The sequence below is a fragment of the Coenobita brevimanus genome, chromosome 30 (genome assembly GCF_032717465.1).
Source record: "Coenobita brevimanus isolate Jiangsu-jjx chromosome 30, ASM3271746v2, whole genome shotgun sequence".
Taxonomy (NCBI): Eukaryota; Metazoa; Arthropoda; class Malacostraca; order Decapoda; family Coenobitidae; genus Coenobita; species Coenobita brevimanus.
Genome location: NC_136983.1, coordinates 17,934,164 through 18,006,252, shown reverse-complemented (window position 1 = coordinate 18,006,252; position 72,089 = coordinate 17,934,164).

Below are 72,089 nucleotides of genomic sequence, written 5' to 3'. Positions count from 1 at the left end.
TTCAACGTCCCCACCCTCAGAGCCCGCTTCTTCAGCCACGTCCGTTCATGACGTTGTAGCCCTTACTCACTTGACACAGGGGTTAGAGGAGGTCACGGCACGTAGCGTCTGGGAACGTCCTAGCTGGTTCCGAGGCCAGTGATGGATGACTAATCATGAGTTTGGGCAACGTTTTACGACGCGATGCCCTTCCTGCCATCAACCCTCCCTATTTACCTGGGCTTGGGACTGGCACTACTTTGGTCTGGCTTGCCATCATCAGTAATATTAGGTGGATATTAGTATGATGGAAGTATCATAGTGCCATCATTAAAATGAAAATGGCCAATAGCGAACAACCCGAGTCAATACCTTTCCCTCATACACAGTGTGTAAATGAGGGAATTACCGGAGATGATTCATGGGACCAGAATAATGAGGTTCAACTGGGAGGCCGTAGGGTTTGGCAACACACACACACACACACACACACACACACACACACACACACACACACACACACACACACACACACACACACACACATCCCTCCCGTCTTTCTTTACATGCATCGGATCATCCGCCTCATCATCCCGTTCTCTGCTTCATCCGTCCGCCCCCCACTCCCCCGTCTCCTTCAATCTTCACACCCTCATCTCCCTAGAATATCCCTTCCCTCATCTCCATCACCCTCATAAATAAATACTACTGTCAGTCCCGTCTATCTGCCCCAACTCAGAGACCTCCCTCCCAATTCTTTGTTCTTTCTCTCTCGCTTCTTCCCATCCCTGACTCTAACTCCCCTTCCATATCCCTCCATTCCTTCTCATCTCTTTCTCCTCTCTCCTACCTTGGCTTCTATCTTACACCCCCTTTCTGAAAGAGTTTTCTCCTTCCTTAATCCTGTCTCTCCTGTTTACCTTTTTCCTCCCCCTGGATTTCTTCCCTCCCCTGTGTAATATTCTCCCCGCACACCTTCTTTCCTTTTGCATCGCATCCCCCTATGTACCTTGGTTCTGCATCCCTCACCCGCTCAGCTTTCTCTCCTTTTCCTTTCCCTTCTTTCTCCCCTCCCCGTTCTTTTTCTTCCTTGTCTTTCGCCAGTCAATCAGGAAAGATACCTCTTTTGTCATGTACTTCCGTCATGTTTTCCCTCTCACTTTTCCTCTCGCTTCCTCCTTCCCCTCACACTTCCTGCGTTGACTTTCTCCCCTTATCCCCACAATCCCGCTCTTGCGCCCTTCCTACCCATACTTATTGTACGAGAATCATGTTTCCTCCTACCTACCCTTCCCTGTCCCTTCCTATCTCCACCCACTTTCTTCCTTCTTCATTTCCTCGTTTGGCAGCCTCTTTCTGTCTGTCTGTCTGTCTGTCAGTCTGTCTCTGTCTCTGTATGTCTGTCTGTCTGTCTGTCTGTCTCTCTCTCTCTCTCTTTCTCTCTTTCTTCCTTCCTCGCTTCGCCTCCTTGCTTCCTTCATTCCATTCTTCCATCCATTCGTCCATCCTTCCTTCCTTCCTTCCCTCACTTCGCCTCACCCTTTCCTGTTTTCTCGCTCAGTCTCACCCTCCTTCCTTCCCCACTTGACTGCACAATATGTTTTCCTTCCTCTTTCATTTTCTCCGTATTGTTCTTCTATAATCGACTTTATCCGACCTTCATCTCAAACTCCTGTATAATATCGCCACATTTTTCTTGTTTCTGATAAATCATTTTATTGGTGAAGAGATAATTTTCTTGTTTTCTCTTCGTCGCTGTGGACGCAGTTGGGCATCGTATTTAAGCTGACACCATACGGTAGTCGCCCTTTCACAGTGTTGCTGTGCTTGTAATCAAGTTATCACCAAACAGTTTTGTTCAGCTGTTAAATATTTGCAGCTAAAATTGTAACCCACGTAATCCGATTGAGAATTTTTATTTAATCTCGTCATTATTAGACGCACATTGAAAAGGTTGTTAAAAACTTTATGAAGCCTCACTGGCCTGAAAAAATCTATCCTAAGGTGAATAAAATCGTCAGGAGATGGTAACAGTATATTGAAAAAGACGTCCTCGGGTTGAATTTCCTATGATGTTTTCATTTCCACGGACGTCTTCAGTCTATTTATCACTCTTACTTCAGACACTTTTGTATAGAAATATATATATATATATACAGGTATATATATATATATATATATATATATATATATATATATATATATATATATATATATATATATATATATAAACCACAGTGGAGCTGACAAATGTGGTATATTTACAGTTTCGGTACTACAAATATATTTTATAATCCAAGATAAAACCAAACGATTTCACTAATCCGGAGAAAAAATAAATGTTGAAAGTATCCCTCCCATCGCCGGGACAACCCAAGCATTCTATTACAGCTAACGCTTAACGATTCTATGAAGCTGAGAGTGAGCACAGGAGCTTGTAAATGTTACTGATCGTACACTCTTATAGTCGGAACAACCGAAGCTTTCATTTCCAGACGATTTTATTTAGATGACAGAGAGTCAGTGACAGAGTGTCAACTGTTCAAAAGATATTTTGTGTGAAAATCGAAAAGTCAAAAGCAAAATTGCGTGACAGGAAACTCTGGCAGTAAAACAAGCTGGTAGGAAATAATATACAATCAAAAAATGTGATTCGCACAAATAATTCTCGTTGACATTCGAAACATACACACTTATATTTTAAAGGGATTTTGTGCCCTCCAACGTGGGGTGAAATTCTGAACACTCATGGATAGCTTTTTTTACCCCTATTTGAGCTGACCCACAAACCTCCATGACTGACACCATTTTACCCTCCTTCTGTTCGTTGTAATTTATCTTCTGTGGGCTGTAATGTGATGGTGATAACAATCGTTGTTATACAAAATAGTATTGTAGATTTTTATGTTTTATTGCTGTTAATAGAGTTTTGGATTATGATAATCTTTGTGACGATAATGACAGCAGCATGATGATATGATGATGATGAGTGTCAGTAGCTGACCTAGTAGCATTACGGTAATGATGAAATATATATCGAACTCTTTTATACCAATAATTAGGATTAAGGACAACTGACGTCAAAACATGGTGATATTGTAAAAAAATACTGACGACCCTCGGTGATTAGTAACTGTAAATCTTATCGCCATTATAATATGACGAAACAAAATCACTTGATTCTTGTTACTTTAAGGGCACTACACTCATATGAAGGACCTGCAAGGAGAGAAAAGTCCGGAGTATGTCAGCAACCTACTGTAGCATCCACCTTCGTCTCAGTAACTATCAGTACCACCAACCATCGTCATAATTCGTCAACTTCATGGACAGTAAAATGGTAGGAGCGCAGTATCAACTATCCTCATTAACCCTCACTAACACCAACACTAACACCAACAGAATAAAGTAGTAATCTGCGTATCTTCCACTGTCCTCATTCCTATCATTATTTTTCAATATGTCAAAGTGAAAAGCAAAGTATAATGCGCATTAATTGCACAAATTATCACGTTCACCACAACTCAGGGTTTGGTTTAAGAGGCTCGGGAATCAACTATTTATATAATTAGCAATAACTGCTTTGCTGTCAATTTTATTATCCCTAAAATATACAAGTAGTGAAAATGTTATGTATACCTTTTATGAAGATTTCCATCATAATAGACTGTGACTTCTGCCAATTACAGCAAAACTTCATGATTCCTTATATTAAGATCGAGTGACAAAGTTCAAAGGTTACGTGACCTAATGTGTTTGGAATCTTTTTATATAGCATCATTAAAATAAAATTACCAATTGAAGTCATAAGTGAACACGAATGTGTGGTGCAGCGCTTGGTGAATGAGTTTGAGAGTGTATGTAGGAAACGGAATATTTATAAAAAGTGATGTAGTTAAGCATAAAAATATGATCTTTAAGAGAAATGAAGTTAGAGCATGCCCAATAGACTGGATGATGTGGAAATGGAGTTTGTGAATACATTCAAGTACTAGAGTAATGAGATCAGTATGAATGGAAGTCTCGAGGATGAAGTGTTTGACAGGGTTACAGCAGGGTAGAAAGGTTGCTGCTTCATGAAAAGCAGTGATTTAAAATAATTCGTTCCATAACAGTACTGTGATTACCTTTCTTAACATCCGCAAGTGAAACAATGCTCATGTTAGAATGACTAAGTCAATATTGAGAGAAGTGCGGATTAGTTATTCGAGATACGCATGTGAAGTTTCATGGAAAGGCAGACAGACAAATGAGAAAGTAAAGAAGCCTTATGGTGCTTGTGTGAATGTACCTGAAAGTGTTAAGAGAAATGTTCTAATGGACTGACCATGTGGTGAGGAGGGAGAGTGAGAGACCCATTAGAAAAGTGTATGAGAATGTGGAGTAGAGAAAGAGGAGGGGGAGGTGTATGATGACGTGGAGGGATGGAGTGGAGATAGAGGGGTTTAAGTTAGAGGGAGGACAGCCACATGGCAAAGGACAAGGCAACATGGAGACAATTAGCCTGTGACCACCCCTTATAGGATTAAGGCGTCAGGAAATAGATTTTTTTATTTTTCCGAGCTAGTTGTTTAACCCTCAGACGTTGGGAAGTTTCGCAATGAGTAGTGATATAGTTTGGCATCAGACAGTGAAACAAGCATGTCGTTCCCTGATGTTTAATCATTTCAGTCCAATTACATTTTCTGTTGCATTCTTATCTCTAAATTGTTATATTAAGATTGACATAAGTTTTTACATAAGGAGAGGGTTGATATACCCTTGTTTAACCCTGTTATCACAGTAGGTCTTCCCTAAAACCGAATGAAATCCTCTGGTAGCAGTAAGAATAAACTACAAATAGACCAGCAGACTGAAGGGGTTCTGGTTAAAACAGCAGTGCCTTTTTTTAATCCATTTATTTGCTACAAAATATGAGGCAGGAATAATGAGTCAAGTGTTGTGCTAATTAGTGTCCTATTTCCATCACACTAAAAACAAGCCTGTTTACTAGAGTACATAACCTGAATGTAACCACCGCCCACTGTCAAGGAATTTTAGCCTCACAATACGCCACCGATATGAAGGAAGGATCCAACAATGAAGAAGGGGGGGGGAGGATGTTGCACAGAGATAACAAAGTTCTTGCAACGTGATTTAGTCAACTGCAATCAGGGTCTGGGCCTTGTTAACCTTATTTCACCTCGAGTGCTTGATTGAGTGTCGTGTGTGGGAGGGCTGAAAGGTCATGGTGTGGTGTGGGAGAGTGTGGCATTAGCGGTGAAATGGTGTGCCTTGCTGAGGTCTGGTGGTGTGGCTGGGAAGAGGCGCTAGGTGTGGTCATGTAGTTGGATAGTGCGAATGGTGAATTTCGTGATGTGGTGTGGTTGTGGGGATGTTGTGGTGTTATTATGGTGATGATGATGATGTTGATGACGATGATGATGACGACGATGATGATGATGATGATGATGATGATGATGTTTTTGGTGGTTCTGGTGGTGTGGTTGTGATAATGTAACTGGAGGTGATGATGTGGTGTTGGTGTCTGTCGTGTAACAGTGGTCAGGCACTGGTTTACATCCAAGGTGTGACCGGAGTTTATTGCTCACGTATTGCAGGTCAACGGCGAGCGACTGGGTACTCTTGTCATAAATGCTGGACTGGGTCACCAAGCCTTGGATCCCTACTTTCCAACTGGAGCAAGAAAGGATGGAATGGTAGAAGGAGAACAGGCATTTAGAATTAGAATAATTATATACAGCCTTCTTTAATGCCTTCACAATAAAGTAACTCTTCCTATGCTGAGTAAACTCGTCAGGTTTTAACAGGAATTAACAAGAGCTGAGACTTAATCGTACTTAACTGCTAACTCATCACTGACAACACGGGGGAATCGATAGTGGCATTAGTAGCTAAGTTTGAATCCAACGCCGCTCACATTGTTGGGGCATAAGTTTGGTCCTGTTCATTCGTAAGTAAACCTTGGGACCCGAAAGCATATTTGTCTGCTGTGGGTTGTCATAAATGCCTAACTTGATGATCTTAGTGCAGCTGATAGGCATAAACCTAAGTCTTCTTCATCATCTCAAATTATTCAATTATTCCTACAACCAGACCAGTCAGTGATAGCATACCACTGGCCCTGTTCATTCGTAAGTAAAACTTGGAAACCGGATGCAAATTCGACTGCTGTGGGTTGTCATAAATGCCTAACTTGACGATCTTATTGCAGCTGATAGGCATAAACCTAAGTCTTCTTCATCATCACAAACTATTCAATTACTCCTACAACCAGACCAGTCACTGATAGCAAACACAGTATGACCTACATTTTCCCTTGATTAATTCCCTGCGCGTTACTAAATCTTGTACTTTTCCCAGTTTACTGATGTTTGCTGAAGAGCTTGGACTTGTGATTTTGAATTGTTTCTTTTTTCTTTCTTTTTTTGAGATTTGTGATGACGAGGATTATGTAGGACGGTGTTCAACTGCCGATAATACTATCGCTCAGCTTTGTACTCCAGTAAATATGAACTCTTTAATATTATGAAAAAATTGTTGGGCTCTGAATATTAACTCAACTGTGATTAAAAAGTAATTGTGTTGTCTTTATTTATCACAATAAAGGAAGCCGATGCTCACATCCTAGCTCAGGACAGAGATGGGTTTAATGTGTGTTAGGCGCGCGCGCGTGCTAGATTTTTGTGTATGTGGGTGGGTGGGTAGGTGGGTGGGTGTGTGTGGGTGTGTGTGATGGGGCAGTTCGATGAATGACTTGGATCAGGGGCAGTATGTGGTTTGGTTTGAGGTGTGAGTGCATCTTTCCCCGTCTTTATATGATAGGCTGTGTAGACCTAGAATGAAAAAGACGTTAACTGCCATAACGCTTCTATGCTATTATGCGTTATGGCAGTTAATTATTGTTTTAAACATTCTGAGGACTTAGATACAGGAACGTGGCAAAGACAAAAGGCTGGATTTACACGAAGGCTTATGAAGCTGGAGTTCCAGGCCCTAGGCTTTAAAATGTTAATGGCGGAAAAGATTAAGAACATCAGGCAAATAAGTGTAATGAAAATCTACTACCTCTGGATATACACAGAATGTTTGAAATACTGAATTAATATTATATTACTCTGATTTCTCTTAAAAATCACCTATAATGAAAATTAGACTCATGTCCTAAGTACGCCTAGGCCACACTTTTCTGTGGGATTCTTTGCCATTGCCTAATATTAACACCTTTAGGACTTTGATCTGTTAATTACTTCCTTCAAAGACTTTATCTTTTGGTTCGGTTTGTTTGTTTGCTTGTTTTTTCTGTCCGTCTAGCTGCCAGTCTGTCTGATTGAAAGGAACATTTAGAGGAAGTACTGAATGGAACCTCACCCAATTTTGAAGAATACTTCAGACCTAATAAAGGATCTAGTGGTTAAGTCCTGGCCATAAAAGGGCAAAGACATATCCAATGAAAAACATTCAAGCAGGGATGGTGCTACATTGACGGAGGTATGCATTCTCAAAGTGCTCTCGTGTATTCTGCTCCTGCCACTGCCAGACGGGTATATTCGGTTTAGGAGAGGCCGATCTAAAGTCTGCAGTAGATGAGGATGCATGAGGTTTTCTTAACTTTTGAAAAATATCAGTGCATAATGGATTAGAGCTTATTTCAGATAATTGCCGGCTGTAATCCACGGCGATCATCATCAGTGGTCATCTTCTTCTCCCGCAGCTTTGCTCATGTTTACATGAGGTCACTGTTCTGACTAGTAGTCTGCATTCTCCTCTATGTCGAAATGCATCTCCTGCTATATTCTTCCCCTTTATATCTCTTTGTATACAGTCCATCCACCATCTCCTCGGCCGACTCCTTCTCTGTTTGCCCTCATCTTCCATGCCCATCACTCTTCTACCCACTTAGTCTTCATTCCTTCTCATTGCATGTCCGTACTGTTGTAGTCGCCTCTCCTGCACCTTCTTGGATATTTCTACAGCCTTAATCGTTCCCCTAATACTTTTATTTCTGATCTTATCCATTCTCGTGACCCCGCTCATCCATCTCAGTATCCGCATCTCTGCCACCTCCAGCTTCCTCTCTGGAGACTTCTTTGTGGGCCAAGTTTCCGAACCATATGTCATTGCAGGCCTTACCACTATTTTATATAGTTTTCCTTTCACTCTTGCACTGATTTTTCAATCATATAACATTCCTGACATATCCCTCCAGTTTCTTCATCCTGCCTGTATCCTATGGTTCACATCTGCATCCAGTCTGCCATCAGCTGTTATATTCTAGCCCAAATACTTGAATGTCCCAACTCTTTTCAACTTTCTCCTAGCAAACTCACATCTCCCTGTTCTTTCTCTCCATTAAAGCATAGATATTCCATCTTTCTCCAACTAATTCCTCTATCCTCCATTTTCTTTCTCCCCTCCTCCAGCTTGTATTTTACTTCCTTTCTGATGGTATCTATCAGCACAATATCATCTTCAAACAACATAACCCATAGAGCCTCTTCAATGATGCCTCTCCCCAAAACATTCATTAACTCACCCCATGCCAACATATGTACATTGGGCCCTGCATGTGCACAAAATGCCGGCAACATACATATATATACGTTATCGACTTGAAATACAAGTCAAAAATCGAAAATTCAATTTTGGTGCAAGGTATTTGCGTGGGACACTCGTGCGTCTTTCTCAACCAATACCCATACTATGAGTTATCTCCGTCTCCCTCCTCCAGAGAGGGTCCCCGCCAACTCAGTCCCACTTTGAGAGAGAGTGTGTGAGCATTATAGAACATCGAGGTTTCCCCAACACGAGATTGACGAGCTCCTGAACATTCCCCATGAGTGAGAAAGTGATTCACTCATTGATGATGATGTTGCTGATCAAGACTACGTCCAACCTGAGTTGGAATCAAGCAGCAAGGACGAGATTCCATCCCCAAGAAAGCTGAGGTATACAGCTGACTGCATGGCTGTATCTCACCCTGCACCACCACCACCACCACCACTTCCCACCTCCTGACGCTGCTTTCGCTCTTTGGAAAATTCCTCTAGTGATGAGGAATGTGAGGCCAACCCCTCAGCTGAACATCAACTGCCTTTGTGGGTAGAATCGCCCAAGAAAACCCAGAGGAGTGGAGAAGAATAATTTAGTAAAAAGTATAAGGTGAGCACTGCTTTCTTTTATTCATACTGTGTGATATGATTTCTGCCACCTCCACTCCCACGCCGTGCTGCCTTTCCCCAAACCGGCACCTCCACCGCAACTTAACCTCCCTGCACTCCCTCCCTGCACTTCCTCCCCACAGCCTCAAATGATGGGAAAAGAAGCAAAACATAAAGTAAAAGGGAAAGGAAAAGGTGGGGTGAAGAAAAGTGCGAGTTGTGGGGAAAGTGAGGAGGCAAGCTCTATTCCACAACCTCATGTCCAACCTACTACCGAACTTCCTCCCAACCCTGACGACTGTGACGGAGGTGGCCCCATTGGTGATGAGGGAGAAACCGAAGTAGGGGATGAAGTCACATGGGGGTGAGAAGATGAGAGCAATTTCTTTCTCGTCATTGATCCTTTCACAGGTTGTGATATGGCAGGTTGTACTGTGCCGGAGCTGACTCCCACTTCAAGGAGAATTAATTTCTCGAAACTTTTTTTACGAGGTAGCTAGTATTGAGAATCTCCTCTACAACACTTATACCACCTTCTGCTGTCGCACAACCCCACAGACACCACACAGCCGACTCTTCGATGCAGGCATAATGAGTGACAAGTTGTACCTCTTCCGTGGCCTTGGTTCTCCTGATGTGCCTAATCAAGAAAAATCAATCGCCTTCATACTGGACTGTTGATCCCCTTATGCTGATGCCCTTCTTCGAAGCAGTTATGGGTCAGAATAGGTTGGAGAATATTCTAAGCTGCCTTAATTTTTTCGACACTGAGGACCCCATCAACATTGGCAACACTGACAGGATGAGGAGGATTCAACTCGTGTTTGATGACCTGATGGCACGTTCTCTGCCTCTTTCTTTCCCTATAGAGACTTGGTCATAGATGGGAGTCTTGTATTATGAAGGGGAAACATTGCCTTCAGGCAGTATATCCCAAGCAAGAAACGCTGCTTTAGGTTCAAGACTTTCATGAAGTGTGACTGCAAGAACAGGCATGTGCAGGATATACTCCTGTACACAGGTGCACAAACAGACATTATGGAAGATAGAACAGTCGGATTGTCAGGGGCTGTGGTGAAGGCGATGATGGAGAAGTACCTTCAGCATGGGCATGTCCTGTACCTGGACAGTTGGTACACTAGCTCGATTCTCGCTCGGTCCTTGCACCAGCATGAGACAGATATCAGCGGGACAGTAAAGAAAACCCAGTGGAACATGGTTCAGGTGGGCTGGAAGCTGCAGAGGAAGGAGGTGATGGTTTATCAGGCGAACAATATCCTTGCCACCACCTGGCACCACAACTGAGAAGTGAACCTGTTATCGATGGTTCACTGTCCCCTGATACTTCTCACAATGACAGTGGACTACCACAGTGACAAACGGGTTCACATTTGGATGTTGGGGCCGGTAACTGATTATGATATCAACATGCAGCAAGTTGGCCAGTCTGACACCAAGATTTCAAGTGTGGACTGTGCTAGGTCATCCATCTTCTGGATATAGTGGCACTGAACACCCGCCTCCTCCACTACAGCACCACGGGAACCAGTGAGATCTTTGAGGGGTTCATCAGAGAGTTGTGTAGGGAGCTGACTGGCACCCATGGACGTGATCGTGGGCCTCACCAACGTCCACGAGGCAGTGAAAACTCCCCCGTGCGCCTCACTGAATGACACTTCCCTAAACCTGTCACAGCAAGAGGGACAAAAAAAGGAATCCCCAGTGCAGGTGCCACGTCTGCCAGCACAGCACAGCATGGTCACAGACCCAGCGGAAGGACACCAGGTACCAATGTGTGGAGTGTGACGTTGGGTTGTGCCTATTTCCATGCTTTGTGGAATATTACACCCTCCTCCACTTCTGTGTGTTAGAAACCTGTGTTATGTGTGAAAAAAGATGCCTATGAATGTTACTATAATGTATATAAAAAACTGTGTAATTTGTTTCATAAGCAACTGTTTTGTTTAGAGAAATTAATGTAAGTGATTTCATAATAAGTGTAGTGTAAGTACTTCATATATAACTTGTGTAATGTGTCTTGTGTATTTGAGAAAAGACACACATAGTGAGTACAGCGTGCAAGAATAATTCGTTGTGCGAAAAAAAAGATGCAAATGTAAAATATATATGTGTAAGGAAACACTTATATAAAAACTAGAAACTCCAATAATATCATAATCAGGAAAATGCCACTTATTCACTCGAATGTCGTAATGCACCTCTGCAAATAATTATCCTTTGGGACAGTTCCTACATCATCTATATACCTTCCGAGAGTTTCTCTGGGTCATTTGGGATACTTACACAAGAAAACAAAGATCCCCTACCTCAACTCCCTGGGAGTTGGCGGCGACCCATGAGGTTCACAGATGTTAATCCGAACATTTCAGCTACCCTCTAAGAGAGTCTCGACCTCAGAATCGACCTTTAGGCTTCTCTGATACTTTTATTTTTTTTTTTCCACATATTCTCTTTAATTCTAACCTATCTAGCAAAAAAAAAGTTGAAAATTGGCCAGAACTAGGGTGCCATGAAGGTCCCAAGTCGGCCAGCCTGTGGCAGGTTAACAAACTGAAGACACAGGGACTCAGCGAGGATCCCTTATGTAGCCCAACTTATACTGGAAACTTCTCTGTCACACCAACACTACTTCTGAACCAAGATATCACCCGGTCATACATATCTTTAACCAGTCGCACACACTATTCTGAAACGCCCCTCTCCCTCATACATCTCCATACTTCCTGCCTTGGCACGGCATCATATGCTTTTTCCAAGTCGACAAAAATCATATGTAGCTTTCTCTGTTTCTCTCCAAATTTTTCCTGGATCTGACGCACTGCAAAGACTGCATCTGTTGCTCCTTGTCCTTGCAGGAATCAGAACTCACGTTCACCAGTTTCTGTTTCCTCCCTTAACCTTTTCTCTATAATTCTCTCCAATATTTTCATTGTGTGTGACATCAGCTTTATACTTGATAGTTCCCACAACCCTGAACGTCATCTTTTTCCTTATAGATCAGTACTATCACACTTTCTCGCCAGGAATCTGGTATTTTCTCCTGATCATATATATAATCTGCAATAAATCTTCTAGTACATCTGCTCCATCTTCTCCCAAGCTTTTCCATGCCTGTGATGGTATTTCATCCGGTCCCACTGACTTCACATTTTTCATCTTTTTTCAGTGTTGCTTTGACTTTCTCCTTACTGATTTCCTGGTGTTTCCATCTCATTTGGCGTCCCATCTCCAATAACACTCCTCTCGTTTCCCTTACTCAGTAACTTCTAGAAATACTCTTCCCACCTTCCTTTAGGCCCTCCTCTGCACTCAGTTCCCTACCCCCACCATCCTTTATCTGCTTTATATGTGTATGATATTTTGTCACTTTGTTCCTTCTTTTTCCCAAGACACAATACTCCCATTCATCTTCTGTCCATCATGTTAGCCAGCTCCCTACCTCTCCCAGTCATGCTCCCCATATTCAACATTCCCACCCTCAGAGTTCGCTTCTTCAGCCACGTCAGCTCATGACGTGGTAGCCGCTACTCACTTGTCACATGGGTCAGGTGAGGCCATTACGCATTGCTTCTCGGGATGTCCTAGCCGGTTCTGAGGTCAATGATGGATGACTAATCTTAGGTTTGAGCAACAATATATGACCGGATTCCCATCCTGCCACCAACCTTCCTTATTTACCAGGGATTGGGACCGGCATTACACTGGGCTGGCTTGCCATCATCAGTAATATTAGGTGGATATTAGTATCCCCCTCGAGTACGGTGATGCAATATGAGGCAATGAACTTGTAGTCTGAGGAGTAAACGATGACACACTATGAAGCAATTTTCATTGAAATGATCGTAGAAACTTTTCCTGTGGCTGAAAGTGCATCAAATTTTGGTAGGTTAGGGTGGCCAGGTATGAGGGAAATATATGGCAACACTCACAAGCCTGTCACAAGGACAATTGACCTATTATTAGCCAAGTGTCCTCTCGGCAGTCAGGCAAAGAGGGTGTGTTAATGCACAGCCAGCCATTTTATTCCCCATTATCTGTTATGTCACCAGTCCATACCTTACGTGTATTATAGTTTGTCTATCTATCTATTGCCAGATGCCTCAAACCCGTACGGGGTGAACACAAACAAATCGCCTCCACGTCGCCCTGTCTCTCGCCATTTCACTGCCCTGCTCCCAACTCACACCCCCCTCTCTCATATACCTCTTCACTCCATCCCTCCATCTCATCCTCGGCCTCCCCCTCCCTCTCCCACTCTCCACTTCACTCACATACACTCTCCTCGTCAGTCTCTCATTCTCCTTCCCCTCCACATGGCCAAACCACCTTAGTGTGTTCCTCCTAACGCTTCCTTTCACATCCACATGTACACCACAACGCTCCTTAATATCCTCATTTGTCAGCCTGTCTCTCCATGTGACTCCACAGGCTCCTCTTAAATAACTCATTTGCACTCTCACTCTTGACTTGTGTCCTTCCAACAACGTCCAAGCTTAACTTCCATACGTTAGAGTTGGTATCACAATACTGTCATGTAGTAACTTTTTCACTTCCATGCTCACTTCCCTGTTACTTTTCACTGCTTTAAAGGAACCAGCAACCTTTCTTCCTTGTTGTACCCTTTCAAGTACTTCACCCTTCAAACTTCCATCCTTACTCATCACACTCCCCAAGTACTTAAACGGACTCACATTTTCCATTTCTTCACCATCCAACCTCACTGTACCTACACAGACTTCACCTCTCTCAAAGACCATCACTTTACTCTTCCCTACATTCACCTTTAGATTCCGTTTCTTACACACTCTCCCAAACTCATCCACCAAGCCTTGCAGCTCTCCTTCGTCTTCACTCAACAACACAGTATCATCTGCAAACAACAGTAGAGGGAGTTTCCAAACACCACCCTCTCTCACCAGGGCCACTCCAACATCCACTGCCCTACCTTGTACCTCTTTTATTACCCCATCCATGTGCAGATTGAACAGCCATGGAGACATGACACATCCCTGTTTCAACCCAACCTTCAAAGAGAAAAATTCACTCAGTTCACCACCCACACGCACTGCAGCCTTAGCACCATCATACATACTCTTCACAGCATTCAACAACTTCCCATCTACTCCATATTCTTAATACTTTCCAAAATCCTTGTCTATCCACCCTCTCATATGAAAGCCGCATACAACTTCTTTCCCTTCTCTAGAAACTTTTCCACTAAAGATCTAAGAGTGAGTATCTGATCTACACATCCTCTTCCCTTCCTAAAGCCTCCCTGTTCTTCTCCAACTAATTCCTCTGTTATTTCCCTAACTCTGTCAATAAGCATCCTACCATACATTTTTCCTATTACACTAAGAAGACAAATGCCCCTATGATTACCACACACTTCTTTTTCCCCTTTTCCTTTGTACAAGGGAATAATTATACCTGACTTCCAATCCTCCGGAACTCTACCTTCCTCCCAGGCCAATCTGCACATCTTCCACATCCATTCTATTACTATCTCTCCCCCATGCTTCAGCATTTCACCACACACTCCATCAATTCCTGGGGCTTTCCCCAGTTATAGTGATTGTGTGTTATATGAAGCAGTGTTTCAGGGAAGAGGGTGTATAAGAGTTTTTTATATATATATTGAAGAGAAATCTAAATTTCAAATCTATAACCACTCATGACTGTTTCCTTTCAATACTGAAGGTAACCACGATGGCAGGGCAAGGGTTATCTGAGGAGGAGTACCGGAAATATTTATTTAGTGAAACTGGAAGTGAGGAGGACACAGACAAAGAATCTGGGGAGAGTGATTTGCAGTGTCACTGGGGTGAGGAGGAGAGAGAGAGAGAGAGAGAGAGAGAGAGAGAGAGAGAGAGAGAGGGGCGTTGTGATAAATCTCCCTTCACGGTCAAGGCCACCTCCATTATCGTCACCACTACCACCACTGGTACCACCACTACCACCATCATAACGGAGACAGCTGCCTCTTATCAACACACACACACACACACACACACACACACACACACACACACACACACACATAGGCTGTGACCGTACCTTTCCTCCTCTCTGCAACTCCATCTCAACATTCCAGAAGCATTACAACACTGTTAGAGGATGTGAGTAACCAACTTATTTGTCTAGTTTTTATCCAATGTATATGTAAAGTATAAATGTGTGAGTTTACTATATATTCTTATCTGGTAAATGTGGTGCATTTCATTGCTTTTCTCTCAGGCAATTTACTCGGAGAGTATAGGTCACATCACAAAGACGAAGAAAGCTTGAGCAAGCTGATGAATTTTTATGCATACTTTTGTAATGCAAAATAACCTTTTTGTGCAATTTATTTTAGGAAAAGTTTCGAAACACAAACATACTCATCTTACAGGCACGAGCTTCTGTGCTGTTACTGTTTCCTTCTTAACTTTTCAAAATTCATTTTCTCAGTAACGGTAAGGATTATAACAATGTCTTTTATGTCATGGGCTTCCTTAACATTTGGGCTACAAAACTGTAAATAATTTGCATATATGTTACAGTGTCAATAATAACATTCGAAACGATAAATAAATCAGACATTTTTAGGTGATTTTTTAGTTTTTTTGTTTAAATTTCAATTTACTTAATAACTATTGGGCATATCAAATCGCCACGGGGCTTATTAGAAAGCTCGTGAAATTCTACATACAGACATGTACTTTGCCACTGCACGTCCTGGGAAAACTTTTGTGGAGTGATGTTGGGAGGTTATTAGAAGCTAGTTTTCACCTTAATAAGGTTTATTCTCACTTCATTTCTGTACATTAATTCATCTATTTTATGTTTTTTTTTTTTTTTTTGGCTTATCTTATAATACTGTATAAACATCAGCGAAGATGATTTATAACAATTTAAGCTTTATCCAAGGATAAATTTGGCCTTAGAATTTTATCCTTTCCATGCGACTGGAGGCAGCCTAAGAGGGGTTTTGGTTTTGTGCCTGGCTGGAAAACTTACTGGAATCTCATGGTGCGCGAGAGAGGTATGATGGAAATATGATAGTGCCATCATTAAAATGAAAATGGCCAATAGCTCATAACCCAAGTCAATACCTCTCCCTCATAAACAGTGTGTAAATGAGGGAATTACCGGAGATGATTTATGGGACCAAACTGATAAGGCTCAACTGGGAGGCTGTGGGGTTTGGCAATACACACACACACACACACACACACACACACACACACACACACACACACACATAACTATCCCTCCCGTCTTACGTTACACGCACTGGCTCATTCGCCTCATTTCATCTCATTCTCTGCCTCATCCGTCCCCCATCAATCTCCTTTAGTCTTCACACCCTCTGCCTCCTAGAATATTCCTTCCCCCATCACCATCACTATCATAAAATACTAGTACTACCAGTTACCTCTCTCAGCCCCTACTCAGAGATCTCCCTTCCCACTCTTCCTTCATTCTCTCTCGTTTCATCTCATCTCGGACTCTAACTCCCCTTCCATATCCCTCTATTCCTTCCGATCTCTTTCTCCTCTCTCCTACCTTGGCTCCTATCTTACACCCCCTTTCTTTAAGAATTTTCTCCTTCCTTATTCCTGTCTCTCTTCTTAACCTCTTTCCCTCCGCCAACATTTCTTCCCTCTCCTCTGTGGCATCCTCCCCGCACACCTTCCTTTCTTATCCATCGCATCCTTCCTAGATCCTTCTTTCTCACCTCTTGCTGCATCCCTCACCCGCTCAGCTTTCCTTTCTCTCCTCTTTCCCTTCTTTCTCCTCTCTCCCATCTTTATCTTTTTAGCCTCTTGCATGTCAATCAAGGAAGCTCCCCCTCTTCCATACAGTCACTCATGAGAGAATGGTACCTCGCTAGCAAACCCCTCCGCGTTTCGTGTGGTAACATTGTAACCTTTACAACTTCAGGGGATTCGAGTTGGGCTTTGAGATACTACGCATGAGTGAACGTCCTGGAGAACTAATGAAGCTCTGCCGTGTGCGGAAATGCTTTTCATATTTAAATAAAATTATCTCATAATGCAAGCTGCAAATCCTTTGACCTCAGTAGAATACTCTTTCACAGTGTAGCATGTATCATTCACATTAAAACAAGATGAGTGGATGCACAATTACGATGTCGATTTGCCAATGACTCCCAACTATTCCCCACACAATTCAAAACATTCCATTGAAGTGATTTTTATAACTTTCACCCCGTTGCCTAACAAGTGATGTTACACATAAAAAATTAATGTAACGTTACCGACTGGGAGTTGCTATGTCAGTACACGTCCCAAAAAGACCAGTTATTAATCATGTACTGACCCACAAATTAGAAACATCTGTAGGCTAAAATAAAAATTCATTCACATGAGGTTGCTTAATTTTAAAGGTGGCATGTCTTCATTAAGTGCAGTTTGGAGGTAGGTTAGAACACCTTGGTGAAATAGGGACACCTCTTTGAAATTATTATGGCTTCATTGTTTTGACGAGGTTTGTAAAATAACTGTGATCTTGATGACCTCGTCAAAACAAATTTTTTCTTTGATGAGTAATCAACATCCAATTTTATGACGCCTTGCTGCCTAAAACACCGGTATATTTCCGTGGGGATGATACTACTGTTACTAAAACAGCAGTGTACAGCTAAAATAAAAATGAAAGTTATACATTTATTATGTTGTGAGTTACAGATCACTTCTGTAGTATTACTGCATTACGTGCCTCGTGACATATTCACAGATAATGATTTTTTGCATTATCGTTCGTTAATTGATTTTATCCTACCTTTATAGTTAGGTATTTCATGTTTCTCCAGAAAAATATTATGACACTGAAATATGTAACTACATCAGTGTTATTTTCTTCTGCAAAGGTCTTAGATAATCCTTCCTCTGAATATCTTACACGAAGTTCAACATTTCACTGTTGTCGCCATAATGATCATGCAGTACAAGAGGAATTTTTATATTTGCCTGGTTACGTATCACTGTCCGAGTTGCATTCCACTGCAAATGCTCCCTTAATCATCTCAGTCCCCGAATTTCATAGAATATGCTAGTCCTTCACGATATAATGTAATTTTAATGTCCGATTATTGTGGAGATTATATCACTGAATTCGGAGGTTGCTGTCTCCGTCGTGGACTGTGATACCAAGGCTCGAAGCTCAAGAGCTGTGTTTTTCTGCCCAGTTTAGTATCTTCATCAATAATTTCTGCTCTGTAGCCTTCCACATATCTGTGAGTGAGGAGATGTGTTAATGCCAGAGCAAAATCTACCTTGTTCACATCTCTACAACACATGCGTGGGTGAAGCGGTTGTGTCACTGCCAGTGGGAACGCTAGTCTGGCCACATCTCTACCACATATTCGTGGATTGAGATGTGTCCGTGCCAAAGCGTATATTAGCCTGGCCACATCTCTACTGCATATGCATAGGTGAAGGGACGTGTCAGTGCTAAATCACATGCTAATCTGGCCATATCTCTGCCCCATATGCACATATCAAGGAAAGTGATAGTGCCTGATTACTCCTTCACCTGGTCACATCACCGTTAATATAAGTTCAAGGGTTTCCGTAGTAGTGTGCATAGGAGTTTCAGGAGGCTTAAACTCAAAAGGTCGGAGGACATATTCCTGTGCTGGTTCAGTTTACCCCATGTCCTCGCTCTCTCTCTCTCTCTCTCTCTCTCTCTCTCTCTCTCTCTCGTTTCCTTCCTATGTTTTGTTCCTTATATATATATATATATATATATATATATATATATATATATATATATATATATATATATATATATATATATATATATATATATATATATATATATATATATATATATATATATATATATATATATATATATATATATATATATATATATATATATATATATATATATATATATATATATATATATAAATCAATCAATCAGTCAATCAATAATTTCCTGTGGCACTCCACGGGATGCATAGGGCCTCGATGAACTCTCTCCACCAATATTTGTCTCTTGCCATCTCCTTCAGGTCCCACCAACACTCCTCTCCTGCTTCTCTTTTCATTGTCCTCAACCAGGTTTCCTTGGCCTACTTCTATCTCTTCTTCCTCCAGCAGTCCACTCTGGCACATCCTGTATTAAACTGCCTTCTTTTCTCTATGTGTGCCCCAGCCACTTCCAGCGAGACAGTCTCACATATTCATTAACTGGTTCCACTCTCGTGATATCCCTTGCTCTTTCATTTGTAACTCTTGCCTTGCCATTTTACCCCAAGAATCCTTCTCAGTATTTTGTTCTCAAATACTAATACTTTCTGATCTGTTGCAATCGTACTGTACCATGACTAATGCCCATAAATTAAAATTGGTCTAACCATGGACTTATAAATTTTCACTTTAGTATGTACCGAAAGCATATTATTATTCCAAACAGATTTCAACACTCCAACAGCTCGCCAAGCCTGTCTAATCCTCTCCTCAACTTCATTGTTTAATGATGCATTAGATGATACAATCGCTCCCAGATATTTAAAGTTTTCTACATTCTTCACCACATTATTCCCAATTACACAATCGATTTGGTTCTCCACGTTCATATTAATAATTTCAGTCTTTCCACAATTTATTACCAATCCCACTTTTTCTCCTTCCTCCACCAAACAATAAAGCACCCTCTGCATCTCGTAAATACTTCCGCAAATCATGCAATTTCACCAGCATAGTCCAAATCCATCAGCTTCTTATTTTCTTTCCAGTTAATTCCTGCACCTGTTCTCCTTACAACCTTTCTCATAACATAATCCATAACCAAAACAAACAGCAGTGGCGAAAGAACTCCTCCTTGAATCACTCCTGACCTAAATTCAAGTGGATCACTCAAAGAACCACCCACCATTACCTTACAAAAAGTACCTTCATGCAAGCTTCTAATAATATTTACAAACTTTCCTGGTATGCCATACAATCTCATAATTTTCAACATAGCTCCACGTGACTATCAAACGCCTTTTCAAAATCCACAAAACACATACTAAGTGGCATTTTCATCTCATTACCTTGTTGCATTAGATGCCTTACAAAAAACATCTGATCATTACAACCTCGACCCTTTCTAAATCCCGCTTGTTCTTCTCTTAAAAGTTTATCAGTATATATATATATATATATATATATATATATATATATATATAGGTTCGCAATTCTTTGTTCCTTTTTCGTACTTTTTTTTTTTTTCTATTTTCTCCTGGTCTCTCTTTCCTTCTACTTCTCTTTCGCTTGAGATACTTGCCTCATGTTTTTCTTTATGCTCTTTCATATAATTTAATATTTTGTATCATGTTGCTGATTCCATGCCAGGTTTCGATTTTTTCCTTTTCTTCCTCTTATATTATTCGTCTACGACACTTCTATTATACTTCATGTTTCTTCTCACCAGCTTCGATTATTGCTGCTTCTGTTACGTAATAATTCCCTTTCTCTTTCCATACCTTTTTACTGCCTCTCTTTCTCTTCATTTTATTCGCCACCTCCTCTTTGCTTGTTTCTCCTCCTCTTATTTCTCTTTGTCCTCTTTTCTCTTTTTTTGTCTTTTCAAATTTGTCTTTTGTTTTTTTCCTTCTTCCGTTTTTAGTCTTATTTTTGTCCTTTTTTTTTTTACTTTCCAACTCTGTATCTCCAATTTTCCCTTTCCTTCTCTGTTTTCGTCTTTGCCCTTTCCTTTTTAGTTTTCTTTCTCTTTACTTCGGCCTCCTGTACTTATTTTTTTTTTTAACTCTTTCTCTGTTCTCCACATCTTCCTTTTCTCCTGGCCTGTCTGTCTTTCTTTTCTTGCAGTCCACCTCCTATATCTTCCCATTGTCATCTCCTTTACATCTTTCGTTGATCTTTTTTCCTATATAATTTCACATATTTTCCCATACATTTTTTTTTTTCCTTTCTTTAGTTTTTCTCGTTTTCTTTTTGTTTTTACTTGTTTCTTGCTCTGTGGCCTTGATTCAATCTTATATTCGCGTATTCTCTCTCTCTCTCTCTCTCTCTCTCTCTCTCATTAATGATACGCCAAACTCATAAAGCAAGCAAGGAAGCAAGCAAGTGTGTTGTGTAGTCGTGGGCCGTGTTGAACTGTTTATGGCCGTGCTGGGTCTTCACTTTAACCAATCGCTGAAATTACAGGCCGGGCTCAGTTTTTAATGCAGCCCCTTTCACCCCTCTGGCCCAGCTGCTGAGAGGCACTGATTTACCACCCTGCCTTGAATTTACGGCCTTGATTTACGATTAGGCCTCGTTTGTCTGGTATTGCTACGCTTTGTGTGGAAATTATTGCATGCGAAAGGAGGGTGGAGGAGGAAAAAGTAGGAGGGGGAGGAAATGGGTGAGGAAAGGAGGAGGAAAGTTAGGTTAAGAGATGAGAGTAGGAAGGGGAGGAAATGGGTAAGGAAGGAAAGGAAATGTAGGTAAGGAGGGATTAGGGCAGAAGAAAGACGGACGAGAGAGAAAGAGAAAATGGAAGAATCGAGGAAAAGGTCGGAGTGACAGGGAAAAATGAGGCTATAAGAAGGCGCGGAGAGAGAGAGAGAGAGAGAGAGAGAGAGAGAGAGAGAGAGAGAGAGAGAGAGAGAGAGAGAGAGACTAAGGATGAAGGAAAGAAAGAGGTAAGGTTAGTATGATGAAGGAACAATGGAATACGAAGAAATAAAAGAGAAAAACACAACACTGGAGCCTTACAGGCTGTGTGTGTGTGTGTGTGTGTGTGTGTGTGTGTGTGTGTGTGTGTGTGTGTGTGTGTGAGACCTTTGTCCGGGCGCCTTTGTGTCCATTGTCTGGGTGTGCTGTGCATTTGTGTGTGTTTATGTGAAATTCGTCGTGCATTTTTTTTGTGTGTAAGAGACAGAGGGAGCAATTTGCATGTCAGCTGGGTGTATGATATATTGCTAAAGGAAATTTGCAGCTGAGTCAAGTGCAGGATGTGTTAAGGTAGGACTGCGAGCGATTATTCATAAAGATGTATGTTCAGTTTTGATATAAAATCCCCTCTCACATTCTCTAATGCTGAGATGCAACAGTAGTTAAGCTTCAGAATATGATAAGCATTAGAGCATCGGCGTCCTCGAGTACCATATATCTGAGTGAAAAGATAGTAATTAAGATATAGATTTTTCTTACAAAGTGACATATTCTGAGTATGATAAAGGTGCCATGAAAATAAAACAAGACGAAAGTATTAAAGTTTGAAAAATGTAACATTATATAAGTTATGAATTAGGGGTGAAAAAGAAAGAGAAACTACACGAAATATTCTCGTGTAATTTTCCAGACCACTTCTCTCACTTTCATGAATTTAGTCTGAGAGTATTATACATGATATCTCACTTAAATTAGGGCTCAAATGACTGTCCTTAATTTCTATATATCCATCCATCCATCCATCATCCAATCCTACATTGCCCCATGAGAAGCGTAGGAGCCCCGGGCTAGGCAGTTGGTCCCGACATTTAAGATGAGAATGACCAGCCTCACTCATCCCTGAGTGGCATTGCATGAGCAATCAACCCCAACCACCCCTTTGATATAAACCTTCACTGGCTCAATCCGACTGGAGCGCAATAATTACCCACCAAACCACCAGGCGCCAAAATTTGGTTATATGGTTACCACCTAGCGTAGTAAATGGTTTCCTGGTGCACAGGAAACCATTTGGCTTGTCACTCAGTGAAGAGTCACCCACAGGCTGAAGGAAGTGGAAAGAATGAAGGAAAGAAAGAAAGAAGAGGGAGTGTAAAGTCACCCGTAGGCAGAAGGACAAGGAAAGAATGAAGGAAAGAAAGACAGAAGAGAATGGAAGAAAAGAAGGATGGAGAGGAAAGGGGAGACACCCGAGAGCACCATTACATCGAGTGAGTGGATGGTGAGCGCCCCCACCTACCACATCATATATAATTTTTGGGAAATAAGTATAAGAGTTGGGCTCATCATCAGAGGAATAATGGTGGCAGTATTAACTTTCGTAGGCTCCTGTGACTCATTCTCAGCTGAATGAAATCGTTTGATGTTAGATGGAATAGAACTCTAGAGTTGTCCCGACGATGACGAGGTAGTAGTCATCAAATTATGCAAGAGTATAAGACCAAGAAAATAATACAATATACCTTCTATTTTCCAAGAAAACAGCAGCATCAGGGACATCATAAACTTTGCATAGAACGACCCAGTGTGTAGCCTCTTTTTCCCCACCACTACAAATGCTGCGCCATAACCATAACTGCAATGTTGACACTTCTCTCAGGCAGACACCATCTCCCTCCCTCCTCCCCCCTCTCTCTCTCTCTCACACACACACACACACACACACACACACACACACACACACACACACACACAAAACAACATGATGATTATGAAAGACAAGGAAGTGAAACATAACAGGGGGGGAATGTTGTAAAATGATCCGTTACTGTGTTGAAAAAAAAAATATCCCTAGGCTTGAGGGGGCAGTTCCCTTACTGGATGTGCCGTCATGCAAGAGATTATATAGGATATCATGGGAAAGGTGTGTCACATGTCAAGAGGTTATTCTTAGCATTATCAATACGTATCCAGTTCTCTGCTGTTTCGAAGCTGCTATACAATTATTTTTGACCTCTGTAAATGCTTTGTTAACACGTCCCATTCTCAGCCGTTAAGCGGGCCATACACGCACAGGAGAGCCCGTCCGGTAGTCTGAAGAGGCCGGCCTCAACGAACAATGCTGTGCCCACACTCGATTCAGTCGGCCTCACGTCTCAGCTCAGTTGCAAGCGAAACGCCATGGCGTGAGGGTGGCCATGGATGCTCTGCTGCCCACAGATGACCTGGAGCTGTATGTTATTAGGGCTGTTGCCGCGGCCTATATTGCAAATAATAGAAAGAGGAGGAAAAAACGGACTAAATGGGCAAAAGATTGGTTGATTAGGAGTAAATTGTCCCATCTGACTCTGTTGAAAGAATTGCGGTGCGAGAAAAATGACTGACTTAATTACTTGAGGATGCACGAGGATTCATACCTGCAGCTGTTGTCACTAGTTTCCCCAGTAATAAAGAAGAAGGATACCTGTATGAAGAGTGCTATTTCACTGCATGAAAGACTGACAGCCACACTGAGGTCTGCCACAGGTTGCTCGTACGAGGATTTAAAATTCTCCCGCACAACTGACAGAAGACTGACGCCTGACGGCCTGCGGTACGCCACACACGCTCAGTTTGCCTGAACCTGACTGGAGCCTGAGCACGAAAAACTGTCCGCGACAGATGCCAGGACAACCGCTGAGGCCGCCTGCGCAGGCGCCTGTTTCCTACCCACAAACACTCAGGTTTGCCTGAACGGGCCTGCCTCTTCAGGCCACCGGACGGGCTCGCCTGTGCGTGTATGACCGCTTTACAGAGCTGCCATACATTTACTAATGGCCAGAGCTGGGCACCGCAATCTAAAATTCAACTCCACAATGGCAATTCCGCAATCTCTGACCCTTACGTTCTGCTGCCGCAATTCCGCAATAAACTTGGAATGTGCAGTTCCGCTACCTCATTACCGCAGCTGCAATCCAGTTTCACAATTTTCAATACAAATGCACAAACAGGGGGTAAATCGATTAGAAATGTTATTAATTACTGTATTTATAATCTATGACATTAATTTCCCATAGTGACACTCAGTCTTTGTGACCCTCACTACTCACTAGTGACTGTTCATAACTTCACTCGGACAACTTCTCAGAGTCCTCATTGACTCAGAAGTTCAAGTTCAGAAGCCCAAACTTGTGACACTTGACACTTCTTGACACCCACACGTCACAGTCTGAGTCCTCCGAGACTGAGAACAACTCCATCTTGAGCAGGTCCAAGTTCCCTTTCATGAACACAAATTGCATGAAGTTCTCTGAGGTCAGACTTGCCCTTTTGGCCTTCATGACGTCCGAGTCCCGACCCCTGGGAGAACTGCCTCTCACAATACTAATATTATAATAATATAATCAAATCCTTTATTACAAAAATAATATTACAAGGAAAAGAGCTAACCTTTGTGCCCCTTGGGAAAATCAATCTGACCAGCAACAGAATGCAGTCCATATAACATGCTGTAAATAAATAAAGCATAGAAATGTGCTTACTCAGGCAGATAATAACTCAGTAAGGCCATAAAAGAAAGTATTTTCAGTGATCACCATTACATTAGCCCTTAAGATCGTCATCTGTTAATTTTTGGAACAACTGTGGATGATTAGTTATGTGTGCCACAAAATTCACAGCCATGCTGGCTTAGAGTATATCGTATCATGTGATATCAAATTATTTCTCCTGATATCGCCAATCCCTACTGCTAACGCAATGACGCCTCGCCCACCATCGCTGCTAGCCGGTAATCCTGTTCAAGCTTGATATTCATGAGTCATGCTGTAGCCTTTACTAAATGATACCAACTGCTATGTGGGAGATTGTGGACAGGACTGCGATTGCGAAGTACTTCCGCAACGCAATACCACAAGTTTTGGATGAGTTTGCTGCAATCACAATTCCGCAACTGAAATCATGCGTACCGCTACTCGGAAACTGGGGATTGTAGAAGTGATTGCAGAGGTGCCCAGTTCTGCTAATGGCTCTAATAAACGTTGCATTAATGTGTCCAGTTCTTCATCGTCACGGAGCTACCATGCAATTATTGATGACCTTTGTACATCACGGGCCTAATTTTCAGTCATTACAGAGCTACCATATAATTTTTGATGGCCTTGTGCCTGTTAGCTGTTACAGAGCAAAAACGTTAAAGGTAACACTATTAACCTCTCAGGCTCCTATGCATTACTCACCTTAATAATATCACCTAGCATTAGCTCGAATAAAAAATTTTTGCCTACCGTGAGAGGTTTAATAAGAGCATCGGCTGCAGTATATTTTCCAGAACTACACAACAATTTAACAGTGTAACATTTTGTGATCAAGTGCTTATATAGTATTTTTTTTTCTAATTTCGTTTCATTTTACTTTCACGTTAACTTATGTTCTTTACTATAATTCTTTCGTGCGGACGACTGAAATTGGAATCCGGATATGTTTGTCTCCTTTGTATAGTCGATACGCATTACACCGAGCATTTTTTCACAGCTATTCTCTAGCCTCTCTATACCTAGAACAAACTCAGGGACTTGGATCGTAAATTAGAGGGTCAGTTGTCGTATTATTTGAGATGTGGAACTGCCATTAGCTTAAAGTTGTTTGTCTGTTTCAATTACCCTCGTATACTAGACATACATTAATATAAGCATTGTTATCTTCATATTTGTCTCTGGGATTCCCTGGAGGAACATTTACCTTCTTTACAGTCACTATAATGATTATGATGGTTATGTTGACGATGATTATGATGAAGAATATATGATGTATCATGTCTGAATAATGATGGATGGTGTATGATGAATGATGCATGATGTGTGACGAACGATATAAGAGCATAATATGGCACATTATGCAGTGTCTCACGAGACTTAAAACGAAGTTCAGATGGTTCTAGGCATGATTTTGAGCAAATAATGCACTATCAACATGCTGGAGCTAGCTCTGGCTAGAGTGAGGGGTGGTTGGAAGAAGTTCAGGGAGCTGTTGCCTCTCGTGACACTGTGAGGGCTCTCCCTCCGCGCTAAAGGATCTTTGTATGCGGCATGTGCTGGGAGTCTAATACGACTGTATATGGTAGTGGGACTTGGCTAGTAAAGGAAGAGAATATTCGCAGGCTCAGACATAGAGAAATGTCAGTGATTAGGTGGATGTGTAGTAAGGGTGGGCGTAATCAATTATTTTAATCGATTACTCCGATTACATCTGAAAAAAAAAAAAAAAGATTTTTTTTTTTCTATAATCGATACCTGAAACAATGATTACAGAAGAATCACATTTACTGTAGAATTTATCAGAACAATATTTTCTTTGGGAAATAAAAGAAAACGTTATACCCTTCGAACGTTTTCTGTAATGCCACTGGGTGCAAGCCCACTACACTAGTTGGTCAGGCGCGAGCTGGAAAATGTAAACATCACATTGTTTTTTCGGGTTATACCATCTCAAAATGCATTTCTCTTGTGTTCTACAAAGTATTACTTGTAAGACAGTGAGTACATTGCTGCTGAGTACCCACAGACAGTTGGCATTAGGCAGGAATGATAAAACAACTATTTAGGAAGATTAGGAGGAAACCACAATGGCATCATCTGCCAGCTGAGTGTGTGTGTGTGTGTGTGTGTGTGTGTGTTCTTACCTAATTGTTCTTACCTAATTGTATCTTTACAGGAAAGAGTAGAGCTCGTACTGTCCCGTGTCTTAAACCATCACACATCTTAAATTTATGAATTGTTTTGGCACAGTATTTAATTCGGTAGTGCATTCCACTGATCATTTGCCCTATTTGGGACACTGAATTTCAGAACTTCTTTATCGCCTCTCTTTTCATGCAGTTTTTTGCAATATCCTCTTGCTGATGCTTCCCCATAGGTTATATATTCATTTATGTCTATTTTCTCCTTCCCTGATATGCATTTATATAGCTTAATCATGTCTCCTCTTTTCCTTCTCTCCTGTAGTGTTGGCAGATTCAGTTTCTCTAGTCTTTATTAGTAGCTTAGATCCCTTAACCCACCCAATCCTGGCAGATTTTAAACAAATGCTCTCCCCCAATTCCGGCAGATTTTTTTTTTTTTTTTTTTTTTGCTAAAACCTCTGCCCTTTATGAGACACATCGAAATTTCTAAGAGAAATTGCTCACCTGAGCTTTAAAATGCTGGTACAGGTAACAGTACCCTCACCTGGCTGTGTTTTCTATGGAGCCTGGCTTGAGAAAACGTGTCCTATGGGAGAGGTAACTATTGCAAACCACTTATAATAGGTATTTATTTATTTACTTGGTACGAATTTATATGTAGTACAAGAGTATATTGGTTTTCACAAAGTAATATGGGTGATATAAGTGGTGTTTCAATCATCGAACACCTCAACATACCGCACCTTTTTTGGAGACATTACCTGATCATCATTTCTGACTGTTTCTTCCTCTAACAGTATGTAAACTTTGTCCTCCAGATTGACATCGATTGGAGAATCACTTTGGCTTTGAATTTCGTACTGTGGCGCAACATGTCTTTACTGGACAGGTCACTGGTAACAGGTGAGTTGCCGAGACAATGGCTCACGGGGGGGGGAGGGGGGTCACGCTGGGTAAGGCATTGTCCCCGCCTGGCATCGGATAGAGGAAGGTGTCCTGTGTATATGTAACAACAATCACACGCGAAAATTGAAAAATGTGCAATTATATGACAGACCTTTAAATTGCGGCACATTCATATACGTCAACGGGAGGCACAGTGACAAAATTTTCGGACGTATACAGTATATAGATATATATATATGTCAACAGGGCACGGGAGGTTAAGCTTGGTACCCATCTTGTAGCAACGCTTTGAACTTTTTCAGTCTTATCTATGTGTTTTTTTAGATGAGGATTCCAGACTACTGATGAATACTCCGGGGTTGGTCTGATGAATGATATTATCTTTCTCAGCAAGTCTTCATTTATGTATGTGAATGCTACACTCATATATGTAAGCAGTGTAGGCTATACATGTTCCATACCTTCTCACTGATGTGGTCAGCGGGAGATAGTCTGTTATTAATAATCACACCTAGGTCCTTCTCTCTGATATGTCTAAGGTTCCTTAAACACACACACACACACACACACACACACACACACACACACACACACACACACACACACATATATATATATATATATATATATATATATATATATATATATATATATAATATTTATAATATTTATTTGTGTATGTATGTATGTATGTATGTATATTTGGGGTTCGCAATCTTTTGTTCCTTTTTCTCTTACTCCTTTTTTTTTCTTACGCTTTTTTCCCCTTTTTTCCTGGTCTCTCTTCCCTTGTTCTACTTTTCTTTCGCTTGAGATACTTGCCTCTTTCCTTTTCTTTACGCCCTTTCATATAATTTAATATTTTGTATTATGTTGCTGATTACATCCCAAGTTTCGATTTTTTCCTTTCCTTCCTGTTATATTATTCGTCTACAACACTTCCTTTACAATTCATCTTTCTTCTCACCAGCTTCGATTATTGCTGTTTCTGTTACGTAATAATTCTCTTATTCTCTCCATACCTATTTACTGCCTCTCTTTCTCATCATCTTATTCGCCTCCTCCTCTTTGCTTGTTTCTCTTCCTCTTATTTCTTTTTGTTCTCTCTTCTCTCCTTTGGCTTTTCATATTTGTTTTCTTTTGTTTTTTCTTCCTTCCGTATATAGTGCCGTTTTATATTTGCCTTTTCCTTTTTTTCTAACTCTGTAACTCCTATTTTCCTTTTCCTTCTCTGTTTTCGTCTTTGCCCTTTCCTTTTTTATTTTCTTTCTCTTTACTTCGGCCTCCTGTATTTTTTTTTTTTTTACTGTTGCCCTATTTTCCTCATCTTTCTTTTCTCTTGGCCAGTCTTTTTTTTTTTTTTTTTTTTTCCCCGCAGTCCATCTCATTTATCCTCCGTTTGTCATCTCCTTTGCATAATTCGTTGATCTTTTTTCCTCTATAATTTCACATGTTTTTCTCATCTCTTTTCTTGTTTTCCTTTCCTTTCTGTTTTTCGTTCTTTATATGTTTTTGCTTGTTTCTTGCTCTATGGCCTTGATTCATTCAAATATATATTTCTGTCTGTCTGTCTGTCTGTCATTAATGATACACAAAACTCATAAAGCAAGCAAGCAAGCGTGTTGTGTGGGCGTGGGCCTGTTGAACTGTTTATGGCCGTGCTGGGTCTTCACTTTAACCAATCGCTGAAATTACAGGCCGGGCTCAGTTTTTAGTGCAGCCCCTTTCACCCCTCTGGCCCAGCTGCTGAGAGGCACTGATTTACTACCCTGCCTTGAATTTACGGCCTTGATTTACGATTAGGCCTCGTTTGTCTGGTATTGCTACGCTTTGTGTGGAAATTAATGGATGTGGAGTGAAGGTGGAGGCGGAGAAAGTAGGAAGGCGAGGATATTGGTGAGGAAGAGAGGAGGAGAGTTTACAGAGCACAGAGTAGGAGGGGAAGGAAATGGTTGAGGAAGGAAAGAGTAAATATAAGTAAGGAGGGATTAGGGCGGAGGAAAGACAGACGAGAGAGAAAGAGAAAATGGAAGAAGTAGGGAAAGGACGGAGTGATGGGGAAAAATGAAGCTATAATAATACGCCCTGAGAGAGAGAGAGAGAGATAGATAGAGAGAGAGAGAGAGAGAGAGAGAGAGAGAGAGAGAGAGAGAATAAGGATGAGGGAAAGGAAGATGGAGGGACAGTAAGATGAAGCAACAACAGAATACGAAAAAACAAACAAACAAACACTGGAGCCTTGCAGGGCAGTGTGTGTGTGTGTGTGTGTGTGTGTGTGATCTGTCTTTGTCTGGGCCCCTTTGTGTCCCTCATTGTCTGGGAGTGCATATGCATTTGCTCGTATCGTAGCCGAAAGGAGTCCTTTTTAAATGATCGACATGAATTTGCTTTTCTTCACCACTCGACAGTGACTTAATTACTACCTTGTTGGCTGTCTTCTAAATTACTCTCTATGGGCCTTCAAATTGCTATGTCTCTAGTGTGATACCATAGACAATGTCTCCTATGCTGACAGCTGATTCTTTTGCCTTTTTGTTAAATGACTCCGTCATTTCTTCCTCGGACATCGGTAATTGTTTCTTCACCATTTTGTGTATCTCCTGGAATTCACGCAGATGGAGTTTAGGATAACTGTCATAATTGTATACAGGCAAATTTTCACCTTCCAGAATATCATACGGTAATTTGTTGTCTGTCCCGTAGATGATGAAATTTGGTATGTCTCCTGTAGACTTGTTTATTACACAGTGATGCTTCCACTCTGGCAATCCAATCATCCCAACTTGCATAATTTTCATTGAGAATATGTCGTAGCACATCCAACACTTTTTTGTTTTGAATCTCTACCAACCCATTGGATGCTGGGTGATGGCTAAGGCTCTGACCTTTTTTATATTGTATTGTTTATATATTACTTGTAAGATTTCAGCATTACATTCACCTCCATTATCACTTAATATTACCTTTGGTGTGGTGATTCTGCATATTATATGGTCTTTGATTACCCTTGCCACTGTTTCTGCTGTCGTATCCTTAATTGGGACCAAAATAACATATCTTGACAAATGATCTGTAGCAACGAAGAGATATTGATTATTATTATAAGACTAGGGTAACTTAAGTACGTCAACCGCGACAACGTCCCACGGTTGGTTAGGTACATGATATTTCCCTATAGGTGCAGGTGTTAACGTCTAGTCTTTGTGTCTCGCACATGACTCGCATCTGTCTAGGTGACTGTGTATATCTTTGCATAACGACGGCCAGCAATATAACATCCGGACTTGTCTGACCGTCCTATCTTTGCCATGATGTCCTGCAAGTGGACTATCGTGTATCGTCCTAAAAAAGTGAGGTATCATTTCATTAGGTATGATTTGGTTGCCCTGGGTTGATCCTATATAAGGCACTGTCGACGACATTGAACTTGTCGAGTGCTATATGTGGCTTGGATAGTTTTATGTCCTCGCCACTCTCCAACTTGTTTAGACCACGTTCGATTAAGTCTCTGTACTTTCGATATTTCATCATGGTTGGGGACGTTTTCCTTTAGACCTAATGTTGCGACATGAATTGTCGTCGGGTTCCTAGATAATGCGCCCACGGCTAAATTTATTTTGCCTTGTATGTAATGAATATGTACATTATAGTTATAGTTTTCAACTATACATATCGTGGGAATATATATATGATAGCTATATAGAAGCCAAAATGGAGGGCGAAATCCGAATATCCATGACAGGAGCAGCCATTCAGGCTGTTAAGTGCTTGCTCTTCCCTATAAATGAATGGCCAACTATTCTTCAGGCGTCCGTATGCGACTTGGAAACTTTTCTTGTTTTTCAGCTACACTTTTTTTTTTTTTTTTTAATAAAGCTTTCCATGAAATCACATGATCAGTTTTGGAAATATTTCAGTTTAAAAAAATCTAGCATACTCTTGAACAATGTTCTGTAAACTCAAATGGTCAGTATTTTCCTAAGTGTTCCCCGCTGTTCCAAATGAGCAAACTGTAATGCTGAGTAGAATTTGGCTCGACTTCTCGTCCCAAATCAACTCAACACTGAGCGGGGTCCTCTTTCGAGACCGGAGCTAGTGCAATGAAGAGAGGCAGGACAAAAAACTTTCGGCAACACCATACACGTGTATTATTTCAGTTAGACACAAGACATTTCAGTAGACATTACATCACAATATAGAGCAATACAAAACCTTATCTAAAATATTGTGTATCTCGCAGGATACTAGCTTCCTAGATATTAATGACAATACAACAAAACTTAGTACTAGGAGTACAGTAAATATCCGTGCGCGCGGAGCGCGTAAGGGGGAGAGGGGGGGGGTTTGTGATGTACCAGGAAGGGGGAGAGGTAGGGAGACACGGAGAATGACTTAGAACGGCGAGGGGGAAGTTATGGTAATATTTAATGAGGCCCGATATTAACAAGGGAGTTTAGGTGTTTTCTGTTGGCAAAAATTCTTTGACAATTAACTCTGGTTCTTATTTGGACTTTAAGAGCGGGGGTGAGGAATGGAGAGAGTTTTTAGGGATAGCGTGCGGAACAGGGGAATATAGTTATTACTCGCTGTCCTCGTTGTTTTGGTGACACTAGATTTCTGTCGGCACAACTTATATATTACACATCTCCCCGGTAGGTTATATAGACTTGCACTTCCCAACGCGTAACAAAGTCGGAACCCTCGTAAATTCTATTCCACTATATTACTCAGAGCTTAGTCAATAGCACTCCAATAATGTGTTATTCTTTCTTTGGGCTCTAGACAGAAGTCCTTAGTAAACTCGGAATGACACTCGCACGTATCTTCACTTGAGGTCTCTACCCATATTCTCGCCCGTTAATGGAGCATTAAGTCCTGGGTTACCCCAATGGAAATTACATGAAATTACTGCACTAGTCTTATTCTAAGAGAAAAGGAGAAACACTTAACCTACTTCACAATTACAGGATCACTCGTATATCTCGTGGAGAGGAACACGGTTACCTCAGTGATGATCCGGTCGGACTGAGGGCGCCGTCAGGGTAGGGCGAGCCGGGAGGGCACGGGGCGATTCACTAGGGCGTCCTCTCACGTCCGGGGGTTTCCGGACTGGGCTCCGGACTGGGGCCGAAGAGGGCTAGGAACCTCTGGGTCAGGTCCCGGCGTCGCGGGGGCGTGGTGAGGTCTCGCCCGGGTGTCCTGGGGCGGGCCGGAAGAGGCGACGGACTACGGTCTCCTATGGGCAGGGGCGCCGGCAGGGAAGGACTGCGGCAGCGGCTGTCACGGGGGCCCGACAGGTGGGTCTTCTCAAGGGCCTCGCGCAGGGAACAGAGGCCGGGGGAGACAGGGAGGTCTTTCCTCCTCACTATACCCTGGGAGCGACCATCGATCGTCTCCACCAGGGTGCTGAGGGAGCGACTGTGGATCGTCTCTGCCTGAGCTTTCAGGGAGCGACCATTGATCGTCTCTTCCTGATTTTTATATGTGCGACCATAGATCGTCTCTATCTTTTTTTTATGGGAGCGACCATTGATCGTCTCTACCGGTGTGCTGAGGGAGCGACCGTTGATCGTCTCTACCTGAGCTTTCAGGGAGCGACCATTGATCGTCTCTTCCTGATTTTTATATGAGCGACCATAGATCGTCTCTATCTTTTTTTTATGGGAGCGACCATTGATCGTCTCTACCGGTGTGCTGAGGGAGCGACCGTTGATCGTCTCTACCGGAGCTTTCAGGGAGTGACCATTGATCATCTTTTCCTGATTTTTATGTGAGCGACCATAGATCGTCTCTATCTTTTTTTTATGGGAGCGACCATTGATCGTCTCTACCGGGTTTTGAAGGGAGCGACCGTTGATTGTCTCTACCTTGACACTATTAGAGCGACCATAGATCGTCTCTACCTTAGGGGCGCTGCCTGGAGTACAGTTTCTGACTCCACCCCTAGCTAACTCGGTGATTCCACCACGCGAAGGTAGTGTCTTTCGCCTACGGTGGCGGCGGCGTGGTGGCTGAATGTCACAGGGGCGCATGGCCCGGGCTGACATACGTCGTTGTTGCCCGGAATGGTGGTGGCTGGTGGCGGCTACCCTGTGGGGTCCGAGTGGGGGTGTCGGCATTCTCGTGGGCGAACTCCGTTGTTTCTGGTTCGCCTCGTTGTCGGGGATACTATGGTATTCTCCGGAATATTCCGGAGTACCGTATGTGTGTCTGTTAAAGCCTCGCATTTCACCACCGTGTTCTTGAAAAAAGTCACGTCCCTGTGGCTGGAGGTGGAACGCTAGAGTGTTGGAGGTGGTGTAAACGGGCTGGAGGTGTCGGAGTGTGTTCTGCCAGGAGACAGTGTAAGAAATTTCTTCCTGTGCTTGGTCATAGGTGAGGAAGAGGGTGGAGGGGGCGGTGGTGGACTGGAGGATATTTAACAGGTGGTGTGGCCCGCGGAGTCGGTGGTTCTTGGTAAGGGTAGGGGCCCATACGGCCCGCTTAATTCTCATGTTGCTTGGTGTGGCTGTCGGTGTGGTTGGAGGTTGAATGCTGGATAGAGTGGGTGAAGGCTGGGTTTTGCGTCGCGGTAATGCGGCTTTGAGTCTCTGGGGAGTACAGGTAGGAGGGATTTGGGCCTGATGTAGCTTGACGGTGTGTGTGTATCGGGTGGGTGGGCATAAGAGTCGGCCGGAGGGGGTGGTGGTGGTGGTTCTGAGGGTGGGTGTGGGTGGGGAAGCAGGCGTGCGGGGTGGGCAGGGTCGGTTAGCGCGGGCCGTTGCGCGCGTTGGGGACGCGGAAGAAAGTGAGAGCATTGGAGTGGGCGTGCGTGGGTGTGGAGGGGAGAGGGCGGTGGTAGTGGGTTGTCCTGCGGGGGCGGCGGGGTGGGCGGGGCACGTGGGCTTGGGTGGAAAGGGTGAGGCTGCGGAGGGAAGGGGTGAGGGTGAGCGAGGCGTGGCGGGTGAGATGTCAGGTGTGGTGCAGGGGGTGGTGGAGGCTGAGGTGGTAGGGGAGGTGGAGGGGGATGACGAGGAGGAACCATCGCACTCGTATGTGGAAGTGACAGGCGGTGCGGGAGCAGGAGGGGGTTGGGGTTGTGAGGTCGGTAGTGGTGGTGAGGTGATGGCGGTGGGTGGCGCGGGGTGGGAGGTGGAAGGCAGTAGACGGGGGAAGGTGGTTTTAGGAAGTAGGTTAGGGGAAGATGTGGAGAGGGTCCTATGAGGCCTGTGAAGAGGGAGGCCGGTTTTGTGTTGCGGGAGTATAGTGGTGTGTGGGGTGGGAAGGTTAGAACTAGGGGCAGGAATAGGGGAAGGTAGAACAGAAGAGATAGTGAGAGGGGGGAAAAGGAAAGATAACGTTCTCCCCTGTCGTAGACTGGGGGAGAGGTGAGGTGGCCCCCGCCATTACGGTGGGATGCGGGGGCAGGGGGGCGCTTTTTGTTTTTCCCTTTTTGTTTTTTCTTCCCCTGGGGCTTAGGGGAATTTGCGTAAGGTGGGGAGGTTTGTAAGCGCCCTCGTGTCATTTGGCTGCACTGGGCAGCTTCTAGCTGCTCACGGATGTCGTGGATCAGACATCCGTGGTAGCACGGAGAAAATTCCCACGGGTTGATGGTGATGAGGTCAACGGGGAATTGATTTATTTCGCCGATGCGTTGAGGGGTGGCATGGACGGCTAAAAGGCGCCTCATTAAACTGATATCTTTATCCATGTCTCCTGTTGGATCATGGATAGTGAAGTGTTGTCTTACAACACTTGGGAGTACTCTGAGCAGAGTATTAAATGTGTGTTGATCCCGGGTTTCTTCATCTGCCTCCGGGTAGGCAGCAGTAACCAGGCGTCTTGCCTGTAACAGGGTATTATCTAAATCCCCGTCATAAGTAAAGCTATCCAATTTGGATAGAGCCACCACTTTCCCTAATGATGGGGTGATGGCTTGGACTGCGAACTTGGTAAAGTTCTGCCAGGTGAGTTCTGGGACAATTTTTGGCGCAATGTTAGCTGCGGCTTTACCCAGTAGTGGAAGTGTGACTGCAATTTTTTGTTGGTCATTATCGAAGCCAATATCCAATAAGGGTTTAACTATTGCAAGATATGTATGTATGTCATACTGGTCAGATTCAAACTGGGATAACTGGACGTGCGGTTTAGTTGCCATTTTTCCAAATATTTCCTATTTACCTCTCTTCTATGCTCGGATCTAGAACCACCGCTGGCCACCAGTGTAATGCTGAGTAGAATTTGGCTCGACTTCTCGTCCCAAATCAACTCAACACTGAGCGGGGTCCTCTTTCGAGACCGGAGCTAGTGCAATGAAGAGAGGCAGGACATAAAAACTTTCGGCAACACCATACACGTGTATTATTTCAGTTAGACACAAGACATTTCAGTAGAGATTACATCACAATTATAGAGCAATACAAAACCTTATCTAAAATATTGTGTATCTCGCAGGATACTAGCTTCCTAGATATTAATGACAATACAACAAATATTAGTACTAGGAGTACGGTAAATACCCGTGCGCGTGGAGCGCGTGAGGGGGAGGGGGGGGGTTTGTGATGTACCAGGAAGGGGAGGAGGTAGGGAGACACGGAGAGTGACTTAGAACGGCGAGGGGGAAGTTATGGTAATATTTAATGAGGCCCGATATTAACAAGGGAGTTTAGGTGTTTTCTGTTGGCAAAAATTCTTTGACAATTAACTCTGGTTCTTATTTGGACTTTAAGAGCGGGGGTGAGGAATGGAGAGAGTTTTTAGGGATAGCATGCGGAACAGCGGAATATAGTTATTACTCGCTGTCCTCGTTGTTTTGGTGACACTAGATTTCTGTCGGCACAACTTATATATTACACATCTCCCCGGTAGGTTATATAGACTTGCACTTCCCAACGCGTAACAAAGTCGGAACCCTCGTAAATTCTATTCCACTATATTACTCAGAGCTTAGTCAATAGCACTCCAATAATGTGTTATTCTTTCTTTGGGCTCTAGAGAGAAGTCCTTAATAAACTCGGGATGACACTCGCACGTATCTTCACTTGAGGTCTCTACCCATATTCTCGCCCGTTAATGGAGCATTAAGTCCTGGGTTACCCCAATGGAAATTACATGAAATTACTGCACTAGTCTTATTCTAAGAGAAAAGGAGTCACACTTAACCTACTTCACAATTACAGGATCACTCGTATCTCTCGTGGAGAGGAACACGGTTACCTCAGTGATGATCCGGTCGGACTGAGGGCGCCGTCAGGGTAGGGCGAGCCGGGAGGGCACGGGGCGATTCACTAGGGCGTCCTCTCACGTCCGGGGGTTTCCGGACTGGGCTCCGGACTGGGGCCGAAGAGGGCTAGGAACCTCTGGGTCAGGTCCCGGCGTCGCGGGGGCGTGGTGAGGTCTCGCCCGGGTGTCCTGGGGCGGGCCGGAAGAGGCGACGGACTGCGGTCTCCTATGGGCAGGGGCGCCGGCAGGGAAGGACTGCGGCAGCGGCTGTCACGGGGGCCCGACAGGTGGGCCTTCTCAAGGGCCTCGCGCAGGGAACAGAGGCCGGGGGAGACAGGGAGGTCTTTCCTCCTCACTATACCCTGGGAGCGACCATCGATCGTCTCCACCGGGGTGCTGAGGGAGCGACTGTGGATCGTCTCTGCCTGAGCTTTCAGGGAGCGACCATTGATCGTCTCTTCCTGATTTTTATATGAGCGACCATAGATCGTCTCTATCTTTTTTTTATGGGAGCGACCATTGATCGTCTCTACCGGTGTGCTGAAGGAGCGACCGTTGATCGTCTCTACCGGAGCTTTCAGGGAGCGACCATTGATCGTCTCTTCCTGATTTTTATGTGAGTGACCATAGATCGTCTCTATCTTTTTTTTTATGGGAGCGACCATTGATCGTCTCTACCGGGTTTTGAAGGGAGCGACCGTTGATTGTCTCTACCTTGACACTATTAGAGCGACCATAGATCGTCTCTACCTTAGGGGCGCTGCCTGGAGTACAGTTTCTGACTCCACCCCTAGCTAACTCGGTGATTCCGCCACGCGAAGGTAGTGTCTTTCGCCTACGGTGGCGGCGGCGTGGTGGTTGAATGTCACAGGGGCGCACGGCCCGGGCTGACATACGTCGTTGTTGCCCGGAATGGTGGTGGCTGGTGGCGGCTACCCTGTGGGGTCCGAGTGGGGGTGTCGACATTCTCGTGGGCGAACTCCGTTGTTTCTGGTTCGCCTCGTTGTCGGGGATACTATGGTATTCTCCGGAATATTCCGGAGTACCGTATGTGTGTCCGTTAAAGCCACGCATTTCACAAACAATCGGTAGAGAGGTGGCCTGCAGTCCCAACGGACCCAAGTTCAAATCCCCGTTGGGGCAGGGAACAGTTTAAGGATTTGAATGACCTTAAATCAGGCTTTACTGATCTACCAGAAAACCCGCCGACATGTAAAAATACCCCCGCAAATACCAATACACCATTCCTGTATGAGACATCCCCAGCATATATTCAATATGGACATATGGACGGTGGGTGTTAGCGCCGAAAGTGGTGGCATGTAGAGGTGTATGGTATGTAGAATGACTGCTGGGCCTTCATAGCAGGCGGTGAAACCTATGCCCAGAGTCGGGCAGAGAAAAAAAATAAATAAATAAAAACTGATCACTTCCCCTGTAGACTTCCACATCACTAGGAATTTCATCAATTGTTCTTTTCACGCAGTTGGTCAGTTATGTTCACTCTTTCATAGTGCTTCATTGCATGAATGGTCAGCCCCATCCTCAGTCTTTTTCATTATCCTATATAAACAGCTGTGAAACTCTTCACCAGTCTATTTCCAGACACGCTTTTCGTGCCTGAGACTTCAATTTCTCAAATTCAATGTCCACACAACTCCAAGGAACTTCTGATTTCTGCTCAGTATGGACTTTCATTTTTATTACGTTTCTTGGGATAAACAAGAAGGTTTTTGTTTTCTTTCTTATTTTGAGTTAACCATTTGGAGGCATTGTTTTTGTTCTTCTCTCTCTCCTCCTTAACATCGTCATCACCATGATTGTCATTATAATTATCGCCAAAACTTGTGACCACGTATGTCCAGAGAAGCCTACTTTGTTTAGGGTGATTTTCAGTCTCTTTATTTCGTTTATTCATTAAGTTTTAGGGAGAAAGAGATTTTTTTTTTCAATGAAGTTCTTGTCCTTTTTTTTCCATCGCCATCATCATCATGATCTTCCCAAGGGTTAATACATCATGATCATCATCACGAGCACTAGTTTCTACTCTTCCTCCTCTTTCTTCCTCATAATCTTTTACTATTCTTGAGAGAGAGAGAGAGAGAGAGAGAGAGAGAGAGAGAGAGAGAGAATCACATGAGTTATAGTTCTTCCTTTGCCTCCTCTTGGTAATGTACTACCCTCTCTCTCTCTCTCTCTCTCTTTACTTCGCATTAGTATTTCCTCTTCCATAGTTTCTCTTCAAAACTTATCGCTACCTCTTCTCCCTTTTCCTATTCCGTCCTGCCTCCGCCCAGTTTGTCATTATCTCCTGCTATTTTTCGTTTCTCCTTTCCTTTTTGCTTTTACTCTGTCTATTTTCTCTTATCCATCTTCGCACCTCTTCTTGTTTTCGTACTTTCCTTTATCAACTTCTGTCACCTGTCTTTTTACGCTTTTCATTGTCTTTCTTTGTTCCGTCTTAATTCTTTCCATCTTTTTTCCTCCCCCACCTCTTTTACTTATCTGCCTTTTATAAACTGTTTATTAAACTTCGACATATTAATGGCGAAGCTTCTTGTTTTCGTCAGTACCTGTATTATAATTATTCTTTTTCTTTGCATTTTTTATTCTTCGATCTTAATGATATTATACATAAAGGTACCCTAGGGTAACCAAAGCCCTCGTTCCAAATATAAATGACCTTAACATATTTTTGAAGGTGATATACTCATTTTTATTCTAAAAATTGCAAATCTGAAATTTTACTATCACAGAAACTAATTCAGATAGAGCCATTTGGCCGAAAATCCGACGAAAAAAAATTTGCTGAATAGTTTTGCTTAATTTTTTGCCATTTAACCCAGTGGAAAGTAACAAATTCAATTCTGCTCATTTTTTTTTTTTTATATGGAACATGTTTTAAAGAGAATCACAAAAGCTTTAAAGCTGTAACTTTCCAGATGGTGGTCACTCTTATGGTCTGAGAGGAATATTGTTACAGTTAAGCATACAGTTAGCCAGTTATTAAAAAACGTAAAATATACACATGCATTCTTCAACACCTTTGTCTCCAGATCCTTTGTTTATGTAACACAAGGAGTTATCCAAGGGTCTTCAGATAATGTTTATATTAAACAAACCATACTCAGGGATGGAGGAAGAGGCAGATTCGAGCTCAGCAGTCCTGGAATTCACACCTTTCCCAGCGTTCTCCTGCTCTCGCCTATGACCCTTTTTAGGGCGGCATTACATAAATCGAGCATGCCTACATCACCGATCCAAGGGACTGTGGTTTGGTTCAACTGTTGGGGGTACAGGTTCACTAAGTGCCAAGACCTTGGCACTGATGTATTCGTGCATCACCAGGCCATTGTTATACCAAATCCACAGCACCTATAATGATCTCTTTGGGATCGCAAGGCAGTGGAGTTTTTTATCCTGGGAACTCCTAAGGATCATGAGGCCAGGGGTGTTGCCGGGCTGGGGAAGAGCGGTCGTGCAGGGTTTCACCAATGCACAATGGCGCCAGTCAGCCCAGAACACCATGCCCAGGTCCCTGTGATTCTGGGAAAGGTTAGCACCACTGTCAAGATGTGTGTCAATATGGCAAAGGCTTTCTATGTGGGTGACAAGGGGGCATTGCTTGTTCTTCTACCCAAGGTCTTTGAGGAGAATGGGCTGTCGCACCTTATCATTTTCAAGTGATTCGCCCTTGACGTGCATTCTGGCTTTTGTCATTGTCGAGAGCATAAGCCTTGACTGTTGCAGCCTGTTACTCCCTGCCAGACACTACAAAAGTTGCTGCAGCTTGAAACACTGCCGAATTGGCATAACTGTCATGAGATCACCGACCCGGCTCTGGACAAGACCATGGCTCAGACCATCGATCCTGATGACCACCACCAGTCGCCAGCACATGGGGAGGGGCAGGACTCTTCTTCCAACACTGCTTCTATGGCCGAGGATGTATCGACCAACTCCTCAGCCGAGGTGAATGTCATGGAGTCCTACCCTCCTCCAGCTGTGAGAAGCAGCCCGATGCGCCCTACGCTCAAGGCCAATGATTGTTAGATCGTGGTGTCTGTCTAACAACACCTTCTGACTCTTGGCATCCACACCTGGTCGTACCAGTTCGGGGGGTCATCCTGTATGACCCTGTACGATCTTCACTGGGCGGACGACCTGGGTGTAGGCATTCCATCTAACCTGATACTCAGGGGTGAGTCAAGCGACCTGGCCGATCTGAGAGCATTTTATTTTATGCTTCCAGCTTGTTTGGCTCCATAGGCCAGTGTCTTTCCTCCTACACTGATTTTTATAGTATCTTTGTTAATGGTTTTGTTTGGCCTAATGTGTCTTTTAGTGGGTGATGGCCATTAAGCCACAACAAACAACATTATATATAGTTATGGCAAAGCTTCCCTACTGTGACTAGACAATAAGAATAGGAAACTAGTTTTCTTTTTTTTCTCTCTCTCACTTACCTGATTTCCATCCAACTTTGGGTATTAGTTAGGTAATCTATTCCCTAAGTTCAGAAGTCCACCTATGACATCATTGGCGGGTAATCCATTGCAGCTCTCAAACTTTTATCTGCCAAGAGCTGGACAATGGTCAAACATAATGGCCCGTTCCCTGAACTCAGCAGTTCTCACGTTTATATGTTACCTCACAGGCACTGAACATCCTCGGGTCAAAACGAGTGCATGCTAGGGCTGTTTAATTTAAGACTTGTATGATGATATTAATAGGTTTCATTTTATGACATGTTCGCAGGTACTGTAGTGAGGAGGGTGGGAAAAAAATCTGCGTTAATGAAGCTGAATATATTCGAATAATTCCTGTCCAAGATCAGGGAGAACTATCATTGTTTGTGACACCGGATCACTTTTTTTGTGCAAGGAAGAAGGAACCAAAGGCTAGAAGCCCGCAATCTGTTCCCCCCAAGAAAAATGAAAAAAACAAGATTCAGATGGCCAAATTCAAGATCCGTTCATTTTGAGATACCTGGACACACTGCGTTTAAAATTCTCGAGGTAACAGGCAATAGGAAACACAGGCGGAGGAAGACAGTTCTAGACTTGACCAATTGCATACATGAAGGACTGTGAGTAACGGCTAACTCTTGCATTAAAGAGCTGAACAGAAAAGCTATTAGAGTCCTGCTAGACGGGTGGTATGTGATGGTTGTAGTGATGGAGGAAGGCAAGCAAACAGCTCAAAGGAGCAGTGACCATTGAAGCAGCGATAGAAAAGAGATAAAGATGCAACATTCCCGTGAAGAGATAAAGGTTGAAGGGAGCCAGTTAGAGGAAGAGAGTCAATGAGACAAAAAGTCTTTGAATCCACCCTCATAAGAAGAGCTGTATAAGGGGAGCCTTCCCACACATGAGAATTGTACCTTACACAGGAACTAACCAAATCCGTGTTCAAAATCAACAACTGTGCAGGGGTAAAAAGAAAAAGCATGGAGTCGACTTATACATAATCTCTTGGAAGCAGATTATACAAGAGAGGTAATATGATACCTCGAAGATAATACCCAAGAGAATGAAACCCTAAATAGGTTTAAAAATGATGCAAGATTGAGTTTGGTAATGTTGAAAACAGGAAGTACCCCTTTTGTAGATTCTGACTGGTTGAGAGATATAAGAACTTAGTTTTTGATACATTAAAAACAAGATTAGTTTTACCTCAATCAGAGCTATGAGCCAAGTCAGATATTAAGTGTGCCATTGCCTGATCTCTTGTTTATTGAAGTAATTGAAGCATATGGAAAGGTGAAAGGTGGAGTCATCAGCACATGAGTGATTAGGGTCAAATGTACAGCTTGGAAGGTCATTGAGGAGTAGAAGGATGAGAGTTGGTGATAGGACAGAGCCCAGAGGAACACCACTACTGATATCTCAAGCAGAAGAACGGTGGTCGTCTATAACAGCAGCTATAGAACAAACAGAAAGGAAGCTAGAGTTGGAGGCACAGATGGAAGGCTAGAAACCTTAAGAGGGTAGTTTGGAAATAAAAAAATTATGCCAGACTCGACTGAAAGTCTTTGAGATGTCAAGTGCAAAAGCAAAGCTTTCGCCAAGGTCCCGAAAGGAGATGACTAGGAGTCTGAAAGGAAGATGAAAAGATCGCCGGTGGAGCGTCCCTGGCGGAAGCCATGCTGTCGATCAAAAAGATGTTTATGAGAGGGAAAGTGCTTGAATATCTTATTGTTAAGAACAGATTTAAAAACTTTAAAAATTCAGGATGTTAACGGAATAGGACGACAGTTAGAAGGTTGGCGTTAGTCACCCTTCCTTGGGATAGGCTGAATGATGGCAAACTTCTGGTAAGAAATAAATTTAAGGTACAAACTGACAGATGAAGATGAAAGAGTTTATCTAGGCAGGATTTAGGCACAGAGGCACAGTTCTTCAGAACAACAGGAGAGACACCATCGGTCCATATGCCTTGATAGTACTGACGCCAGTGATGGCACAAAACACAACAATTGAAGAAATTTTAATATAAGCCTTGAGGAATATAGAGTGGGGAAGTGGGGGAGGAACAGCACTGGAATTGGTTTAGGAGGAATTGGTGGAGAAAGTCTGAACGAAGAATTCTGCTTTATCCGTAGATGAAATAGCTACAGTCATCAGAGCGGAAAAGAGGAGAAAAGGATGATTTTTTTTTTTTTTTTTTTTTTTTTTATGTGTCCGACTCTGGGCAAAGGCTCAGGGCCTATTTCTTGGGGGCAGTTGCCTATCCCAAGGCCCAGTAGTCCTCCTACACCTCCACATGTCACCACTTCGGCGCTAACACCCATCGTCCATATTGAATACATGCTAGGGCTGTCTCATACAGGACTGGTGTATTGGTATTAGCGGGGGTACTTTTACGACATGTCGGCGGGTCATCTGGTAGATCAGGAAAGTCTGCTTTTTAGGACATTCAAATCCTTAAACTGTTCCCTGCCCCAGCCGAGATTCGATCCTGGGTCCATTAGGACTGCAAGCCGCCTCTCTACCGATTCAGCAGAGTTGTTGAGAAGAAGCTGAGTTAGAGAGTTAAGAGCATTTAGTCCGAATGAAATGGTTATGGTGGGTGGGGACGCTCATCATCCACCCACTTAGTGTAATGGTACTTTGTTTTAGGGTAGCTCTACATCGAGTGGCAAGCCAAATGATTTCCTGTAAACCAGGAAAGCATTTACAATGCTGGGTGGTAACCTTTTAACCAACCGACACGTGTTCCCTATGTGACAGCAAGTGGGTTGGCAGAGGGTTAGTGCCCCTCCCCAGAAAACAACACACTAAAAATACGAACACGAAGCCTCGGACGAGAACTGACCAAAAGATGATGACTAAGGACCGAACAAAGGACGTGATACAGATGGCGACGCGGAATGTTAAGGGTGCAAATGATGAGTTGAAAGAGAGAGAGATTGTCCAGGTGCTTGGGGGTGCGAAAGTGGTTGTATGTGGATTAACTGAAACTTAATTGAGAGGTGAGAGTGTGAGAGAATGGGAGTATGGATGGGGAATATGCTTGGGAGAAGGTGAGAATGAGAGGCAAAAGAAGGAGTTTGTATTATTATGAGTAACAGATGGAAGGAAACTATAAGAGAGTATGGATCAGTTGGCTCAAGGATTGTGTAGGTAAGACTGAAAGTTGGACCACAAATGTGGGCGATTGTGTGCGTGTATGCGCTAATGCAAGATCGTACAGGCAGTGTGAGAGAAGACTTCTGGACAAATGTGGAAGTGTGCAGGGAAAAGTTTGAATGGAATGAGAGAGTGTTTTTGATTGGTGATATGAGTGGTAAAGTAGGGACTCTGAAGGTGGATGGAGTAGCTGGTGAGTGGGGTGTGCTGCCGAGATAGATAAGAATGGCGGTGCTTTAGTGGACATTTGTGCCGGGAGGGAGTTGGTGATAGCCAATACCCTCTTCAGGCACAAAATGATTCACAGGTATACATGGCGACTGATGAGAAGGGTGGGTGGTGAACTGAATGAAAGGAAGACAATGATTGATTATGCGTGTGTGGATGGAAGGATGCGAAGGTGTGTAATGGATGCAAGAGCATATAGAGGTTGGGGGAGTGGACTTTCTGACCACCACTTGGTGGTGATCAGAATCAAGGTCCACGTAAAATGGAGAAATAGAAGAAGGGAAGGACGGGAGGAAGGAGTAGATGTAAGGAGAGTGGAAAGATTACAAGAGGATGAGAAAAAGGCAGAATATAAGAGAGAAGTGGAGGAACGATTGTGTTAATATGAATTGGAGCAGATGGGGGATGTGGAAGCTATGTGCAAGATATTCATAGAAGAAATATGTGCAGCATGTGAGGTGGTGTGTGGAGTGAAGAGAAGACAAAGGGGGTGCAAGGAAGAGCATGGTGGAATGAAGAGGTGAGACAGGTTGTGACAGAAAAGAAGAAAACATATAATGAATGGATGAGAAATAGAGGCGTGGAAGAAGTTGAGAGATGGAAAAGAGAGTTATATGTAGAAAGGAGGAGAGAGGTGGTAAGATTAGTAAGAGAGAGGAAGAAGAGAATGGATGAGGAATTTGGAAGGAATTTGAGTGCAAAGTAGAAGGACTGTAAGAAAATGTTTTGGAAAGAGGTAAAGAGAGTTAGACATGGTGGCAGTGAAGTTAGTAGGGGAGTGAAAGATAAAAATGATAGAGTGCTAGTGGAGAAGGGAGAAAAGTGAGCAGATGGAGAGAACACTTTAAAGAAATGTTGAACATAGAGAATGAAAGTAATGCGAGTATAAGTGGCTGGGGAATGGCTGGGAGAAGGATGGATGTGTGAAGAGAGGAAGGAATCAGTAGGATGGAAGTTGTGGAAGCAGTGAAGAAAGTTAAATCGGGGAAAGCCCCAGGACTTGATGGAGTGTGTGGTGAAATGCTGAAGCATGGGGGAGAGATAGTAGTAGAATGGATGTGGAAGATGTGCAGATTGGCCTGGGAGGAAGGTAGAGTCCCGGAGGATTGGAAGTCAGGTATAATTATTCCCATGTACAAAGGAAAAGGGGAAAAAGAAGTGTGTGGTAATCATAGGTGCATTTGTCTTCTTAGTATAATAGGAAAAGTGTATGGTAGGATACTTATTGACAGAGTTAGAGAAGGAACAGAGAAATTAGTTGGAGAAGAACAGGGAGGCTTTAGGAAGGGAAGAGGTTGTGTAGATCAGATATTCATTCTTAGATCTTTAGTGGAAAAGTTTCTAGAGAAAGGAAAGAAGTTGTATGAGGCTTTCATGGATTTGGAGAAAGCATATGACAGGGTGGATAGACAAGGATTGTGGAAAGTGTTAAGAATATATGGAGTAGATGGGAAGTTGTTGAATGCTGTGAAGAGTATGTACGATGGTGCGAAGGCTGCAGTGCGTCTGGATGGTGAACTAGTGAATTTTTCTCTTTGAAAGTTGGTTTGAAACAGGGATGTGTCATGTCTCCATGGTTGTTCAATCTGTACATGGATGGGGTAATAAAAGAGGCACAAGGTAGGGTAGTGGATGTTGGAGTGGCCCTGGTGAGAGAGGATAGTGTTTGGAAACTCCCTGTACTGTTGTTTGCAGATGATACTGTGTTGTTGAGTGAAGACGAAGGGGTGCTGCAGGGCTTGGTGGATGAGTTTGAGAGAGTGTGTAAGAAACGGAATCTAAAGGTGAATGTAGGGATGAGTAAAGTGATGGTCTTTGAGAGAGGTGAAGTCAGTGAATGTATAGCGAGGTTGGATGGTGAGGAATTGGAAAATGTGAGTACGTTTAAGTACTTGGGTAGTGTGATGAGTAAGGAGGGAGGTTTGGGGGGTGAAGTGCTTGAAAGGGTACAGCAGGGAAGAAAGGTTGATGGTTCTTTGAAAGCAGTGATAAGAAACAGGGAAGTGAGCATGGAAGTGAAAAAGTTACTACATGACAGTATTGTAATACCAACTCTAACGTACGGAAGTGAAGCTTGGACGTTGTTGGAAGGACACAAGTCAAGAGTGAGAGCAGTGGAAATGAGTTATTTAAAAGTAGCCTGTGGAGTCACATGGAGAGACAGGCTGACGAATGCGGATATAAAGGAGCGTTGTGGTGTTCATGTGGATGTGATAGGAAGCGTTATGAGGAACACCCTGAGGTGGTTTGGCCATGTGGAGAGGATGGAGGGTGAAAGACTGACGAAGAGAGTGTATGTGAGTGAGGTGGAGGGGGGAAGAGGGAGGGGGAGGCCGAGGATGAGATGGAGGGATGGGGTGGAGAGGTATATGAGAGAGGGGGGTGTGAGTTGGGAGCAGGGCAGTGAAATGGCAGGGGACAGGACGACTTGGAGGCGATTTGTTTGTGGCCACCCCAAACGGGATTGAGGCGTCTGGCAATAAATAGATAGATAGATAGATAGATAAATACAGTTCTTTTAATCGCTCACTGAGTAACTGTGATGGTATATTTTCTTTATCACTTTGTAGATGTAATAATATATAGCTGTATGTATGAAACACGTATTTTGTGTAGGTATAAATGGTAACACTCGTTGGTAGTAAATAAATGCTATAATAAATGAATGAATATATACAGTGTAGAATATTTATTGTTGGTGCAAGTATTTAATGATTGAATTATGATGATAACTGAAGTAGGTATATGTATTTAAGTTGTAATTATACAACAGGTTTTATATGTTTGTGCAAAATGTGTTGTCTATCACTGTGTATCGTATGAATGAAGTAACTATGTAACTCACTAATTTTTTACCGTGGTGGGAATGGTGTGAGTGGTCTTGCACGTGATGATAGCGTTGTTCTTCACGGGTTGATTGACGTGTTGTGGGGTGTCAGACACACGGCTTGGCGTCGTTTCAGCACACGTATGGTGACGTCGACTTCCCACACTGGTAGCTGTGGTGAGTAAATGAGTAGCGATGAGTAACTTGAGTGAAGATGAGTGAGTAACATGAGTTGTGAATATGGGCTTTGTATTTGCTTCGTTGTCTTGACCTCTTTACTCCTGCGTCAGCGGTGGAGGTTGGGTGGATGTAGCAGAGAGAGGAGGGTGAGGTCTGGTGGTTGTGAGGTGTGAGTTGTGTCTCATTCTTCGTTTGTTTGTTTTGTTTTTCTTTCTCGATGTTTTCTAGGTCCTTTTCTCTTGTGATATACTCGTTGTGGGATGAAGACTGTCGATCATTACTTGTAGATGCGTGTAGATTATACAGACGACTCGTGGAGTTGTTACTTGTAGTTGATGGTAGATGGTTGTAGATCGTTGGTTCGTCGTAGAAATTACAAGATTGTATCAGTATTTTGTTAAACTACTTGCAAGGCGTCCTGTGACCTCTTCACTTCTACATCAGCATGATGATCGGGGAGACGGAGGAGGCTGGTTGAAGAGAATACTGTCAGGAGCTGGTTGTGAGTTGTTGGTTGTGAGAGGTATTTTTTGTTTTCAATCTTAATATTTTGTAGGAATTCACTGTTGATTCGTAGACGAGGTTCATATACGTTCGCTGCTACCAAATGTCTTAAAAAGGACTTTGTTGTTACTTGTAGAGAAGTTATATATATTAGACTTGTGGACGAGCAGTTGTTATACTTGAGTTGTTTGTAAGTAGATAATCTTCGTTCCCATTTGTCATGCAATGACAGGAGAGGTAAAGAATAGTATGGGACTATTTTTATTTGTCTTGGAAATATTAACAGTCTCTCACACACGAGTGAAGTTAAGCATAGTCCCGCTAACTACCTCCCTGTCTCGCTCTCTCTCTCTCTCTGTCCATGTTGCTTAGCCCTTCTCCCTACTACCTGCCTGTTCTATGGCTAGCCTCCTTCTGAGCTCTCTTTCCTAAATTCTGGTGTAGCAGGGGTCGTGTCACGTGTGTTCACTGTGGTTGGAAAGTTCTAGAAGCCTGTGTGTGAGTATGTGTGTATGTGTGTGTATGGTCACGAGGCGCTGTCGTGTGCCTATAAAGCATTCCTTGAGTTAAGAGTGTGTAAGCATGTTTAGCATTGCTCGATTCTCGCAGACACAATACCTTCTCATCATCTGACTTCCTGCTTCTATCTGTCTCTCTATCTGTCTATTTATCTATTTATCTATTATGATTTGTAATTATAATATGGAGACCTGACATATATATATATATATATATATATATATATATATATATAGAGAGAGAGAGAGAGAGAGAGAGAGAGAGAGAGAGAGAGAGCGAGAGAGAGAGAGAGAGAGAAAGAGAGAGATGCAAGAAGGAACCAAAGGCCAGAGCCCGCAACCGTTGCTTCCAAGAAAAACAAAAACAATACAAAAGATAGCCAAATTCAAGATCCGATCATTTCGAGATGCCTGGACACACTGCGTTTGAAAGACTGGAGATCATAGGATGTAGGAAATACAGACAGAGGGAGACAGTTCCAGAGCTGACCTGTTGCATAAATGAAGGACTGAGAGTAACGGTTAACTCTTGCATTAGACTTGGACAGAAAAGGGATGAGAGATTGTTGCTAGACAGGTGCTACGCACCCGACGTAGAGGTGGAGGGATGCAAGCAGACAGTTCAGAGGAGCAGTGACCATGGAAGTAATGATAGAAAAGAGATAGAGATGCAACAGTGCAGCGAAGAGAAAGAGGTTGAAGGGAGTCAGTAAGAAGAGGAGAGTTGATGAGATGAAAAGCCTTTGACTCCGCCTTATTGAGAAGAGCTGTATGTGGGGAGCTTCCCAACACCTGAGAGTTGTACTCTAAACAAGGGCGAATAAAACCCGTGTATAAAGTCAACAACTGTGCAGGGGTAAAGGAGGTACAGAGTCAGCTTAGCACACCTAATCTCTTGGAAGCAAATTTTACAAGAGATGCAATATGATCTCTCCAAGATAAGTCCCGAGTGAATGAAACCCTAAACATGTTCAAGGATGATGCAGGATTGAACTGGATATTATTAAACATTCGTGGGCACTCCTGTGGAAGATTGTGTCGTGTTGATAGGTGTAAAAACTGAGTTTTTGATGCATTAAAAACAACAAGATTATTTTTACCCCAGTCAGAGATACGAGCTAAGGCAGACATTAGGTGTGGTATAGCCTCATGCCTTGTTGAAATAACTGTTGAGATGGACGTTGCGGGAACTGAATGGAAAGGTGAAGGGTGGAATCATCAGCCTACGGGTGGATAGGGTTAGATGGACGGGTTAGAAGGTCATTGATGAATAAAAGAAAGTGTTGGTGATAGGACAGAGCCCTGAGGAACACCATTGTTGATAGATCTAGGAGAAGAACGATGGCGTCTACAACAGCGGTTATAGAACGACCAGAAAGGAAACTATAGATGAAGGCACACATAGAAGGATAGAAACCGTAAGAGGGCAGTTTGGAAATTAAAGATTTATGGCAGTCTCAATTGAAAGCCTTTCATATGTCAAGTGCAATGGTAATTCTTTCGCCAAAGTCCCGAAAGGGGGATGACCAGGAGTCTGAAAGGTTGGTGAGAAGATCCCCAGTGGTGCGTCCCTGACGGAACACATACTGACGATCAGAAAGAAGGTTGTGATAGGAAAAATGTTTTTAAATTTTTCTGTTAAAGAATTGACTCGAAAACCTTCTAGACACAGGATATTAAAGCAACTGGACGATAGTTAGAGGGTTGGGATTGGTCATCCTTGTTTAGGACCGGCTGAATGAGAGCAAACTTCCACCAGTAAAGAAAGTTACAAGTTGACAGACAAAGGCGAAAGGGTTTACCTAGGCAGGGTGTAAGCAGTGAAGCACAGTTCTTGAGGACAACAGGAGGGACTCCATCAGGCCCATATGCCTTGTTAGTATTGAGGCCAGTGATGGCAGAAAATATATCAGCTGAAGAAATTTTAATGTCAACCATGATGAAGTCTGAGGGTGGAAGTGATGGAGGAACAGCACGAGAATCGTCTAAGGTGGAATTGGAGGAGAAAGTCTGAGTGAAGAGATCTGCTTTATCAGTAGAAGAAATAGCTACACAACCATGAGAGTAGAAAAGAGGAGGGAAGGATGAAGAGGTAAAGTTGTTAGAAATGCTTTTGGCAGGGTGCCAGAAGGAGTGGAAAAACTCGAGTTGGAGAGTTGAGAGCATTAAGTATGGATGAAATTATTTTTAGCAGCGCGAAGAACAGCCTTAGCACGATTCTGCCGAAGGCAGAGAGTAGAGAATGCAGAAGAATCAAGTTCAGGAACACGAGAGCAAGATAAATCGTTGAGTACATATACACAACAGACACCTTTGGCTTTGAAATGAGTATAGAGAAACTAGGAGGAAACAGAAAAGAGTTTGTTGTCAGTTGCCTCAGACAACTGAGTCTCTGTCAAGAAGAGAGGGTGAAGTTTAGAAGAGAAGAGGTGGTGTTCGACAAAGAGAAAGTTAGAGGAAAGGCCGAGAATGATGCAGAAATGAGGAAGTGAGTCACACAGTGGTCCCAGGCACCTCTCTGAGTCGTCATATATCTATCTATCTATCTATATAGATAGATAGATAGACAGATAGATAGATAGATAGATTTATATATTTTGGTTGCAATCTTTCGTTCCTTTTTTCGTACTTTTTATTTTTTATTTTTTACTCTTGTTTTTGCTATTTTCTTCTGGTCTCTATTCCCTTCTTCTACTTCTCATTCGCTTGAGATACTTGCCTCTTCCTTTTCTTTATGCTGTCTCATATAATTTAATATTTTGTTTTATGTTGCTGTTTCAATGCCAGGTTTCGATTTTTTCTTTTCCTTCTTGTTCTATTATTCGTCTAAACACTTCCATTATGCTTCATCTTCTCGCCAGCTTCGATTATTGCTGCTTCCGTTACGTAATAATTCTCTGCTTTTTTTTCCATACTTTTTTACTGCTTCTCTTTCTCTTCATCTTATTCGCCTCCTCCTCTTTGCTTGTTTCTCTTCCTTTAATTTCCGTTTGTCCTCTCTTCTGTCGTTTTGTCTTTTCATATTTGTTTTCTTTTGTTTTTTCTTCTTTCTTCTGTATTTAGTCTCGTATTTTTGTCTTTTCCTGTTTTTTTTTTTTCTTATTTTCCAACCCTCTAACTCCTATTCCCTTTTCCTTCTCTGTTTTTGTCTTTGCCATTTCCTTTTCTATTTCATTTCTCTTTACTTCGGCCTCCTCTATTTTTTTAACTATTTCCCTATATTCCACATCTTTCTTTTCTCCTGGCCTGTCTGTCTTTCTTTTCTCGCAGTCCATCTCCTATTTCTTCCTCTTGTCACCTCCTTTACATCTTCCGTTGTCATTTTTTCCTATATAATTTCACACTTTTCCCATCGCTTTTTTTTCTTTCTTTTGTTTTTTTCGTTCTCTTTATGTTTTTAATTTGTTCTTGGCCTAGGACCCTGATTCATTCTTATATATATATATATATATATATATATATATATATATATATATATATATATATATATATTTCTCTCTCTCTCTCTCTCATTAATGATACGCCAAACTCATAAAGCAAGCAAGCAAGCAAGCAAGCGTGTTGTGTGGGCGTGGGCCTGTTGAACTGTTTATGGCCGTGCTGGGTCTTCACTTTAACCAATCGCTGAAATTTCAGGCCGGGCTCAGTTTTTAATGCAGCCCCATTCACCCCTCTGGCCCAGCTGCTGAGAGGCACTGATTTACCACCCTGCCCTGAATTTACGGCCTCGATTTACGATTAGGCCTCGTTTGTCTGTTATTGCTACGCTTTGTGTGGAAATTAATCGATGCGGAGTGAAGGTAGAGGAAGAGAAATTAGGAGAGAGACGAAATAGACGACGAAGGGAGGAGGAAAGTTAGGTAGAGAGGATAGAGTAGGAAGGGGAAGAAATGGGTGAGGAAGGAAAGCGGAAATGTAGGTAAGGAGAGGTTAGGGCGGAGGAAAGACGGACGAGAGAAGAGAAAATGGAAGAATTAGGGAAAGGAATGAGTGACAGGGAAAAATGAGGCTATAGGAAGGCACGGAGAGAGAGAGAGAGAGAGAGAGAGAGAGAGAGAGAGAGAGAGAATAAGGATGAGGGAAGGGAAAAGGGAGGGACAGTAAGATGAAACAACAGTAGAGCAGAATACGAAGAAATAAAACAAAGACAAACACAACACTGGAGCCTTACATGGCTGTGTGTGTGTGTGTGTGTGTGTGTGTGTGTGTTCTTACCTAATTGTATCTTTACAGGAATGAGTCAAGTTCGTAATGTCCCGTGTCTTAAACCATATTTATCGTACATATCCCTAAATTTGTTAATTGTTTTGGCACACACTATTTCATTCGGTAGTGCATTCCACTGATCAATTGCTCTATTTGGGAAACTAAATTTCCTTACGTCTTTATCACCTCTCTTCTTATGCAGTTTTTTGCAGTGTCCTCTTGCTGATGCTTCTCCATATGTTAAGTAATCATTTATGTCTGTTTTCTCCTTCCCTGATATGCATTTATATAGCATAATCATGTCATCACTTCTCCTTCTCTCCTGTAGTGTTGCTAGATTCAGTTTATTTAGTCTTTCTTTGTAGCTTAGATCCCTTATGCTTGGTACCCATCTTGTAGCGGCCCTTTGAACTTTTGTCAATCTTGTCTATGTGTTTTTTGAGATGAGGACTCCAGACTACTGATGCATACTCCAGGGTTGGTCTGATGAATGATGTTATTATCTTTCTTAGCATGTCTTCATTTATGTATGAGAATGCTATTCTCATATTTGCAAGCAGTGTATACATGTTCCGTACCTTCTCACTGATATGGTCAGCCGGAGATAGTCTGTTATTGATAATCACACCTAGGTCCTTCTCTCTTTCTGATGTGTGTAGGGTTTTATTTCCTAACGTATAATCCCAATCATGTCTTTTTCCACTTTAACCAAACTTGATTACATGAAACCTGTCCACATTGAATTCCATTTGCCATGTATTACTCCATTCATGAAGTTTATTTAAATCTTCTTGTAGCTCTTTACAAGAGTCTTTGTTAGTAATTCTCCTTTGTATTTTTGCATCATCTGTAAACATACTTAGATAGCTTTCATTTCCAGTGTTACTGTCTTGTTACGGAACAGAGAAAGATAATGTACACTTTAAGTGAGAATACTAAAAATCACTACTGTCCCGTAAAGTTCCAGGTTCAAAACAAAAGAGTTAGGTAAAATTACAAGTTAAAGTTTAATGCTCAAACTAACAACAAAACATTCAGGACTCATAAGGATAATGTAATGGCAAAAAACAGGTTAAATATATGGTTAACTGCAATAGCCTCTATTAACACGAAATTAGCAAGAGTAAATTTATCTAAGTCAGCCCTGATAAAATAAAAATAAACCGGGTAATGCTCAGTTAATGCAAGATAAATTATTACAGATACAAAATATTATTAATGATGACTGACAAAGAATCCTTACACAAATTACAAAAACCTCACTAGGCCTAAGAATCAACCTTATGCTACACAGTACAAGAAAAAATGCAACAACACTTATACTCAAATTACACAGCTGCTGGATGGTTGGAGACTTCCTGAGCACTCAATAATAACGGTACAGGGGAGGACAGAGATGTGAACAAAATGAGGAGCAGATCTAAGTGGCAATGATGCAGAGACTGAGCCCATTATATAGGGGCCAGCAGAGCTTGATACAACTTGTAAGAAGGACGCGCAAATGAAGCCATGGGGACAAAGAGTTGACAATCCCGCACTGAATAACAGAAAGGACGACTTACTCTACTATAACGGTAGAAGGGGGGAACTGAGGCAGAACACGCTCGTGATCAAACAGGCAGGACACTGTACGTTAAAATTACACAAAGGATGATGAAATCATAGGCTATGTAACACCTCCCCACATAGAAAAAGAAATTTACAAAGGAAATTTCTTATTACTCTAAAACAATCTGTCTAAAGTCTAGATAAGCAATCTGCAATGACATTTTCTTTCCCCTTGACATGTTGTATGTCTAATGAATACTCCTGAAGAAGTAGACTTCATCTTGTGAATCTCTGATTTTTATCTTTAAACTTACTTAGGAATATCAGTGGGTTATGATCGGTATAAATGACTATGGGGTCAAAACCAGAACACAAATAAAATGAAAAATGCTGTAAACCCAAAATCAAGGCCAAAAGCTCTTTCTCAATAGTTGAGTAGTTCTTCTGAGGTGAAGTGAACTTCTTACTGTAATAAGACACAGGGTGTTCAATACCCTGATCATCCTCTTGCAGCAAAACAGCCCCAGCTCCTGTTTCACTTGCGTCAACAGCCATCTTAAAAGGCTTAGCAAAATTTGGAGTAGCAAGCACTGGCTGACTCAATAGGATAGTTTTAAGTTTGTTGAAAGAGGATTCACAGTTATCCGTCCAGACAAATTTAACTCCCTTTTTCAGTAGGTCTGTAAGTGGTGATACAAGAATAGAAAAGTTAAGAACAAATCTCCTGTAATAACCTACCATTCCCAAAAATCTTTGTAGCTCTTTCCTAGTTTTAGGTCTGGGAAGATCACTTATAACCTGAACCTTAGCTGCTGGTGGTGCAACATGTCCATCACCAATTACATACCCAAGATACTGAACTTTAGCTTAACCAAACTCACACTTTGATAAATTAGCTACAAGATTAGCCTGAACTAAACGGTCAAGAAATTTACTGACATGGCATAGGTGATCTTTCCAGTTGTCACTGAAGATTAATACATCATCAATATAAACAACACACCCTGCCAAACCCTCTGTTACAACATTCATGAGCTTCTGAAATGTGGCTGGTGCATTCTTCATACCATACGGCATACGGAACATGCAAAAGTCTTTCCTAATGTTACAAAACATGAGATCTCCCTAGCACGTTCAGTCATAGGTACTTGCCAGTATCCCTTTAACAAATCAAACTTACTTATGTACCTAGCCTTTCCGATCTTGTCTATGGAATCTTCCACACGAGGGAGAGGGTAAGTGTCTGTTTTGGTTATCTGATTAACACGTCTGTAGTCAATGCAAAGCCGCTGTGACACACCTGGCTTAGGGACCAGAGTGACAGGAGAACTCCACTCGCTCTGACAAGGCTCAATCATCTTGTGGTCCAACAGGTAGCCAAGCTCCTTCTCGATGAGAGGAACTTTCACTGGGTTCACACGGTAAGGAGGCAGTTTAATTGGCTTTGCGTCTCCAACATCGACATCATGCATCAACACAGTGGTTCTTCCTGGAGTAGCATGGAACACTTGCGGGTACTCCTGCAGTAATGCCGAAAACTCCTGCCTTTCCTCGGGAGGTAGATGAGAAAGCTTAGTCTGGAGATCATTCATGATATCAGGATTCTTCCCCAAACTATCACTCAGGCTCATGCTGCATGGGAGAACTTCACTTGCAGACTCGGGTGGAACAGCTACAGTGCAGACTGGGTTATTTTCGTCCCGCCTGTGATATAACTTTAGCATGTTGATGTGACAAAGTTGCTTGTTCTTTCTACGATCTGGTGTGGCGATTACATAGTTGACATCACTGAGTTTCTTCTCCACGAAATAAGGACCACTAAACTTGGCTTGAAGAGGTTGCCCATGAACTGGTAGCAGAATCAAAACCTGATCTCCTGGCTGAAAGTGGCGTAACCTGGACTTCTTATCATACCAAGTCTTCATCTTCTCCTGAGCAGCTCCTAAATTCTCTCTCGCCAGCTGTAAAACAGTGGACAGCCGTTCTTTGAACTTCATCACATACTCCAGCAGGTTGACGTCATCTTCCTCCGACAGCCAGCATTCCTTGAGTAACTTAAGGGGTCCTCTTACTTCATAGCCAAACAGTAGTTCAAAAGGTGAGAAGCCCAGTGATTCATTTGGAGATTCTCTTGCAGCAAATACAACGAATGGAAGACTTTTATCCCAGTCTTTCTGATGTTCCAAACAGTATTTCTTGAGCATCGATTTGAGTGTTTGATGATATCTCTCCAACGCTCCTTGGGTCTGAGGATGGTAAGCTGAAGACGTGATCTGGGTGATGCCCAACTCTTTCAGAGACTGCTTGAAAACATTTGACATGAAATTACTTCCCCGGTCTGACTGTACCTCCTTGGGCAGACCAAACTTTGTGAAGAACCCTAGCATTTCCTTAACCAAATTCTTTGCTGAGATATTTCTAAGTGGAATGGCTTCAGGATAACGAGTAGCCATATCAATCAGGGTCAACACATAAGAAAATCCTGAAGAAGTCTTAGGAAGAGGGCCCACAATATCCACCAACACACGGGTGAAAGGCGCCTCAAAAGGAGGAATGGGAACTAGAGGTGCAACCTTTTCGGTCTGATTACACTTCCCCACAACTTGACAGGTGTGACAAGACTTACAATACCAGGAAACATCCCTGAAGATACCTGGCCAGTAGAAGTGTTTCAAAATGCGTGCCACAGTCTTCCTCACTCCAAGGTGTCCTGCCAAACTGGAATCATGAGCCACTCTAATGATATCCTGCCTACAAACACGAGGGATGACAACTTGATGTACAACCTCCCATTCACAGTCGGCTGATGCTGTTGGGGGTCTCCACTTCCTCATAAGTACTCCTGACTTTATATAATAACAAGTAGAAGCACCAGCTGACTCTTCCTCACTGCAAGCAGAGTTAGCTAGACCTTTCAACTCAGGGTCAGCAACCTGCAACTCAACCAACTCTTGACGAGACAAATTATCAACACTACGGGGTACTGCCTCATCTGGTGAGTGGTCCAAATTAGCAAGAAAAGTGTCAGCTAGGACAACATCATCATCATCATTATCCTCTAAATCACCAGTAACTTTAGACTTAGCCCTAGTGACAGCACATGCAGGGAACACATCAGGGACATCACAATCCCGGGTCGCAGGCAGTGGCTCACTAGACAACTGAGGAGCTGGACACACTTGACTTCCACCAATATCATTTCCAAGTAAGAAAGTTACACCTGACATTGGGAGTGTCTCAACCAACCCAACCATAACGGAACCATTAACAAAACCAGACTCTAAATTCACTCTGCACAGAGGGACAGAGAAGTAATTATTCCCTACGCCTTGTAAGATTACAGTTTCATCAGAGGAATTAACATTAGAGCCTAGAACACTGGTCAGCATAAGGGATTGGCCAGCATCTGTATCACGATATATTTTAACTGATTTCCTGTCATTACTGTCCAGAGGACTGACAAAACCATCAGACAGGAAATTAGCACATGAACTCTTGAGAGTGTCACCCACGTTACTGCTCAAAAGAGGAGCTCCATCCTGAGAATTTAAGTTACCCCTCAAAGCAGGTTCAGTTAACTCAGTTAAAGAATTCTGGGAACTCTCAAGAGTGGACACTAGACCAATTGACTGAATATTTAAAGACTCCTTTTTGTTCACATCACGCTGTCTCGTGAAACATTTCTCCGTAGTATGACCAAGCTTACTACAATAAGTACATTTACTCTTCTGAAATCTAGAGGTGAAGCTGGTATTTACTTCCTGAGAAACATCATCTTTATTCTCTTTCCTGTTACCTGTACTCTGAGTAGAGGGAACGTACTTACTCTCAGCTTTCCCTTTTTCTCTAGAATATCTCTTGTGAGTGAGGACATATTCATCAGCTAAAACTGCAGCATCAGACAAATTATCTATTCTTCCCTCATCAAGATATAGGCTTGCATCTTTATAAATACACCTCTTGAAGTCCTCCAGCAAAATCATCTGCTTAAATTTACCAAAATCAGAATCCACATTCTTAGAATTTAACCACTGCTCTAACAGATCTTCTTTGATTTTTGCATACTCAACATGGGATTGCTTATCTTGCTTTTAAGTTGTCCTAAATTTTACTCTATAGGCTTCAGGAACAGGCTCATAGGCCTTAAGAATCAAGCTCTTAACTACATCATAATTATCAGATTGATCCTGAGGCAAAGATGCATAAGTTACTTGAGCTTTACCGGTGAGAACAGTTTGAAGGAGTACTGGCCAATACTCCTTGGGCCAACTAAAACCTGTAGCTACCCACTCAAACAACTGAAAATACTTTGTTAAATCAGATTCATTAAAAGGAGGGACAAGTTTAACATTTTTAGCCACATCAAAATCATCAGAGCTAGATGATCCAGTTCCACCTTGTTTCATGCGATACTCATGGTCTGCCTGAATCCTGGCAAGTTCAATTTGTGCCTGAGCCTGTACCTGTGCCTCTTGAATACGAGCATTTGCCTCCTTAACACGAGCCTCCTGCAGGGCTAGCTGTAACTTAGCTAATTCAATCTGCGTTTGCTCATTTGGAGGAGTTACATTAAACAAGCTTTCATTAATCATATCAACAATTTGATCTTTAGAATGATGAGAGCGAACAGCAATTCCCAATTGTTGAACAACAAGCTTAAGTTCATTCTTTGTTCTGTTTTCTACATCACACACTGTTTGCACATTTGACAAAAAAATCTTTGGCTTCATCAAGTGTAGAAATAGTAGACATCATGAATAAGTAACAGTCACAAAATATCAAGCAATATCCTTATGATAATATCCTGAATATCCTGATAAGAGGTCGCCAAATTTATGTTACGGAACAGAGAAAGATAATGTACACTTTAAGTGAGAATACTAAAAATCACTACTGTCCCGTAAAGTTCCAGGTTCAAAACAAAAGAGTTAGGTAAAATTACAAGTTAAAGTTTAATGCTCAAACTAACAACAAAACATTCAGGACTCATAAGGATAATGTAATGGCAAAAAACAGGTTAAATATATGGTCAACTGCAATAGCCTCTATTAACACGAAATTAGCAAGAGTAAATTTATCTAAGTCAGCCCTGAGAAAATAAAAATACACCGGGTAATGCTCAGTTAATGCAAGATAAATTATTACAGATACAAAATATTATTAATGATGACTGACAAAGAACCCTTACACAAATTACAAAAACCTCACTAGGCCTAAGAATCAACCTTATGCTACACAGTACAAGAAAAAATGCAACAACACTTATACTCAAATTACACAGCTGCTGGATGGTTGGAGACTTCCTGAGCACTCAATAATAACGGTACAGGGGAGGACAGAGATGTGAACAAAATGAGGAGCAGATCTAAGTGGCAATGATGCAGAGACTGAGCTCATTATATAGGGACCAGCAGAGCTTGATACAACTTGTAAGAAGGACGCGCAAATGAAGCCATGGGGACAAAGAGTTGACAATCCCGCACTGAATAACAGAAAGGACGACTTACTCTACTATAACGGTAGAAGGGGGGAACTGAGGCAGAACACGCTCGTGATCAAACAGGCGGCACACTGTACGTTAAAATTACACAAAGGATGATGAAATCATAGGCTATGTAACAGTCTATATCATTTTTATACACTAAAAACATGTTTGGTGCCAGCACTGAGCCCTATGGTACTCCACTAGTCAGTTCTTTCCATAATGAGTAATTTCCCCTTAGTACTGTTCTCATTTCTCTTCTTATGAGAAAATCTTGCATCCAACAATGCAGTTTGCGTCGAATTCCTCCTTGATGGTACAGTTTCCATAAGAGTGTTTGGTGTAGTACTGTGTCAAATACTTTCTTGAAATCTAAATAGATACTGTCCACCCATCCTTCTCTTTCCTGTAATGTGTCTGTTATTCTGTCATAGTAGATCAACAGATTAGTAACACATGATTTTCCTTTTCTGAAACCAAACTGTCTTTCTGTTATCATATTGTGCTCTTGTAGATGATTTACCCAAGCTTTTCTTATAAGCTTTTCTAATACCTTGCTTACAATACTGGTTAGTGATACTGGTCGGTAGCTGAGTGGATTTTGTCTATTCTCTTTCTTGAATAAGGGAACAATGTTGGCTTTCTTCCAAATATCAGGTAGTTTACCTTGACTCAAGGATTTCTTGAAAATTAAAAATAATGGTTTACTTAACTCCTTTGCACATTCACGTAGTACCCAACATGAATTTCATCAGGGCAATTTACTTTTCCTTTGTCTAATTTACTTAGCTCTTCCTGTATTACTTTTTCTGATGTTTGTATATCTGGTAGTATGTGTGGGCATGGATGTTCCACATAGTCCTTCTCAATTTTTTTTCCTCTGTAAAAACTGATTGGAATTTCTTGTTTAGTGCTTCACAAATATCCTTGTCTTGTGTACAGGTGATTCCCTCGTCCGTAATGGATTGTATTTTATCTTTTACTTTAGTTTTGCTTCTGATGTAGCTGTAAAATAGCTTCGGTTTATCACTGCTTTTATTTATGATATCCTTCTAAAACTGTTTTTGGGCTTCCCTCCTTATTCTTGTATAATCGTTTCTTGCCTGTTTGTAATTATTATATGCCCTTTCACTATTGTGTCGTCTGTATCTATTCCACAACAAATCTATTTTTTCTTTTGATTTTTTACATTCTGTATTGAACCATTTCTTTATTTTCTTTTCTGCTTCTTTGTGCTTTGGGATGTACTTCTGGACTCCCATTTCATAAAGTTCACAGATTTTTTTTATATAGCATTTAAATCTTGTCCTCTAAGCTCCTTTCCCCAATCTGTTTCTAAGAAGTACTTCTTTAGGTCATGATAGTTTCCCTTTTTATACTTTAGGCCCTTTTTGTAACTTTCATTGCTGTTATCTATGCCATATGGTATCCTGAAGTTGCAATTTAGTACTGCATGGTCGCTTTTGCCGAATGGAGGGTGGTATATTAAATTGTCAATATCGTTTTCTTGCCTAGTAAATATGAGATCTAGCATTGAGGGTACATCGAGTCCCCTTTTTCTGGTGCTTTCCCTTACATGTTGCTTTACGAAAAACTCTTGCACGAGATCCAGGAGCTTTTGGTCCTAACAGCTTTCTTGGCTTATTATATCTAGAGTATTCCAATTTATATTTGTATTAAAATCTCCAGTTAGTATAATTCTTTCCGATTTCTCTTCCATTTTATGTAGTAATGATCTTAAACTCTAAATTGTATTCTCTGCCAGGTCCTCAGATTCGTCTCTTTCCCATGTGTTTGACTTGGATGGCATGTACAAATTGGCTACAATTACTTTCCCTTCAGCTGTATTGATCTCTACTGCAATCAGTTCTACTTGTATGGTATATCTAATTCTATTTCTTTGACTTTTAGATTTTTCTTAGTTAATATTATAATTCCTCCTCCGTTTTTTTTTTTTTTTTAAGTTCCTATCTCTTCTCCATATATTATATTCCTCTAAGTTTAGGATGTCATTTGATATCCTTGGTGTTAATTTTGTTTCAGTTAGGCATATTATATGTGGTTCATTTTCTCTGACATAATCATTCATCTCTAATAATTTAGATACCATTCCATCCACATTTGAGTTCATCAACTTTATCATCTTGTTTATATACTTGTCATGACTTGGTTCTACTACCTTCCTCCTTTTTATTCCCTCCTGTTTATGTACCACTTTCGTACCTACAATCCTATTACTTTGTAAAAAAATGTATTCTTCTCCTCCTCTGATCTTCCCTCATTCTTTGTTTTTGCTTCCTCCCTCTTCTCTTTCAGTAATTCTAGTTCTTGTGTTAGGCATCTTTTTATCCATTCATTTTTGAACTCCTTTTTTTCCATAAGATTCTTTACATTTTTTAGTATCTCCTCCACGGTGTTTACACTCTGGAAGGTTACCTTTAGAGGTCTTGACTTGCTTCTCTCGTATTTCCCTAACCTTTTGTGTTCCTCTATGTCTTTACTACAGATTTCCTCTGATACTTCATTCAAAATGCCCATTACATTTGCCATCTCCTTTTTGTCTCTTGAATTCTTGTTTTTTTTAATTCTTCCTCTTCTGTACCAGTGATTACTATAGATTTGTTGATATCTACTGAATCTCTGACTAACTTAGGATTGTTTTGGATTATTCTGTTTACTTTCTCTTTAATGCTTTTTTCTTCCACTCTTGTTTCTAAGTCTTTCTTTACTTTCACCATTTCAGCATAAGTGGTTTCCACATCATTTTTGTAGCTTTGCACAGCTTCATTCACCTGTGTTATCTTCTCATCAATATCACTGCTCTTGTCTATCAGACTGCTTACTTGCCTAATTGTCTCTGTATCATTTTTGAACTATTCCATAATACTCTCGTGGGTGAGTACTGTACTTGCCATTTCACTAATTTTTCTCCTAAGTGAACCCAATTCTACTGTCAAATCACCTATTGTTGTGTCATTCTTGTTGAGTTCCTTTCCTAATTTTTCTATTTCTTCCTTTTGCAAGTGCATCTGTTTCTTAATTTCATCAATCTCATTACGAAAAGCCATCTCTAACCTGTGTACTCGTTCCATTAGTTTATTGTGAGTCTCCATTTCAACCAGTTCTCGGTAGAAATCATCGTCCTGCTATCTACCTTTATCTCTTTTCTTTTCCAAATTTGCTTTACTAAAGTACGTGGTCATTTTACAGTTCTAAAAGCACATATGGTACTTACATTCCCTGGGGCAGTTGAAGACAAAACAAATGATCAGCTGATTGTGCGCATTCTTACTCTAATTTGTTTTCTGTTTGAACAAGTCTTGCTTAAAACTTTTTTTTTTTTTTTTTTTTATTAGAACACCATTTAGTCTAACCTGGTACAGAGCTTGACTCATATAAAGATACTAATTTAGGTAATGCCACTGGCCAAGTTGCCCGTGTATGGAGTGGTGCCGGCTTGCTTCTGGTCTCCTCGGTGACTCGTGTGTGGATTTGGTCTATTCCCTTTCTTGAATAAGGGAACAATGTTTGCTTTCTTCCAAATATCAGGTAGTTTACCTTGACTCAAGGATTTCTTGAAAATTAAAAATAATGGTTTACTTAACTCCTTTGCACATTCACGTAGCATCCAACATGAAATTTTATCAGGGCAATTTGGTTTCCCTTTGTCTAATTTACTTAGCTCCTCCTGTATTATTTTTTCAGATGTTTGTATATCTGGTAGTATGTGCGGGCATGCATGTTCCACATAATCCCTCTCAAAATTTTTTTCCTCTGTAAAAACTGATTGGAATTTCTTGTTTAGTGCTTCATAAATATCCTTCTCTTGTGTATAGATGATTCCCTCGTCCGTAATGGATTGTATTTTATCTTTTACTTTGGTTTTGCTTCTGATGTAGCTGTAAAATAGCTTCGGTTGATCACTACTTTTATTTATGATATCCTCCTCAAACTGTTTTTGGGCTTCCCTCCTTATTGTTGTATAATTGTTTCTTGCCTGTTTGTAATTATTATATGCCCTTTCACTATTGTGTCTTTGTATCTATTCCACAACAAATCTCTTTTTTTCTTTTGATTTTTTACATTCTGTACTGGACCCTTTCTTTATTTTCTTTTCTGCTTCTTTGTGCTTTGCAATGTTTTTCTGGGCTCCTATGTGTGTGTGTTTGTGTGTGTGTGTGTGTGTGTGTGTGTGTGTGTGTGTGCGTGTGTGTGTGATCTGTCTTTGTACGGGCCCCTTTGTGTCCATCATTGTTTGGGAGTGCATGTGCATGTGTGCGTATCGAAGCCGAAAGGGACCCTTTTTAAATGATCAATATGAATCTGCTTTTCTTCGCCACTCGACAATGACTTAATTACTACCTTCTTTGCTGTCTTCTTAATTACCCTGTATGGGCCTTCAAATTTCTGTGATACCATAGATAATGTTTCCTAAGCTGATAATGGATTCTTTTCTGTTTTTATTAAATGACTCCGTCATTTCTTCCTTGGACATCGATAATTGTTTCTTCACCATTTTGTGTATCTCCTGGAAATCACCCAAACGGAGCTTAGGATAATCGTCATAATTGTATACTGGCAAATTTTCACCTTCTAGAATTTCATACGGTAATTTTTTCTGTCTTGTAGATAATGAAGTGGGGTGTGTCTCCTGAAGACTTGTCTATTGCACAATTAATTGATGTTTCCACTCTGAGAATCCAATCATCTCAGCTTGCATAATTTTCACTGAGAATAAGTTGTAGCACATCCAACACTTTGTTGTTTTGTCTCTCTGCCAACCCACTGGATGCTGGGTGATGGCTAAGACACTGACCTTTTTTATATTGTATTGTTTGTCATAAAGACTTTGTAGTTACTTGTAGAGGCGTATATTTTAGACTTGTGGTCGAGCGGCTTTTATATCTTGTAGTAGTTTCCCCACCAGATGTCATGTAGTGACGGGAGACGAAAAGAATAGTATGGGACTATTTTTATTTGTCTTGGAAATATTAAACAGGTCTCTCCCATGGGAAGAGTATAAGTCCCGGGTAGCTACCTCCCTGTCTCGCTATCTCTCTCTCTCTCTGTTCTAAGGCTAATCTCCGTCTCGACCTCTCTCTAGGGTCGCTTGTCTCCTTCTGTCTAGCCTGTTCGGTGGCTAATCTCCGTCTCGACCTCTCTCTAGGGTCGCTTGTCTCCTTCTACCTAGCCTGTTCGGTGGCTAATCTCCGTCTGAGCTCTCTTTCCTAAAATCTGGTGTAGCAGGGGTGTGTCACGTGTGTTCCTCGTGGATCTTTGTTCACGAGAGGACTGCTGACAGCTAACTGCATCATCTCCTTACTGGCCGCTGTCGTCAGCTTTCCTCAGTGTTGTGTAAGCATGTTTAGCACTGCTCGATTCTCGCAGACACAACACCTTCTCAATCATCTGACTCCCTGCTTCTATCTGTCTCTCTATCTATCTATTTATCTATCTATCTATTGTGATTTGCAATTATAATATGGAGACCTACCACATTGCTCGGCTGCGCAAAAATGGCGTACCATCGACATTTAATAGTTATAACATATTAATACATACTACATACACATTATAATGAACTTATAAGCTAATTAAGTGAAATACATAATATTGTAAAGTAACATAATTGTATGAATATTGTATACATATATTATTCATAGTAAATAGTGATTATTCAGTAATATTACATTTTAAACAAGTTGTATACATATTTGAATAAATGCAATGTTTGTTGTATAACACTTTGTAAGACGTGCATGTACAACAGACGTACGCATATAATTGTGCAATGGTAATACTGCTAGGTTATACATTACATATTTGAGTTATCACTTTAGTAATGTCTAATATTTCACCTAACTTGTATGATGATACTGGTCATACAGAATTGTGCTATAATTGTATGACTTATAATATTGTACTAACATGGTGGTACTACATAATTGTAACATTTTATGAATTGTTACTAAATATTGTGTTAATGCATAATTGTGTTGGCCTTATAACTGTAGTTACATTTTGTTAATGCAACTATTACATAAGTGTCTTGGCCTTATAATTGTAGTTAAAGTTACATAAAAGTTACATCTTGTTAATGCAACTGTTTTGTCGTTACATAATTGTTAAATATCGTTTGTAGGTACATAATTGTAGTTAGTGTAACATAATGCAATCGTTTGTCGTTACATAATTGTTACATATCGTTTGTAGGTACATAATTGTTGTTAGTGTAACATAATGCAATCGTTTGTCGTTACATAATTGTTACATATCGTTTGTAGTTACAAAATTGTAGTTAAAGTTACATAAAAGTTACATCTTGTTAATGCAACTGTCACAGAAATGGTACATATTGTTTGTAGTATTGTTTGTAGTTACATAATTGTAATAAGTGTAACATAATTGTAATAACTGCAGTCCTAACATATGCTGCGGTCGATGATAGTGATGATGTGTCATGCCACTTGTTTGTGGAGACACAATTTGCTTTTTTGTTTGTAGTTTATGTGGTATTTTGGCATATGTAGTAACACTTACACTTATTTTCATTTGTTTGTTATGTGATCTTACTCTATTTCTCTTTTTTCTGTTTTACTTTTCTTTCTTTCTTTCTTTTCTTTTTCTTTTTTTGTATGTATTGATTTTCTATAGTTTGCTTTTCTTCGCTAGTGTACGATTTTTTCCATGTTGTTCATGGTTGCATAATTGCTGACTAAGTTCCTTGAGATACTTTGTTAAAGTTTAGTTTATATTACACAGATACTATAAAATGATATTATATAGTCCCATATTTTGTTATTTTATATAAAAAATATATACACTATATACAGTATTAACTATACACACTGACTTGTTGTTCACCTGTACCTATCGTGAGTAATATGTGTGTCAGCACTGTGTGGAAATCATTGTCTTCACGATTGTGTTGATGATGTTCACTCTTGCTAACGGCATTTGTGTTGGCCATTTTTTTTTTTTTTCTCTCTAGTTTACTTTGTAACTTAATTTGTCTGTTTCCACTAGGTAGCTTTAATTAATAAATGTTTAATATAGTTCTGTTAATTACTCACTGAGTAACTGTGATGGTATATTTTCTTTATTACTTTCTAGATGTAATAATGTATAGTTGTATGTATGAAACACGTATTTTATGTAGGTATAAATGGTAACACTCGTTGGTAGTAAATAAATGTTATAATAAATGAATGAATATATACAGTGTAGAATATTTATTGTTGGTGATTATTTAGTATTTGAGTTATGCAGATAATTGAAGTATGTGTATTTAAACTGTAACTATACAGCACGTTTTATATTTTTGTGCAGAAGCTTATTGTCTATCACTGTGTATTGTATGAATGAAGTAACTATGTAACTCACTAATTTTTACCGTGGTGGAAATGGTGTGAGTGGTGTTGCACGTGGTGATAGCGTTGTCCTTCGCGGGTTGATTGGCGTGTTGTCGTCTCAGCAAATGGTGACGTCGGCTTCCCACACTGGTAGCTGTGGTGAGTGAATGAGTAGCGATGAGTAACTTGAGTGAAGACGGGTGAGTAAGACGAGTTGTGAATATGGACTTGATGTTTTGCTGTCTTGACCTCTTCACACCTGCGTAAGCGGTGGGGGTTGGGTGGATGTAGCAGAGAGAGGAGGGTGAGGTCTGGTGGTTATGAGTTGTGAGTCGTCTCTCACTCTTCGTTTGTTTGTTTGTTTGTTTCCTTTCTTTCTTGATGTATTCTTGGTCCTTTTTTCTTGTGAATTACTCGTTGTAGGATGAAGACTGCCGCTTCTTGTAGGTGCGTGTAGAAGATTATACAGACGACGTAGAGTTGTTAATTGTAGTTGATTGTAGATGGTTGTAGTTCGCTGATTCGTAGACTATTTGCACTGTAGGCTGTATTTTGTAGGATTCAATGTAGAACTGAAGCTAATCTTGTAGTCTCGGTTGCTTTTGTAGAAATTTGCTTTTAATTCGGAGACGATGTCCGCAGATTTGCTGGTTTGTCGTTAAGCTACTTGCAAGGCGTCGAGTGATCTCTTGACCTCTGCATCAGCGTAATGATCTGGGAGACGGAGGGGGCTGGATGGAGAGAATACTGTCAGGAGCTGATGTTGTTGGTTGTTTTCAATCTTGATATTTTGTAGGAATTTAATGTTGATTCGTAGACGAGGTTCGTATACGTTCGCTGCTACCAAATGTCATAAAGACTTTGTATCATAAAGCAGCGACTTTGTATTTGCTTGTAGAGGCAGGATATTTTAGACTTGTGGTCGAGCGGCTTTTATATCTTGTAGTAGTTTCCCCACCAGATGTCATGTAGTGACGGGAGAGGTAAAGAATAGTATGGGACTATTTTTATTTGTCTTGGAAATATTAAACAGGTCTCTCCCATGGGAAGAGTATAAGTCCCGGGTAGCTACCTCCCTGTCTCGCTATCTCTCTCTCTCTCTGTTCTAAGGCTAATCTCCGACTCGACCTCTCTCTAGGGTCGCTTGTCTCCTTCTGTCTAGCCTGTTCGGTGGCTAATCTCCGTCTCGACCTATCTCTAGGGTTGCTTGTCTCCTTCTACCTAGCCTGTTCGGTGGCTAATCTCCGTCTGAGCTCTTTTTCCTAAAATCTGGTGTAGCAGGGGTGTGTCACGTGTGTTCCTCGTGGATCTTTGTTCACGAGAGGACTGCTGACAGCTAACTGCATCATCTCCTTACTGGCCGCTGTCGTCAGCTTTCCTCAGTGTTGTGTAAGCATGTTTAGCACTGCTCGATTCTCGCAGACACAACACCTTCTCAATCATCTGACTCCCTGCTTCTATCTGTCTCTCTATCTATCTATTTATCTATCTATCTATTATGATTTGCAATTATAATATGGAGACCTACCACATTGTTTACATATTTCTTGTAAGATTTCAGCATTAAATTCACCTCCATTAATAACTTATTAATACATCTGGTGTGGTGAATGTACGTTTAATATGGTCTATGAATATCCTGCCACTGTTTCTGCTGCCTTATCCTTAATTGGGACTAAAATCACATATATTGAGAATGATCCGTAGCAACGAAGAGATATTGACTATTACTGTAAGATAAGGGTAACTTAAGTGAGTCAACCGTGACAACGTCCCATGGTTGGTTAGGTGCAGGATATTTCCCTACAGGTGCAGGTGTTAATGTGTAGCCTTTGTGTCTCGCACATGACTCGCATCTGTCCATATGATTGTATATATCTTTTCGTAACGATGGCCAGTAGTATAACATCCGGGCTTGTCTAACCGTCCTATCCTTGCCAGGATGTCCTGCAAGTGGACTATCGTGTATCATCTTTAATACGTGAGGTATCATTTCATTAGGTACCACTATTTGTCTATAATTTCTTCTATGGTTTGGTTGTTCTGGGTTGATCATATATAAGGCATTGTCGACTATTGTGAATTGCTTGAGTGGTATATAAACCTTAGGTAATTGTATGTCCTCGCCACTCTCCAACTACTATATATCTTTAGACCATGTTGGATAAAGGCTCTGTGGTTTTGAGATTTCATAATGGTTGGGGATATTTTCCTTTAGACCTCATGTGCGCCATGAATTGTCATCGGGTTCCTAGATAATGCGTCCGCGGCTAAATATATTTTGCCTTGTATGTAATGAATAGGTACATTATAGTTTTAGTTTTCAACTATATATATCGTGGGAATATACATGAGAGCTATATAGAAGTTAAAATGGAGAGCGAAATCCGAGTTTCCATGGCAGGAGCAAGCTCTTAGAGACCCTATCGGTCTGTTAAGCGCTTCCTCTTCCCTATAAATGACTGACCAACGATTCTTCAGGCATCTGTATGCAACTAGGAAACTTTTCCTGTCTTTCATTTACACATTTTTTTTTTTAATATAAAGTTTTCCATGTACTAACATGATCCGTTATGGAAATCTTTCATTCTAAAAATATCTAGCATACACTTGAACAACTTTAAACTCAAATCGTCAGTGTTTTCCTTAGTCTTCCCCACTGTTCCGAATGAGCAAACAACTGATCACTTCTCCGAGAGACTTCCACATCACTAGTTATGTCATCCATTCTTCTGTTTACGCAGTTGGTCAGTTGTGTGCACTCTTTCATATTGCTTCATTGCACGAATGGCCAGTTCCTTCCTCAGTATTTTTCACTATCCTATATATACAGTCGTGAAACTTCACCAGCCTATTTCCAGACACGTTCTTCTTGTTTGAGACTCCAGTTTCTCAAATTCAATGTCCACACGACTACAAGGAACATCTGATTTCCGCTCAGTATGGACTTTCATTTTTATTACGTTTCATAGGAGAAACGGGAAGTATTTTTTTTTCTTTCTTATTTAGAGTTAAGCATTTGGTGGTATTATTTTTGTTTTTTTCTCTCTCCTCCTCAACATCATCACCATCATTGTCATCAAAATTATCTTAAGTTGTGACCACATATGTCCTTGGAAGCCTACTTTGTCTTTGGGTGATTTTCAGTCCCTTTATTTCGTTTATTCATTAAATTTTCGGGAGAAAGAATTTATTTTTTCATTATAGTTCTTGTTCTTTTTCTTCATCATCATCATCATCTTCATCACCATGTTCCCAAGGGTCAACACATCATTATCATCATCACGAGCACCAGGTTCTACCCTTCCTCCTCTTCCTTTCTCATTATCTTGTACTATTCTTGAGAGAGAGAGAGAGAGAGAGAGAGAGAGAGAGAGAGAGAGAGAGAGAGAGATTATCACGAGTTATTGTTCGTCCTTTGCCTCCTCTTGGTAATGTACTACCCCCCCTTCTGTCTTTCTCTCTCTCTCTCTCTCTCTCTCTCTCTCTCTCTCTCTCTCTCGTCATTCGCTACTTCGCATTAGTATTTCCTTTTCCATATTTTTTCTTCAAGACTTAGCGCTGCCTCTTCTCCCTCTTCCTATTCTGTCCTTGCTTGCGGTCAGATTGTCATTCTTTCCTGCTACTTTTTCGTTTCTCCGTTCTTTTTATGTACTTTTACTCCGTCTGTTTCCTCTTTTCCATCCTCGCTCCTCTTCTTGTTTTCGTATTTTCCTTTATCAACTCTCCTATCACCTGTCTTTTTAGACTTTTCATTGTCTGTCTTTGTTCTGTGTTAATGCTTTACATCTTCTCACTTCTTTGTTTTTTCCCTTTCCTTTTTCCTTTCTTTTTACTTATCTGCCTTTTACAAACTGTTTATTAAGCTTTACTAATTAATGGCGAAGCTTCTTGTTTTCGTCAGTACCGGTATTATCATCATTATTTTATCTTTGCGCTTTTTATTCTTCGATATTAATGATATTATACAAGAAGGTATTCTAGGGGAACCCAAGCCCTTGTTCCAAATATAAATGACCTTGACACATTTTTGAAGATGATATACTCATTTTTATTGTAAAAACTACAA